Source organism: Calidris pugnax, unplaced genomic scaffold (assembly GCF_001431845.1).
Source record: "Calidris pugnax isolate Ruff unplaced genomic scaffold, ASM143184v1 scaffold153, whole genome shotgun sequence".
In the NCBI taxonomy this organism is placed as follows: domain Eukaryota; kingdom Metazoa; phylum Chordata; class Aves; order Charadriiformes; family Scolopacidae; genus Calidris; species Calidris pugnax.
This window is the reverse complement of record NW_015090999.1, coordinates 25,346-97,434: the sequence shown is the minus strand read 5'-3', so window position 1 is coordinate 97,434 and position 72,089 is coordinate 25,346. Positions and strand designations below refer to the sequence as shown.

The following is a 72,089-nucleotide window of genomic DNA, read 5'->3' as shown; positions in this document are numbered from 1 at the left end:
TGTGGGTGAGACAATAAGGACTCATTTGTGTTGCCCAAGAGTAGTGTTACTCGAGACTCTCCAGCATGTCTGACATGAAGATGACACAGGACACCAGCTCCCACCTGGACCAGAGCCTGGGCAAGAACTGCTACAGCATTTTAAAAATCATCGATGTTAAGAGACCCCTAATATCCTCTCAGTGAAGTCAATGAGGCAGTTTTCAACTGCCTAAACCCACTTAGCCACTGATACGTGAGATGGTTTGAATAGTCAAGACATCTTGACTATGGAGCTGCCAAATAAGGCACTGGACCTGCGGGATATTCAAACCTTACCAGTGTAGTAGAAAGGCACCAAGCAGCATATCCCTCAGTGGCTAAAGTGGCTCTTGAGACTCAATTCAGATGCCTAAAGAAAGACACTTAATATAATTTTAGGTGCCCCAGATGTACAAGATCTCCACCTCAAGCCTGTAGATACAATGCAGGACCTATGTGCAAGTCACACCTTTCAGGGCTAGTAAAGAGGAGGAATAACTAAGAGCATTCAAATGGCAGCAGATGTCTATGTTTGTGCAACTAAATCCCAGCAGATGAAATCTAATGAACTAGTCATCTGGCCGAAGGCACATGGGACTCCAACAGCTGTCCCTGCTCCACTGATGAATAAACTCCTGACTAGTTTGGACTGGATCTTGTGTTGACTAGATTTGGCAAGAGTGGGACTCTGCTCATAAGCAGACACTTGCATTTAGACATACAAGTTTTGGCATCTGTATAGACCTAAAGATGAATCTTCAGCCCATTTCATTCTTTTGGGTTTGTGCCCTAAAAGCCAAGAGGCTCATTTGCCTGGCAATTTAAGCATCCACCTGACCTTTAGGCAATCATAGGATAATGGATTTCTTATGACTTGCATCCAGTATAGCTCCCTTACACATCTAGGTGAGGTGCACTGGACTGTTCTCCTGAGAAGTTAACCCCTCCAGGCCAGGAACGCTTTGGGGATCACCAGATGCCAAGGCAGATACTGGGGTAATATGACAGATCGACTGAGTCACTTCCTATGACTGAATGGGCTGGCCCATTTACAACTATATCGTCTTAAGAAGGACACCAGATCCACACTGATCAGAGTGCAGAATATGAACCTCAATAAAAAGCACACACCAGAGCACTCTCTAACTGCTTTAAATCTCCAAACTAACTCATATTCTCTCCATAGGAAAAGCTTAGTAAGAAGTCAGTACATTATTCCTTTATTATTGACGAAAAGACAAGATGAAATCAAACATAAATCAGTCAAAGAAAGCCTGTGAACTGCTGTTCAGAGTGAGCCACAGCTTCTCATGGATGGCTTGCAATAAAGAGCAGATAACCCTTCATAAACAAGGGAAGCAATCCGCCACGCAGCGATTTCGAATCACTTGGAGCTGCTAACAGCTATGGCCATTGTCATGAACAAGATACCAGGCAAGATGGACATCCTCTCAGAGCCAGCAGGGCAATTCTTACAGTCTTACTTTTTTTAATCAACTGCACCTTGAAATCGCTGATTTACTTCTGGGCTGAGTAATTTATCTACAGCAGCTCTTTCTTTTGTAGAGACATGTGACAGATGGAGGTGCTGTTCCTTTGCAGCCCAGAGCTTCCCTGTGTGCCAAGGTCTCCATCCTGCTGCCTCCAGGCAGCTCTGCAGAATTATTTGCAATTGCTATCTTTAGTGATTCATAACACTGAGGTCTGCGGTCCTCTGTACTAGGGCAAATGGCTCTGTTTTCTCACCATAGTTAAGCCTGTACCACAGGAGTCTGGATGGGATCCCTACAGCATTGTTATTTCTTGTTATGGTACTAGCGAAACAACAGGACACACAGTTTGAGGCCAGGTATTTTTGGCAGTCATGTTTTGTTCTTATACGCTCACACTCCCCCAGGATTATTCTCATGTAAGCTTTCAAAGGCCACTGATGACAAATGAGTCTCATCTTGCAAAGCAAGTACCTGTTACAATGAGACTAAACCCTTTCCTGGTGCAGCAAAGCAGTCATCATTTTGTGAACCTCCAGAAGCAGTACTTTAACCATGACTTCAACAGAGAAAGTCCTTTCTTCTCCTTTACTTTCACATTCATTTTTAAGGGATATATTTATTTTCCAGACCAATATGAACGTAACATTTGCACCAGCGTCAAATTTGAGTATTGGTAGAGAATTGGGGTGGCACAAAAGAGAGTGAAGTAAAATACTCTTAAACTCTATTCAGTAGCAGGCATCATGAAAGTTTGCCATTAGTAAGCTAGACCCTGCTGTCATTACTGCCTGAGCACATACCCACATAAAGAGTCCCACAAACATCGGTAGAATAGCCTGGTATGCAAACTAATTACAAAATAGATTGTATTATTATAAAGAACGTGAATAAAGGGTAGATTTGCCCCAAATCCCTTGCAGTTTAAATATGAGACAAAGACAGTAGGTAAATAAAGGCAGATGAGGAGAACAGGGAAGCGGCAATGCACTATTTTCCTGGCATACCATGTCAGCACAGAGAAAAGGTATCAGTCCTTTATCAGCTTAGCAGCTGTAAAACGCACAGATAATTTTTAAGAAAGATTCAAAGCAGGAAAAAAGGTAGCTTTGCAGATGCCTATCAGGAAAGTTTCATGAGGACAAAGAGCAGCAGGGGACAAAGCGTGCATTTGGAACAAAAGATGATGAAGACTTTTACTGCAGGGTGACTGGGGGCATGGGCTGATTTCTTTTTTCAGGGGAGAGACACCTGCAAAAACACATTTGCTGTCTGTGAGCAACCTAAGACTGCGTTTGCCAAGGTCAGAGAAGGGAATGCTGCAGTAATCAAGAAATGATAAGAGCCTGAATAAAAAATTCAGATATGTGGATGGATAGGAGATGCCATACTTTAAACATGCTATGCACAAAGCAAGTGGAAAATATATGTATAGCCTGTTTGTAAGAAATAAGGACCAAATCAAAGAGAATATCAGAGTCTGGTGAACTCTCAATGCCATTTGTGGGCCTGGATGTCAGATAGGCTAGAGATGTTGTCCACAGTGGTCAAAAAAGGGATGTAAGGAAGTGCTGGAGAAGAAAATTAATCAAGTGCTTCCTTTAAACAAGGAGAGCCATAATGCCTCAAGATAGCCTTCTAAACTATCTTAGAACAATGAATACACTATATATAAAACTAAAGAGTTCATAATTTTTAAGCAGAAAGAAATAAAAACAGAAGAATGCACTGTTAGATGCTTAATTTAGTGTGCAACCATTCATATCAGTAGAGGATCTGAACATACGGTGACTTACTGCTGGCTGGTGAACCTCTTCACTTGCTGGGGAGTATGTGGAGAGTTAGGGGGTCAGAGAGCTTAAATACTTCCTGCTCTCCATGTTGCTGAGCTACTAAAAGAAGCCTTTAGAGTCTGTAAAATTAAAACCCATATATTTTAAATGGATTCACAGGAGCTGTTTAAGAACTGAGCAATTGTTATCAGTGTCAAATTGCTTAGCTAAGCATTTACTGTCCAGTCCTTTGTTTCTGAAACTTATTGCATTTTAAACTAATCATTTATCCTGATGTATAGATACTTGCCTGAGATTATGAACGATGGCTTGACCAACCAGATCAACAATCCAGAAGTAGATGTGGACATCACAAGGCCAGACACATTCATTCGACAACAAATCATGGCCTTACGTGTCATGACTAACAAACTGAAGAATGCATATAATGGAAATGACGTCAACTTCCAGGATACAAGTAAGAAACCATTAACTCTCATTAAATAAGTATATTTTTGGAACATGTCTATAAATCGGTTCCACTGGAATAGCTTCCTTGTTTTTTGTACTCTGTGCTGCTGACAATACAAAACCAAGGCTTTTTCTGTCTAATGAAATTCCAGTTACGTATTTGTTTCTTTTGCTTCTCTTGCTTATCTTCATGTCAAATGCATCAAGATGCTGAGGGCTTTCCATAATGCCAGCAGTCTACATCTTTTTCAGAAAAGCATTTAAGCACCTCATTAAATCACAGTGGCTTTCACTTGGATGTTTTACTGAACGAAAGTTAGCACCACCAACACTTTCCCATTCCCAAAGGGTTCATGCCCACCACAGTGCTGGGTGGCATGGGAGCAGAGAAAAGGGACAAACACTGTAACACATGGCCCTCATGTTGTTTCTCTCACTCGCTTGTGCCAGGTGATGAAACCAGTGGCTCGGGCAGTGGAAGCGGCTGCACAGATGACATCTGTCCCACGGAGTTTGACTTCATCACCACCGAAGCACCACCGGTCGACTCCGACAGGAGGGAGGTGGAGGCTTCAGCCACACAACCTGGCTGGTCACTGCAGACGTTGCTTGTTGTCTTCCTCAGTCTCGTACTGCAGAGACAGTGGAGATAATCCCGGATCTGGTCAGAGAAACTGTGTTTTAGCTACAGAAACACTCAATTTGCTTCTTTTCTTATAATCTTGGACAATGGACCATGCCACAAACACTTGCCGTTTTCTATGAGAAGAGAGCAGTACTGCAACCTGCTTCCTGTTTTTGTTTTCCCAAAGAGTACCAGGTGCCAGACTGAACTGCTTCCTTTTTTCAGATGTCTCTGAAGACGATACCCACTCTTGAGAGAATTCTTTCTCAAACCTTTATTACTGGAGACTTTCTAAGCTTCATTTCCTTTTATGCTGCAAAAGTAAAAGGATCTTACAGTGTGTGTTTTCCCTAACGAGAAAATAGAAAGGGGGGAGAAAGCAAGAAAACAGTTTTCTTTCTGAATCAGGCCTGACTCAAGGCTGCTGCATTTCAACAGAATATCAACAACAAAAAAAAAAAGACAAGAAAGGAACATAAAAAAATGCAACCGTTCTTCACTGACAGCCAGGTTTCCTTTAGGAACTTCTGTAGGATGATTCAGGTCATGAAAATGATCATTGCTATAGGGAGGAAGTCTGGATTGTTTTTTTCCAACACGAAAGTACGTTTCAACAGTGAATGTCACGCACTCCATCTGCCAACCACATCAGATTGGTATGAACGTAGAGAAGCTGAAAAATAAGTTTATCTTTTAGTATGATAGTAACTCCACTAGCTTCAGAATATCATGTTACAGTTGTTTAGGATTTAAATCTTAATGCCCAGTAAAAAATTGAGTAGTAGCACGATTTCACCTAGCTTCTTTTAGTATTTATCCATGTTATACAATTGGCATAGATTTCCACTTAGCTCACCATCAGCCGTGGTGGTAATGCTAAACAACGCTCCTGACAAATCTCCCCTCAAGGGTTTGGAGAGAAAATAATCTCTTGTGATATAATCTCTTTCCTTTTGTCACTGTTCTGACATCTATTAGGACTTTCTGCTACTATGTTCATTATCCTACCAAGGTGGCAATTCTCTAACGGACTAACAGCGACCGGATCAATAATGTGTTTCACATCTAACTACATCTTTCATATCAGTTAATTTCAGTATCACAAGGATTTCTTCTACAAAAATTTCAGAACAAGCAAATATATAGTACTGACATGGAGATTTCTTTCACTTTTTTAGTCTTAGTATGATCATCTATTTTTATATATATAAATATATATAAATCACAGATTTTAACTTCTTACTTACAAGCTCAGGGTTGACACTTCTTTGTAAGAAAAAAAATGTTTGGTCAACCAGCTCTTCTTTTTTTGTGCTGCTCTGAAAAGTAACCCTTTAATGACTGGTGAGCACAAAAATCAAAGAAGAGAATTTTTTACATATCCAGTTGTCCATTTCTTAACAGGTTTGCAGGGTGGGGGAGAAAACCTCTCTCATATGTGTGTATTTGTAGGGGGCATGTGAGTTTGTGTGATAGGCCCAGAGAAGGACACGGATGATATTTGCGATGGCAATTGTACTCTCAGATTCTTCAAGGATACTTTGCTTTAATAATCATTGCCTAAATGACCATGGTCCTGGATAGAGTTTCCCTAATTTGCATCTGGTCGTAAGACCAAAGATGGAAGCTGTTTAAATCCTGGACAAACGAGCGACAAAAATTAGACATCAAAACCTTCCCTCTTCCATCAGCCACAGACAAAGGGCTCCTGGGACAATTCTGCGTGGCGTTGAAATGATTCGCCAGAAATTTATTTCCTGATTCTTACGGTGACTCTGGAAATGGTATAGACAAATTGTGGAAACACTGTAAAGCTGGCCAACCACATTACAATTTAACAGCAGAGCAGGTAGATCATATCCATTGCAATCTCTTTTTCTTGTCAAATTATAATTAGGTATCGATTTAGGCATGAAATTAAAGTAGAAAACACACAGCACGTTAAGATAAAGTATACTTACGCACTTTTACCAAAAAGTACTTACAATCTATCTATACAGTATCTCTAATAACAAAAGGCATAGGTTTTGAGCCACTTGTATTCCAATCCTTTTTTTTTCCCCCCTATTTTTTTGTTTATTTCAAGGTATAATGGTCTATTCTTCTGTGCAGAAGATGCTGGTAAGGTTTTCAGATCACACATGTCTTACACCAGCCTTAGCAGGGCTTCCTGATGCTCTGACAGCTCACTCCAGGGCAGACCTTGTGATTCAGCATTTAATGCCTTCAGGAAGTTAAACAGAACAGTTCAAGCCAATTTGCACAGGATTTTTGTTGACTCTGGTACAGCAGGTACAAAGCAGAGGACCTTTTCTTTGTTTTTTGGTGTTTTTTTTTTCTGAACTTGCATATGCAAGAGCCTTTTAAAACTCTCCCCAGTCCATCTCTTTCTACCCATATACACACCCTTTTTATGGTCCTCCTCCTAAGAAACCTTGTTTCAGGACAAGCTGAGTGTTGTTTTGATTTTTCCTGTAGTGCATTTATTCAGTGGTAACTGATACTGTTTCCACCTGATTATTCTGGATCTGAAAGCTTATTGACAGGTAATGAAATCCAAGCCCTCTGAGGCAAGGTCCCTGTTGTACCCGGTCCACAGTGCTGGTTAAGGAGCTGATGGACTCCTAGGGTCTTTGTGTCAGCCTTGGCCCACATTTAGGTGACCTGATGACTGTTTTTAGCTGGTGCAACCAAACCAGTTGCCCAGAATGCTTTCAGTTACATGCAGACCTCCATGGACTCATAGGCAAGGAGTAAGAGGGATGTCTAAGAACTACGGGATTTGCTGAAGGCTGTTCTCACGCAGGAAGGTCCCTGCTCTGCTCAGACTGGATCTTATGAAATGCTGGTGAAACATCAAATCAGACTAATCTTTGCCAAAATGTGGTTGTCTTGTGTGAGTTCTACCAGAAATTTATGTCTTCCATATTATTTCTCCTCTTATTTTCCTACTATGCATGGTTATACCTTGTCAGGAGATGGAGATGCCTTTGCATGAGGTATTAGACATACATTTATTTAATAGTCCCTAAAGATTGAATAGTCTCTTCATACATTGCATTTTTCTGAGATTAAGAGAGCTATTAAATGTACAGAGTAAATGAAATTGGGAATGAAGGAAAGAAAAGAAAGAGCATTTGTGTTCATAAAAGCGAGAATCTACATAATTTCGAATGCTTCCATTTGCACATCCTTTATGTCCAATAATTCTTCTTCTAAGGTAATTTTTGGTGTGCCACAATTTAAATATTTCTCTTCTGTTGGCAGCTGGTAAAGTAAGAAATGATAAAGAAGACAATTACCTGTTAAAGAAAGAGGACCTAAGTCCGAAGAAAAAATAATTTGATTTTGTAAACCCTTTGCACTCTGCAATCCAGAAGTTCTTGCCATTTTATGTCCTTTTACAGTGGAGTCTCTTAAAAATTAGACGCAATGAATGACATAACCAGTGCTGTAGACCCTTGTGAGGTTTTCCATTTTAATATTAATTAAACTGATTTTACATTGTCCCCAAATTTTTGGTGTTTGCTGTACTGCAGATTTTTCTAGTGATGACTCAGTACACACTACTGTTAACTGCAGTGCAGACTACTTGAGCGCTGGCTAAGTTTAGGTTTTTCAAAAAGAGACAATCCAAAAGAATTGAAAAGAGAGGGTAGAGATTTCCTGCTGAAGAGGAAGAGCAGAGGAACCTGTTCCTTGGGGCTCTGGTAAAGGCTGATCTATCCCAATTCTCTAAGAGGCATCGCAGAGCTCTGTCCATGGAAAGATCCCAAAATACGAGTCTCACTCATGCAAATCATCCCATGATTTTCTGCATGATCTTTAGGAAGGATGACTACAGCTGTGCATTCCCACAGGTGTGTGACCCAGTTTGAGCTGCTTCCATGCAAAATGGCTGGGAGCTAGAGCTGTTCTTGGGAGGTGGACTGTGCATGCAGTGTCTCGGCAGGCAGCAGTGGCCATCAGTTTAATAACCGACCCTGAATCATTATCAAATGTAACCATACTTATTCAACAAGACTTTTTTCATTACTTCAACATGAAAAATAAATTACAGCACTGATGCAAGTTGTGGTTTTTGTTTTTAATTTACCTCCAAAGATAATCCATTACAATGAATACAGAAAGTTATAAAGTGATTCTACTGGGAAAATCAGGTTTCTGCAGATTTCATTATGGAAATGAATGTCTGGACAGGCCTCAGATATTCAGAAGAAATCCCCATTTCAAAGACCATAAAGTTATATTTACTAAATTTACCCATAAATTTTCAAACCTGCTTGATGAGAATGAATAGAGTTACAACAGTGGAACATCACATAGAATTGCAAAATCCCTAATTTCAAAGGGAAATCCAACAGTCAAAGGCTAAGACTTAGATGTGAGGCTGAGAATATTTTGTCAAAACACAACTGACACAGCAATGTGTACACAAAAGAAAATTAGGGTAGGTGATGACTGGACAGGGCAATGTTCCATTACAGCTACTCACATGGACTGTGAGGATTATATTAATGTGTGTGATTGTTATGACTCTTTGGTGAAACAATGATAAAGACTAGAGAATCATGGTAAGGGGGTACTTGAAAGATAAAAAATATGACACTAACCATTTTTTCATTTGTTAAACATCATAGGAGACCTAATGGAGAACCACGAACTTTGAAACTGGTTTTAAAAATAAACTTCTAGCACCTAGCAAGGGAGATGGTTAATTAATTCTCCAATTAATTCAGTCAGAACATTTTCCAATAGTCTATACTAATTCAGTCCATTTTTCTGAAAGCTGTTCATACTGGATTTCTTTCTGACTCTCAATAAAACAGCAATGTTCTCCATAAAAGAGGTGACATTTGCATCCTCACCTGTAAGTTTCCAAACTTTACTCTTAGCAGTCACAGTCTTTCTGCCCAGCTTCCCCACAGCCAAGGTCTCTGGACTGTCTAGAAGTTGAAGAAAGTCACTTAAGTTTGTCCATAGATAAAAGTCTACATGGTTAAATCAAACCATTTCAAGAAAATGGGCCAGTATTTCAAACAGTTCTCATTTCACCTTCATTTTTTATCATGCAGCATTGATACTTAACAGTGTAACATGCATGATAGGTTTTTATCTCATGGTGCACTGGGAAAAAAAAATCTCTTCTTGCTTTTCCTCCTTTACTCCAGCAACAGGAAATCTGTGAGGCTTAAAGATTTAAGGACCAGGCAGCACCCAGTAGTGTAGTTTGTTTATTAAACTAAGAACAGCTATATTACCTAAAGAAGTTGCCTTTTTTCTTGAGAGGTGTTAGGGAAAGGGAGTACCCATTTATCATTAGCAAAAAAGAGGTACAGAATGGCAACGATTTATCTTAGGTATAGTGGGGTACCATCTGTCAATATCTCTGACATCCTTTAAAGCCAAATTTCCGGGGAAGACAAATCTAATTCCTCTAAAATAGAAATCACTTTGATTGTCTTCCTTGAAAAATATATAAAGTATATGGCTTTCAGTTCTAAGTTGTTGAGGGAGCTGGAAAGAAATTTTCCTTCTGCAAAATAAGAGGCTAGCCATTTAGACAGCTCTGCTGCTCTCAGCTCCTGGAGCTGCTTTTCTATCTCTCCAGGGCTCTGCCAAACTGCCATGCAGATCACCTGAAGCAAGGAGCCTCCTGGGCAGGCAAGCCAACCCTGCCAATGGTGGAGTTTGTTCTTCCAAGACGGTTAGAGACACAACTGAGGGGAGAGGGAAGCAGCAACTTCGCAGTGAGACCCAGCAGATGTATGATCTTGGGGGACTAACAATAAAATCGCGTGAGGGACAGGTGGTGCTCCTCACTGCTGTCCAGCTCTTCCTTTAGACCTACTGTCTGTGAATTTTCTGTGTAATCTAATTATAACCATCCACTTGTCTACATAGCAAAGAACCAAACATTTCTTCAGAAGTCAGTGGTGTTTCTGTAGTCTGCTGTTCTCTCTCTTTTCTCAGTTCCCAGGGTAATTATGTACCTTTGAGTGTGTGAGGAAGAACTTATTACCTGAAACAGATTTCTATGTCCTTTTTCCTAAAAATATACAGTATTTAGGCACAAAAGTCCTTCACATCTTTCACAGAACTGACTTGATTCCACTACACCTCTACTGAGTTTTCTTCTCCTCCTTTCTTGACCTGAAGAGGTCACTCATGGGGACTTCGAAGAAAGCCGACTCTAGTCATTGTTTCTGTAGAGGTCTCCCACATTCCACTAAATACCCCAAACACCAGGTTACAGGTGAGCTGTGCTCTTTCTCCCTGGCTTCTCTCACCCCAAAGTTTCATCCTGGGCCTGAGAAATTATCATGAGTCTGAAAAATTCTTCCAAAGTTTTGTCAAAGCCAGTGCATTCCAGAGGATAAAAAAAAAAATAATAAAAATTTGGCAGATCTGTGTTTCCTGATGATAAATATTTCTAACTAAAGCTTCCTGTGTGGCTCTCTTCCTCCTGTGTGCTAGACATCTCATCTGTCTTTGAGTCACAGTGTCCCTTGACCACGTTCTTCTCCAGGCTGAGCTGTCTTTTCAGTCATTTTTAGCTCACTGGATTTTCTGTCTCCCTTCCTTATATCTCTGTGCCTTTGGTATCATTTAATGCTTCTCTTTTCCGTCAGAGGATGTAGCAACCAAGAGATTTGGTCCACTTATTTTTTGGTTTTGTCCAAGTTTTATCAAACCCCACCTTTAGCTTTTGTTCTTTACTCTAAACATATTCTGACGGGTGTACATTCTTTATCATCTGAAAAAATAATCCTGATAACTCTTTTTTCAGTCTAGTGTAATATTAAAGCTTGTAGAATACATTTTGTCTCATTCATTCAATTGTTTCTTCCTTGTAACTATAGCATACAGTTTGTATTTTGCTATCATCTGCTGGGCTGATGAGCCAGCAAGGCCAATGGCAAAGAATTTGTGGATTTTCTATAGCAAGATTAACTAGACAGGTAACCATCAAGAAACATTTCACATCAGTTCTTTAATTGATTGGTTTGAGGTTTGGTGTTGTATTATTATTTTTTTTTCCCTTTTATTTTATTTTAACTTTCTGGGCTTCATTTGACTTACCTCCACATCGGCTATGTGTTTACTACATTATATGCATATAACATGATTAGAGATGTACTGATTCAGTCTTTAGAGAACTCAGATTTATTTTGGGGAGTTGGTCAATCTTAATCTGCTTCTGAGAGCTATGACGATCATTCTTAAAAATCTGCCCAAAGAGAAGTCAGAGGAGTTCAGATTTCAGCTTTATGCTATCAGTTGAGTTTGAGGCTGCAAGAATATTTTGTAAACAATTTGTGAATATATGAGTGTACATGAGGGAGAAGAAGGGAGCACTTGCATCTCCAAAACACTGGGAAGCTTTTTTTTCAACTTTTACCTAATCTGAATGCAAATTTACAATTTGCATTCAGATGTTCAAGGATGTCAAACTACATAAATTGATGAACGTTTATATACCAACTCCTCCTAGGTTACTTTGTTTTGTTGGTAAGCAATAACATTTAATTTCTAATAGCAATTTTGTTACATTTAGCAAATTCAAAGAAAGTATGTTGTTTAAGTAGGTCAGTTGTCTTGATTTGGATATCAATTGACATTTATACTTGCTTGTTAAAATTTTATGACTCCAGACGTATGAACATTGCTTGAAAGCATGCAAATTGTTAGCTCTGGTTTTGATGCTGAAATTCTAGATTAGTATTTCACCTAGTTAAATGTGAATTTATAAGGGTGATATTTGAATGCAAGTCAAGTTTAGAATAAAATTGGTTTTAGATAGAAATAAGGTTGGGTTGATAAATCTCATTAAACATTAAACCTGCCAGATCTGATTTTAATATATCAGCCTAATGTGACACAAAAAACCCACCCACACATGTTGTCTATAGATCATACCTGAAACTAAATGGTACAGCTTCTTTTTTAGGTAAGTTCCAATCAAAATGAAAGTTAAAGAAAAATCTCAAATTCTCTGATCTCCAAATGCTACTTTCAAAGTTACAGTATTTAGCAGCATATGGTAACGTGTGTGTATATATATACATATAAAAATATGGCAGTGTAGCAAGACAGAGTTTGAACTTTTAAGGAAAAGATTCTTTATGGCTTTGTAACTTCAGAGAAGTGATGTACCATGGACAGATATAGAAAAATGTGCACAAACATTTTGATACGCTTGTGAAATAAGTTTCACAGAGCCCAATATTTTTTGTGTAAAATGCCTTAAATCACTTTCTGTAGGGCTAATGCAATTGAATTTGTTGCTGTATATAGCCTTTTATAATAATTACTTCGGATGCAACACTAGACTTTTCTTTCCACTACAATCATACGCAGCCTTATGATTGCTAACTACAGTAGACAGACTATGAAAGCTCTGCTTTATTAGCTGTAAATGCACTTTTGGTCCACTTGTAGACTTAGAGCTTGGACGTGAGACGAGGTGACAGTGCTAATAGTACTGAGACCTTCTTGATGGGCAATCCCTACATTCTCTCAGGCTTGAAATCATTTCCCAACAACTCTTTTTCCTCTCACCCCATCTGTCTTCATGAGGTTTTCATGACGCTCTGTCTTAGGAACTTGGGTCATCCCACCTAGCACTGGGTGCTTCATGGAGCATGTTGCTCAGCAGGGTTGTCTCTCTAGGTCTCTGCAGTTAGTCAAAAGAGACAGGTACCTCCGTATCTGGGGATGGGGGCACACCTCTCTTTCCTGCACAGGCAGCCTGGGATGACAGGCTTGTCATTTAGGCATCTCACTTAAGTGCCTGGAGGTAGATGCCACTGGTGAGACTGGGAGGAACCAGGCTTCGCCCAGACTCTCTCCTGTCCTTCTCCTTGTTGGCACAATAGTGCCTCTTCTTCATGCCAGTGCTGGGCTGAGGAGCCTTGAGAGGGATCCCACCCGGGGAAGTCATAGTCTAAGAACTTCATTCTGGGCCAAACCAACCCTGATGTAACCAGATATACAACCAGCATGCATTCATTGTTCTGAATGCTGCTTAATGCTGTTATGTTTATATCCTTCCTTATAAGACATTTGAGCCTGTCAACTTCCCTAGCTACGAACATGCAACGCAACTGCCTTCAATGCATCCTGTGCACAAAGGATGGAGCTCAAACAGGTCTCTCCTGAAATCCCAGATGCCCTTGCAAGGCTGGTGAAAGCAGCGCGAAGGGCTCAAGCCAGCTCAGAGAGGCAGCAAGGAGTAAAGTCCACATCACCGAGGGGCAGAAAACAGATTAATACAGTGCCTCAAGAGTGAGAACACCGATAAAGATACTCTTCGGGTTTAATCACTAATGCACTTGGTTGGTTGTCAGTCTCAGCGCCTACTGAATCAATGCAAGGAAAATAGACATTTTCTAAGAGGTCAGTAGAAAGAGCAAGGTTAATATGCACAGGTTAATGCTGGCAAACCGCTAACACACCTTTTGCAAAATAGCTAGTTGTGTCAGAAATCAACTTTTTAGAAGCTGAAAATAATGCAGTGCAGCTTCCTCTGTATCCCCCACCATCTCTTGGGACTCCATAATGAGGAAATCCTTTTTCTTTCCCCAGCCTCCTTTGGGGGTTAGTACTTGAATGTGGCAGAAACCAAAAGCCCTAGTTGTGAAGCACTCATTCAGTGTCCGATTTTCTAGGTCTCCTGCTCTTCTGCTTTGTTTTCCTTTTTACATTTCTGACAATGGCACACTCACATAGCATCTGTGAGTGTGCATCTCTCTCCTTGATATATATTTATTTACACATATACATGCATATGTATCTCCATAAATACAGCTACAAGACAGTAAATTCCAAGTGCATATGGTATAAAAGAGTATTGGAAGGACTCCATTTACCACAATACTGACACAGACCTAACAAGAAGAGTCCCAGGCAAAGACTTCTGCTTTAAAGATGATTGTAGCTTGTGTTTCTGTAAGCGTTGCTGCAATTTTCTGAAATAACTGTGGAAAAGGGTGAGTCTGCAGATATTATTTGGCAACATCTGCTGGTGCTAGTAAGGAAAATGTGAAAGATGACAACTATCCAGGTAAAAACAGCAACCTAGATGGTATCTCATTCACAGTATTTTTGGGGTTTTACTGATATGAATTTCATTATTTCTTGTTTTTTGTCTGAACACATAAAATCTTGTTAAAGCTCATTGAGCTTTTCAGAACCCCCACCTCCTTCCTCTCAGGCTACAATAACAGCTAAATGATGACTTTTCTGTATTTATGAAAATGTCTTCTTCAAAAATGAATTGGGTGAAGTACTGATGATCAAAACTGCCGTCCTATTTGGTGTTTGTGTTAAAAATGAGATTCATGATCCATGGAAAGAGGCTCTTACTTCTAATGGTATCATCTGACCCCTTTAACTGAATTACAGATTTATAATTGGACTAACACTGTCCGTCACCCAAGAATGACATGACACAACAATACCCGATGGATTACTCCTGCAGCCACTGGGTCTTTTTCATTACAGCTTTTCTTTCCACACACTTTCCTCCACAAAATTTTGATTAGTAGAAATGCATTCAAATTTCCCTGTGGATAAAAAGCAGGGAAGTGTTTGACATTTTCATGACAATCATCTCAGACGGGACTGTTTGGCCCATTGCTTTTCCATTTCCCCATGAGTCTTTACTAAGTCCAGTGCACAACAGTTAATGTGGTTTTCACAAAACACTGATCAGTACTGTAAATACCATTTCTTCCCTCAAGACTTGTAATGAATTCTGTGTTTCTTAAGCTTGTTTCTTTCACAATTTGTCATGTCAAGGATGTTAAAGATGATATTTGGAAATCACAGAACAGTTAAACCATAAACTGCTGTGTTCCTGTCCATTAATAAGAAAAGTTTGACTGCAGGGATATTTTGTTGGAAGGGTTGTATTAACAGTCATTTACATATATATATATATATATTTGTAGTGCTGCATCTGCTTCTTTCATGTACCTTAAAATTACTACCAGATAATGAATGACCTCCTTTTAAAGTCATTTTTTTGTAACGCATCTTCCTGAAATATAGGCATTAGAAGACCTTGCTGCTCAGCCAAGGCAATTTTGCCTGGTGCAATATTATGTTACTAGACAAAGGCATTTGAAAAAGGCCATACATTTTATTTTCTAAATCAATACTTTCTTTTGCTGCCTACTGAAAAATCCTTTTTAGTGCTTACAACACACTTGAGAGTTAGGATAGGATTGTAATATTCACTAACAGACTGAGACAATACCTAGCATTCTTAAAGATTAATTTTATTTGCCCTGCCTTTTGCCTGCAAATGTTATCCACGTAATGCCTTTCAGACAGATTGTACCTTGTTAGTTTCCCTGCTTCATAGCATACATATATTAATGAATACGTATTTTCATTGACAACAGTGTAAGGCAAGTTATTTCTCTCATAGTGTTATTCTACTGTTTATTCATGTGCATATTTTAAATTTGCAATGGCTTGTTGGAAAGTCTAATTGATTGTCACTGATTACTAGCCAAAGTTTTGCTTTTGTTAAGACACCATTACATAAAATTGTGATCATTACCTGAAAGTTTAATTCTGATTATTAGGTCTTAAGGATACTCTTTTCAAAATCACAGCAAACTATTGTCAAATCTCCACAAAAACATGGTGTTAAAAATGTTAGAAAACACAGTTTTACCAATTGTCTTTATAATGAGAAATAAAGAGTCTTTTCTCAGTTAAACAAGAAGGTATATTGACCTTTATATTAATCTTGCCGTAATTGGACTGGGAAAGTATAGAATCCTCAACTAACTATTTCTCCGTGCAGAAAGTGCAATATCTCCACTAAAAAATATCAGACTGCTTGTCAGGAAAGTCTTACTGATGCAACACACAAAGTCATATGCAGACCATCTACTATAGGTATCCAGTTGCAGCAGCTGCTGTGGCGTACAATGTCAAGAAAGCAATGAGGGAGTCAAACTATCTGGCACCCAATGCCATGAGATCTCAACTGTCTACACTATCAACAGACAGAAACAGGGAAACGCATTCTCTCCACCTGTAGGTGCATATGTTATATGTTGCTCCTACTTCTCTCCGTTGACAGCACAGAGGATCCTTGGTCTGGCGTTACAGTATAATGAGCCCTGTGAATAATTCATGACTGTCTTCAGCTTAGAAACCATTATAGACATGCACAGTGCCGTGGTAGGTGGTTTGCACAGGCCATTAATCCAAGTATTAAAGACAGGTGATCAAAAGTAGTCATTTATGGTGAAGTAACTATTCTCAAGGTGTATGGATCAGGAATCCCCAATGTAACTTCTTTCAATCCAAAGTTTAAAAGTGTTAGAGCAATCTGGACAATGCAATTTGTGCTGAGGACTATGCAATGGAGGATCAGAAATGCCTTCCCCAGCCTCTCTGGTCTTCCTTCCACTGAAGCTAGTGAGAGTTTACCATGGGCTCCAGAACCAGGAGAAGCATATCTAACAAGTTTGACACCAACCGTTCAAATTTGCGTTTATATCTTCAGTGTCCATCTCTAAAACAACACTAATGACACTTATTTTATTAGTTCGTAATTACAGCAGTATTAAAGTGTGGGGTGATCTTTTACACTGTTGCTTAATATTCAGTACTGTATGTATATATATACTTGACACCTCAGTGAAGACTTTGACATGCCTTATTCATTCTAGTTATTTTTATGGTATTGGTTTTGTTAGATTGCTTTACCATATAAAGAATAAAACTATAACTGCTCTGACTTAAAATTGTCCAATGCATTTTTATCCAAGATGCGTTGAAAAAATCTAAATCATGTTCATCAGTTCTTCTCATTCTCATCACCCTTCACTCACACCATGAAGGCAATGTATATTGGTGGTTTGAAAACAGGGATTTGATATTCTCTGATGGACTACAATAAATATCTGAAGTAAGCACCTGCCTCGTGTCTTGTGGTTTCTTGGCTGCAAAATGAAAAGTGCTCTCTGCAGGCCAGCAATGCTAATGCCATGATTGTCAGCTACTGCAGAATCATGAGGTAAAATGAATCTAAAATAATTTATGAGAAGTTCATTCTACGGCATTTTTTCCCAGCTATATTTATGTGCCAGGCATGTTCCCTTAAAATCTGTCAGAGAAGTGAAGAACATTGTGGAAGTGTCAAAAGTCACGACATCTAAGGGTGAAATTTCAGGCAGAACTTATTTACTTATTCTCTTGCAAAAGGTGAGAGCTTTCTGTGACTATACGTAAGGTATTTTTTAAAATTATACTCCATTGTTATTTTGACTTACTTATTAGTTCTAAAGTCAATTTGATTTGGAGCTAATGAAGTGGTAGCATTTTATTGCAATTGTTGAACACTATGTTTTTTTACATAAGACTGCCCATGATACAGGAGTTTTTAACATGAAAATCATCCTTCTTCTTTAAGAAATGTGGGATCTGTCAAATTAAAGGCGTCTGTTTCTCTGTTTTAATTTCACTTCTTTGAATTCCTGCAGTGGAGACTAAGATTTCATACCAGATTTTTGAACTGTCAATACAGCCCTTTTGAAATTTTTCTGTTGATTCAGTTTTAAGCTTAAGGATTTTGTTCAGCTGCCTACATATTGCTGTCTGGTGTCACATGAAACAAGTTAGGCTAGCCAAGACATCTGCCCAGAGCCAGAAGACATGACACAAGATCTGCAGAGGCCCTGCACCCTTCCATACTGACAGCTAGACAACCAGGTGGAATGGTCTCGAGAACCTCAAATGAAACTAAAGGCCTAACTTTAGGCAACAGAATTAATTTCCTAAATTTGGGTGAGCTGAATCTCACCTTAACCTGGTGCAAACCTAGGTTTGGGCAAACTGAATCTCACCATGAGGCAGGGTTTTGTTGTCTAAACAGAGCCATCATTGCCATTCTGGGTACTGCAGGGCTTGGTTCAGCCGCCCACTGGGTTTGTTGTATATCTTGTGTCTACATCTTCTAGTCCCACTCACTAAGCCTTGGATTTTCTAGGGTATCCAAAATGGCACTGAATACTTTCATGGTGCTCATTGAGTCATGGCTTGTATTGCATCCAAAATACCTGCATGTAGCTGGTAAATATGCAGAGCAGCAAGAAATCTATGTGTTTCTGGGGCAGGGGCTGGAGCCAAATCATGGCACCGCTGGGTATCTCCAAAGTTTCTTTTGGTTTTTTATCAGAGTTATGTTGATGGTTGGACTAGATGATCTTAAAAGTCCCTTCCAACCCAGACGATTCTATGATTTTATGATTCCATTACCTTTCCCTGGGCACCCACACTAACTGTTTAAGACAGATAAAGCCTGCTACCTTCTGGGAGCATCTGTCACTGAAATGAGAGATACCAGCTCATTTTAAAACAATATTCGTGAACAAATTGTTTGGGAGCAGGTTTGGAAATGTACTCACTTGCTTAGAGCGGACTGCTGTGTTCCCCATTCTGCATCAAAGCACTGAGTTTTCAAACAAAACAAAAAAAAATATTTTGCAGTTTTCAGCCTCTGAAGAATTATTTCCAGGTTCTAATAGTTTTGCAGTATTCTTTACATTGTTAACAGAAGACAAACCTTGTTGTGCATGTCTCATGCTATACAAGGAGGAAAAAAGCAATTGCTTATCATAGAAGAGCTTACTGGAAGCATCAATTTAAAATTCTGCCCCTTGCCTGAAGAGACATTACCTGCAATGGTGCATAGAGTCTTCTGTGAATCATGGAAAATCTGACAGTTAATAACTCCTTTTAATTATTATTCTTTTCTCAGGCATTTACCACAAGGTTCTATTAATTAATGGTGCCTTGCTTTAAATCCTGCTGGAACAGAATGAAAATGTGAATTGCTAGAGATTTGATTCAGTTAAGTGTCCAAATTCAAACGCCTATTCAAACACCACTGAATCCCTTTAGTCTAGAAATACTATGATGACCATTTTCTCTGCCAAATTTATGATATTTGTTTCATGACTGCAGGAAACGTTGCAAGTCTATTATGATTTTTTGTCTCATCAGAATGCAAATAAAATTCAAGGAGAATGAAATGTGAGAAAGTATTTTAAAAAGTGAAAATATAACTAGCTAACTGTTTGAAAACAACAGATGTTTTTATTTAAATGGCAAGCAAAGGTTCTGGTCTGTTCTTTTACATTTTAGAGATGATATCTGAAAACCAGCCTAAGCACTGAATTGATATTGATATACTAAGTTCTGAGTCTTTGTTAAATTTATTAGCAAACTCTTGGTTTTATACACTATTGAATGTATTATCATATTTGCATCTGTGACATGCATATCCATTCACTTGAAGGTGTGGGTAGTATAGGTGGCAAGCATTAAGAAATCAAATCAACTGTTGTCACTAATCCAGTAAAAGATGTAGCCTAAGAAAATGTTTTCTGCTGCATTGCTAAGCTCAGACATACCAGAGAGCTATCAAATAAGGATGCCAAGCTAATACAAAGAATGTGCAGGTGTCAAGTATTTGCAACATAATGAGGAAATGGTCTGAAGCTGCGGCAGGGGAGATTCAGATTAGATATTAGGAAGAATTACTTTACTGAGAGAGTGGTCAGGCACTGGAACGGCCTGCCCAGGGAGGTGGTGGAGTCACCATCCCTGGAGGTATTTAAGAAACATGTAGACATGGCTCTTCAGGGCATGCTCTAGTGCCCAAGATTATTGGTTTGTGGCTGGGTGTGATGTGGTAGGGTGTTGATTTGTGGTTGGTTTTTTTCGTTTGGGTTCTTAGTTTTTTTGTTGGTTTTTTTTGGTGGTTGGACTCGATGATCTCAAAAGTCCCTTCCAACCATGATGATTCTATGATTCTGTTTTGTACAGCTGCAGGTGATGGATGGTGGTCGCTTCTGAGATCACCTTCACCTGACCAAGTCCGACCCACGGGAGGGAGTGCAGGGCTGGGCAATCCACATGGCCCAGGATGGGACAATGAGAGAGCATTAAAAATATGAGGGACTTGAAGAAAACAATCCAGCTTTGATGCTTGTAATTACCACAAACACGTTGTTTGATGAGTATAGGATAGAGGGGAGAGGAAAACACGAGAAGTCCAGGAGCCACAGAGTAATAGAATTAAGAGGAGAAATTTTGTGCCTGCATTGCCATGTCCCAGGTGCAGGATCCTGCGCTTGGCTTGGTTGAACTTCATGAGGTTTGTATGGGCCCATCTCTCATGCCTGTCCAGGTCCCTCTGGATGGCATCACTTCCAACTGTTCATTAGATGTTAAAAACTTCCATCTTTAACCGTAACCATGACTATACTTAACTGAGAGTACATACAATACAAATAGTTAGTACATGGAAGATCTATTTGTGCTACACATTTCATAGTTCTTTTTAAAAGTACAGCTAGGTTTAAGCCTCATTCCACCTTCTCCCACTGTTACGAATATTAATAGATAAGTTAGAGGAGGGTGAAATAGATATATGTGTAAAGCAAGGCAGAAATAACCAAAAGAAAAAGGCAAGCAATGTGGAAGAGAGGAGAAAAACTAGTGAAGTCTCTGGAGGAACCAGCAGAGATGGAATCTCTGGGCACCACCCAGCAGAAAACATACAGCTGGGACAATTCCTGCACTGCAATGGAAACATGCTAGAAATTCAAATAGGCTTTTTTCTTTTGTTCCTTTTCTCAACTGTTGTGAAGCTTGGAAAACTTTGTTTCCCAACTCAGTAATTTTTGCTGCATATATAGTTACGGTACCATGAAATATTGAAATATTTGAGGGACCCCTCCCTAAAACAATTTCCAAGATCCTTAACCATGCCACAGCCACAACTGAAGACTAAGGGCTTTCTATTCTAGAGTAAGCTGCTCCGCTACACACTCCATGAAACATGGAAGTAAAAAAGTTTGACATTCCCTGGCCGCAAAATCAATTTACTGGAACTTGCCGGGCAAAGTCAATATTCCAAGTAGACATTTTTTGGTTCAATAAATTCCCATTCCCATTCACTTTGCTCTGTAAAACCTGCCCTTACCTTACATCCAAATGAAATAACTTGTGGAATGTTAGAGAAAAACAGAAGGAGCAATTTTGTGCAGTGCTACTAGAGATGTGCTTTCCAGAAAATAACTATACTGATATTGAATGACTGACAGCAACTAAGGCAAAAATGAGCATGAGACAAGCTGTTGTGATGAGCTGACAGAAATTCCTCTGTCTGAATAACACAATTAAGTATACATCAGAAAAACATGACTAGGCAATCCCCAGACCAAGCTAAAAAATTTAGGTACAGGCAAGACTGAAATGAAAAATACCACTTTTTTTCCTCCCCTTTGAGTCTTAAGTAGAAATATACCTTTTATCTCTCTGTTCTTCTGTCCTAGCACAGCCACCAGGGTATACTTCTGTCTTACCAACAGACAAACATAGTGTGAATGAACACTGAGGTCTGTCATATCTCTCTCTCCATATGTCATGTCCCTGATCAGATATTTTTAGCTGAGAGGTTGCATTTAAAAACAACAAATTCTACAGGAAAAAAAAAACGCTTTCATTGTTTTTGCAAAATCTTGAGATTTATCCTAAGATTATATGTGGGAAGTGTTGGAGGGAAAACAAATGGAAGTAGGAATGAGTGTACTTGGCCTGAATGAAAGGATAATTTTTCCTTCTGCTAAAAATCCAGATTTTTCCTTCCTCAGGACGGATTGTGCTTTGCCTTCACGAGTGATATTGCTCAAAACTCTGAGCTGAATTCTAATTCCGTAGGCTTTGGCACACCGAGTAAGTTTGCACATCTGCAGAAGAGGGCTTTCCATGTTTCATCGAAGCTCCCCATCTCCAGGCTCGGGGAGGAGATGCAGCCGCCTTGGGATGTGACACGCATCTGAACAGTCCAAGAGCTGCTCTGAATGAAGCCATTTGTTCGCATCCTGGAGTGAGGAGAGTCCTGGAGAAGGACTCTTTGCCAGGAAGTGTAGTGATAGGACAAGGGGAAACAGTTTTAAATTGGAAGAAAAAAGATTCAGATTAGATATCAGGAAGAAATTTTTTACTCTGAGGGTGGTGAGACACTGGAACAGGTTGCCCAGGGAAGTTGTGGATGCCCCATCCCTGGAAGTGCTCAAGGCCAGGCTGGATGTGGCCTTGAGCAACCTGCTCTAGTGGGAGGTGTCCCTGCCCATGGCAGGGGGGTTGGAACTCGATGATCTTTGAGGTCCCTTCCAATCCAAACCATTCTATGATTCTATGATTCTATGATCCCTGATGGACAGCTATCGCTAGCCACAAAGCCAGCTTTTGACACAGGTCCTAAGGACTGTCAGTAAATCTGACATGCACCTGCAAGGCCTGAGCATAGCAGCTCTCCCCACCACACTCTGGCCCTGCACAGCCAACCGGAGCCACACAGAGCGAAGCAGCTCTTTGGTAAGGTCTCTCCATCCTCAGCAGCTGCTGACCATGGGATGGTAGGACTCAGCAGCATGCAAGAAAATGGAAGAATTTGTTAACAAAAGCCAGGCTGGAGTATGAAAGTCCCTGGTTAAAACGAAAAAAAGAAACCCAGAGAAGAAGGTTTAATAAGCACTTCAGGCTCCAGCTGAAATTGGTGGCAACCCCTGGAAGTGCTCAAGGCCAGGCTGGATGTGGCCTTGAGCAACCTGCTCTAGTGGGAGGTGTCCCTGCCCATGGCAGGGGGGTTGGAACTCGATGATCTTTGAGGTCCCTTCCAATCCAAACCATTCTATGATTCTATGATTCTATGACCCCTGATGGACAGCTATCGCTAGCCACAAAGCCAGCTTTCGACACAGGTCCTAAGGACTGTCAGTAAATCAGCCTGAAAGAAGCCGGTCATCAGCCTTATTCCTGAAAATAACAGCTTCTAAGCGTTTAATGTGTTTAGTAGCTTTTCTGTTAACTCAAGCAGAGGAGGCAATTGCAAAACTGTTACAGATATTTGAGCAACAGCACCTCCACATAAAAATGAAGCAGCTGAAAGATGTTTTCAACCGAAAGACACACAAAAAAAATTAAAAAGCAGTAAAACCTCAGGAAACGTCCTTCTAAGGAAGAAATGAAAATATCTGCTAAGAGACTGGTGGACCAAACCCTCAGAGATGGATGGCAGGGAAACAGGCCTGGGAGCAGCCTCGGATGCAACAATGAAATTACCAAGTAAAGGAAGCTGCAAGAGAGGACTTCGTGGCCACACCACTGAATATTTAAGCACCTGCCTCCCAGGCATCAATCGACATAATGTAATTCACCATACCTAAAACAGACAGCTGACCAAAGAAAATCAAGAACCACAGAAAGAGACCCACCACAGGCAGAACTACAGTGCTGAAAGAGGAGCTTTTTAATCTAGTCTGTAAGAAAGCCTGAGGGCAGAGATAAGGGTTGAAAAGACTTCATCTGAGCTGGAAAGCGACTCCCTCCTTCTTTATTCAGGCACTCAGAAGTGCTGCCAAGGGCAATGGTTGGAGTCAGCCTTCACTTTCTTTCCATCCTGTCTGTTGAAGTTGCTCCAGGGTTCATGGGTTTGTCAACAGGCCAGAGACAGCAAGGCAGAGAAGGGAGGAGAGACGAACAGAGAAGGATCATCTGCTGGGGAAGAGACCTGACCACTTATTCTCTCTCTACTGAATAGTTTGGTACTATCAGTGTTAACTGTTCTTCAAGCTGACTCCCAGATCCAGGTCTCTCACTCTCATCATGATATTTACTAGCTTATCTTAGATTAGCTAGATTTTGCTGTCTGCAAATCCCACCTGTCCTTGCACAAGGGTACCCTCAGGACCGTTAGAAGGGAGAACACACAGGGATGGTAACATTAGCATGAGTGCAGACTGGGTTGGTGAGGAAGATCAGGACAGGCAAAATGAACCAGACCTGCAGACTCTGCAGTTAGGTGCATACCTGGAGCTTGCTTCTCATATTTTGTCCTCGGAGGGCACCCTGCTAGTATCAGAGCATGATTTGGGACCTATACAATGCAGTGGTTTTTACATTGGCTTAGTTTGAAACCCAGTGTAGAGGACACTTTTGATGTCCATGGTCCTTCAGCCTTTAGGAGAGGAGGTGAATGCCCCCTCACAAGAAGGGAGAGCAAGTGTGTAAGAAGATGGCCAGCACTGGTACCATTTCTTCTGGCCACCCAGGTCTCGGAAAGCCTACTATTAGTGACGAGCTCTGGATGATGAATATCTCCCCATATCTGTGTCTCAACTGCAGGGGCATAGATGCAGCCTTGTTCATCCCCTGACTATCACCCAACAGCTGCATGCAGGACACGTAGCTGGCTGCATACACTGCATAGAGGGTCAAAGCGGCAAACTTTAGGAAATTAAGTTTCCTTCCTGGTTCTGTAAGTGTGTGTCTTCACTACTAAATTTAGCTGATAGTCTTTGAATCCGCTTCTCTTCTTTCTCTTTTCTGCCCATCACAAGCACAGGCACACAACGCCTCTCCCAAAAAGCAGAGTAAAGCAAGCAGTTAATAGAAGCAGAAGGTCACTAACAGCATTGTATTTTCCAATTTTACAATAATAGCCATAAAATGTAGTTGTTTTGCATTGCTTCTTTCCCAAATCAGGGACAGAATCAGAACCGATTCCTTTTCAAGCATTCAGCTAAACAGCCAGCAACAAGATTTAGTTTAATTCAGAAAAGAGGTCCTGACTAATTCCTTCAGAGAAATTTCATGACAACCATTTGCACAAAGGCATAGGCCATGACCGACAGAGATGATGTGGCTGCCACCAGCTTACTACAGAGTCAAAAAATTGGGCACCTGACCCACTGGATGACTCATAAAGAGGCATTAGCTGCCCACAGGTCCAGTACAGCCAACTGAGAGCAATTAACTAGTGACTAAAGAGAATTAAACTCCTCAGAAAGATAATCCACACAAAAGCCCTACACACAGAGCTGGCAGCTGCATAGGTCTAGCTAATAAAAAGACTGAGAAAGGGATGTTTTTGAGCACTCTCCCTCTCCGGAGCTTAAACATTTCATTTGCAGCTGCGTGTTACGTGGTCCTGCGTGGTTCAGAGCCTTTTGTCAGAAGAAAGCAACAATTCAGGAGGAATTATATAAAGGGGAGGGACGGTGATGTTTACACTCATCTCAGCTTGAGGCCATTCAGGAGTGCACCTCCCATCTTCCAGGAAAGTGTCTGGATTAAAAAGTGACCACAAAGATGGATGTGCTTGTCCCTCATCCTTCCTCCCTGGGCTGGGCTCGGTGACCTCTCAGCTGTGAATGGGAGAGGAAAAAGTGATGGGCAGAGGGGATGCGTGGGCAGCAGCTGAGGTCACACTTTGCACTGATTTGTCGGACCAAAATCCCAAAGTGTCCTGGGCTCTGTGGAGATTGGGGATGGTGTGTTTTCAGCATTGTTTCCCTCTGCTTAGGAGTCTATGGTAGTCTTTGCCTTTTGTCATGGGATGGAAGAGTCCTCCTTTATCCCACCCTGGCAGTAATAGCTTCAGTACAATTTATGCAACAAAAGATGGCAGGTTTTTACTTACACTTGCATAAACCAGCAACGAAAAATACCTTTTCTATAGTATGGGATGAATGGAACATTAAAACATGTAAAACCAACATTTACAATCAGACTTGCTACAGGATTTCCTCCATCTGTTTTGTAATGTGCCTATGCTCAAACTCCTTTCTTTTTAAGCATTTCATATAAAGTTTACCTGCACGTCTTCCTTTCACCAAGGATGCAACTTTCCTTGGTTGCTAGACCGGGATTGCACTTTTAAAAAAAAAAAGGGAGAACACAGCTTTTTGGTGTCAGCAGGTAATTTCCCAGTAAGCCACAAGAGGGCAGGTTCTGTTCTCTGTACAGCCAGATTTTTCGTTAAGACAAGTCACAGTTTTACAGTTTTAATTATTAAAGTAAGGCCAGCGAGTGGAGAAAGTAACACAAGGATCTTTGATCCTAGCACTTTTTATGTGCATAGTATCAGCCTAATGCCCTTATTGCTTTTCTTCTGGAGAGGAAAATACCTCTGCACCCAATTTACAAGCGAGAAATGAGCAACTTTCCCATGCTTTACCCACCTGCTTTTAGGCAAAATCAGTCTTAACAATTTAGCTGCTATGCTACATTTTTGATATTTATCTCCTGCCTCTCTCTTTCCTATCCCACTGCCACTGTCACTTGCCCATAACCAGGGCAGCCTGCAAAGCAAACACTTGGGACAGCAGCACTTGGGACCTTACGGCGGCCTTGTAGTACTTAGAGGGGGTTTATAAGAAAGATGGGGACAAACTTTATAGCAGGGCCTGTTGTAATAGGATGAAGTGTAACGGTTTAAAACTAAAAGAGGGTAGATTTAAACTAGATATAAGGAAGGCATTTTTTATAATGAGAGTGGTGAGACACTGGCATAGGTTGCCCAGAGAGGTGGTAGATCCCCCAAGCCTGGAAACATTCAAGGTCAGGTTGGATGGGGCTCTGAGCAACCTGATCTCATTGAAGATGTCCCCACTCACTGCAGGAGGGGTTGGACTAGATGACCGTCCCTTCCAACCCAAATTATGCTATGATTCTGTGTGAATACTCACTCTTCACACGGAAGTGTGAACTGCTGGAAAGTGTCTGACATCTCCTCCTTGAGAAAGGCATGTGGAGACTTCAGACCTAGCTACAAACTAACACTGATCCAACTGATGTGACACATGCCCAAGCCAGGTCTCTGGACACCTCATCTGATGTCCTTAGCACCAAGTGACACTGGTCCCTACGTGGTAAAAAACCCCAAAAGGCAACTTGAATTGGGATCTAGGGTACTGGGCCGTACAAAAAGTGCTCCAACTATTGATATCTTGGGCATGAGCCAGGAACAAGCATGCTGGGATCCCCTAAAGGCACCACGGAACAGCAGAAGCAGCAGCAGATTTTTGTCCACCTGATGCAGCAAAGAATATTTAAGCATGTGGTGAGAAAATCATATCTTTTCTTTGCCCCAAAAAGTCTGCATTTTTGAGGTAAGTTTTGTGAGTTACACACATTTAAAGCTAAGTATATATATATATCTCCAGTCCGCATGGCTAGTATTGAGCAGGTGTAGAAGAAATATCAGAAATTGTTACTAACTGGAATTTTTTATTCAAGGCTACAAAAGCAGAGTTTTTCTAAGACTCGGGACCTTACAAAATACAAAATCTGAGTGTTCCATTAATGTTATACATTAAGCATCAAAGCTGACACAATCTGTTCAGGACTTCATTTGCTGTGTAAAAACCCCATCTCAAGATAACATAGGAGAGTGACCCAAATTTTGTCCAAATCTATGTCTAAATAAAGAAATAGGGAATGTATAAAAGTATGTTTAAGACAGAGTCTAGGGAGTGCCACATGCAAACCTTATCCCCTCCCTGCAGACCTAGGTAATGTGAGCTATCCTAGTCTTGTTACCTTGAGTCCTGGGTTCCAGACTTTCAAAATTTAAGTCTAGATTCATGAAAAAGTGCAGCAGAGCCAAACCAGGGAAGGACAAGCACCATTTTCAACTTCTGTCACAGGTCCCTAACACAGAGGTAAAACACAAGATTTTTTCCCCTGACCTAGCTGTCAGGGAACTCCTGCTCATTTGCGAGTTTGGAGGTTTATCTAATGCTAACATCAGCTCGATTGGAAATAACATATGGAATTGATCATGCTTCTGAAATAAACTGTAGCCAGGGGAGTCCTACAGTATTTTGTCAAAGAGCATGAAACATTTTCAACCTTAAAAAAAGACTATGTTATTCAGAATATTTATTGATAATTGTAAAATAGTGTGTTTGATAACTGTAAAATAATATTATTCAAATATATATGTAGAGTTAATAACTTTTAGCACATCTTAGAGCTGCTAAATGAAATAAAAAATACATTGAGGTGAAAAATTATCTTGGTCATTCAAGTTGGTTTTCTCTATTTGGATTCTTAGTTGTCTTGATCTAAGTCTATAGAGGATGTCTTACACAAGTGTCACACACTCCAGATAACGTTTGGTAATGAGAAAAGTCTGGCCTGTCTTGGGCCTTGCATATATGGACCCAGAGACTTCATATACAAGATATACAAGATAACGGGAAAACCTGAATGAGAATGATGCCGTTAGCTGCCAAAGGAGCGTGTGATAAACTCTCAGCTAAGATCTCAATGGGGCAATCAAGGTCACATCCTACAAGAATCAGCAAAGAAACAAAGCCATGACACTAGGCCTCTTCCATGTACTTTTTGGGGCTGAAGCTCACATTCATCAGTGGTTCAAAACCTCTTCTTTGCCTTCGGTGCTGGAAAAGCACAAGCAGCAGAACAAGCGTGGCCAGAGCTATAAGTGCTCCTCCAATTGTGGATCCAACCGTGACAGCCCACATTTGGGTTTCTTCCAGTGAACCTGGAAATACAAAATGTCTGAAGTGAGGACAGCATATAATTTCATTTCTCAAATCACATAGAAGAAAGAAAATATCCCTTAGCCTGGTAACTATGATTACTTGTGTGGCCCAGGGACCCACTGGCCACAAGGGAAGCTGGTAATTCACCATGTAACCAATACACATACCAGAGCCAGAGATGTTTCCTGCCACAGAATTCTACAGCTGAATTTAACCTTCAACCTTTCATACAAATTAAAGTGTTGAGAACAGGAAAGATTAGCAGTTACAAGACAAAAAGATCATTCTCTTATCTAATCTGGCCAACATTTTGAATTATCTAAGCAATTATTTCTATAATGACATTTCAGCATAGCTGTTTACAAGCTACTTTGGTCAACAGAAAACCTTGACATTTTCCAATAGACAACAAAGCAGCCCATTGTCAAATTCTAAACTGAAAACACTACTAGTGTGATTCTGCCAACTTGCTCCAGATCACATCTTCTGATTTTGAACCACTTCTGGGGATCCACTTCTGTCTTCTAAGATAATATCGCCCATTCTTATAATAACCCTGCTCCACTCGGCTGAATAACTTTATTTTCTGATTTCATTTATGCTTTCAGAAGCAAAAATTGCCTGCTGTCCTGTTCTGGAAAATGCTACATATACTGAGATGACAAGAATTACATTTGACTAAATATCCACAAAAACCTCTCAAAAGGATTTAAAGTATTTGGAAGCTAGTTAGACTTATGGGCTTAATGAGACAGATGGCTCAAGGAGATATCACACTGATTATAGGAGTGACTAAAATTTGTGTGATCCAATCTGCAGTCCCTATCAACAAGAGTTGAGGGCGATCATGCCCAAGTTCAGCCAAGGTCCCAAATTAATTGTTCTCTGCCTTACTGCCTCTCAAGTAAGAGCCAGCAATGTATTACATACGTTGATTTCTAATGTGGTTACATGAATTAGAATTGGAACTTGTATATTTAGGTAAAAAAGGGTTTGGATGTAAAAACTGGATTGTCTGAACACAGACCATGCAGACAGGGACAGAAACGCTGCTTCACAGTGAGCTAGCAATTTATTTAGGTGGGAGTTGAGAAGCAGCAGAATCACAAGCTGCCATTTTTCCTCTCCAGGTACCTCGTGCCCAAGGAGGAGCAGCATTTCCAAAAGCAGAAGCAGGGACAGTAGTCCAAAGGGAGGAAAACTTAAACTCCATAAATGGGGAAGTTTAAATTCTTGGGGGAAAGTCTTGGGACACCCCTGAGAAAAGCAGTGCAGAAGCAGTTAGCGTGCCTCCACGAGTCAGAGCTCCCCTGCATGAATGTAGCCTGAGGACAAGGGTTTCAATCTTTTGCAGCCTATAGACCTTTAAACAGTCTCCACAGATTAAAACCCCAGATACCTGGTAATGATTCAGAAGAAATTTCTGCCCACATGGGTTAGATAAGCACCTACTGCCTCTCAAAGCAATAGAGAGGGGAAGAAAGAAACTGCTCAGATTTAATCTTTGGTAAAATATCTGAAGCATGGTTTTCACACATTCCTTACAGTTTTGCCTTTTACAAACATTTGCAACTTGTGCTGCATATTTTTGATTTTGTGCACAAATATTTTGCTTTCTTGGTTTTTGTCTTTATCTGATTTGCGTCAAGGCTAATTTCAGACGAATAGACAAACCCTAATGTGTATCACACCTATGGGCATGGAAAATCTCCAAAATTGTGGGGTTTATAACACAGAACACCCAGGTGCCTCTCTCCAGTGTATCCAAAGATCAATGGAGTTCATCTCTAAGGAGATTCATGGTGCAGCATTATTCAGGGCCCTGCACAAAACAAGTATTTTCCAATGACCACCGTAAGCTCCCTGGCAGAGCACCTGACCTCTGACAGGTTAAAGGGTCCTGTACCAGGCATGAACAGCACCGGGAGCAGGAGCCAAAATCAAAGACTCCTCAACCCCAAAGGAGCACATTGTCAATGCTGGAGCTCCTCAAGTTGGTGCCTTTCGCAGCAGAGCCAACTAAGGATGTGAACTAAACTTTTGTGAAAGGTGCCTCATTTTCCATACACCTGTGTTGCTGAAAATGTGAGCTCTCATCTCTTGGCCTGGAAGAGCCTGCACACCTCTGAGATGTACCTGGCAGGTCAATGGCGTAGGTGTAGCCGAGCTGCTCCGCGGTTTGGAAGAGCTCGTCGTTGGTCACAGGAGGGAAAAAAGGGACCATGTTATACAGTCTGTTGTGGCCAATGGGGGCCAGCTCCTCAGGCCAGGCATTGTCAGGGGGGTTAAACCGCTTCATCCACTCATCAAAGATGGCATCAGTAAAGGAGTGAAGAACCTGCAAATCCAGACATGGGCAGCACACTCATTAAGCTCTTCCTGGATGCAACAGCTTTCACAGAATCACGGAATTGTCAGAGTTGGAAGGGACCTCTAGAGATCATCTGGTCCAACTCCCCTGATAAAGCAGGATTGCCCAGAGCACATTACTCAGGACTGCATCCAGGCAGGTCTCGAAGATCTCCAGAGAAGGGGACTCCACAACCTCCCTGGGCAGCCTGTTCCAGGGCTCTGTCACCCTCACCGTAAAGAAGTTTTTTCTCATATTTGAATGGAACTTTCTATGTTCCAGCTTGAGCCCTTTGCCCCTTGTCCTGTCGCTGGAAACCACTGAAAAGAGTCCGGCTCCAACATCCTTCAACCCACCCTTTAGATACTTATAAACATAAATAAAGTCTCCCCTCAGCCTTTGCTTGTCCAGGCTAAAGCCAGCTCCTTGAGCCTTTCCTCATAAGGGAGGTGCTCCAATCCCTTAATCATCTTTGTTGCCCTACGCTGGATTCTCTCCAGTAGTTCCCTGTCCCTCTTGAACTGGGGGGCCCAGAACTGGCTTTAAAACACTCTCGCCTAAGGTGGCAGCACCATTGAGAGAGAAGAGGGTAATCTAATTTGAGCAGGATTTACAGAATCGGAAACCAAGAAAGTTCATGAGAACAAAGCAAATTGATCTCCTGCATGGCTTATTTTGCTCTATATGTCCTTGTTGCTGCTTGTTCATAATAAGCTCTTTCTCCAGACAGTTTAGTATCAGCCAGCAGTGAATAGGCAGGTCCACCCACTAGAGTGAGGGCCCACCGAGCACATTCAGGTGAATGTATATCTAAAACAGATTTTACTCTCTCTCATGTTTGAAGAGGTATGGAAAATTGAGGGAAATTTGATTCTTTCATGCTCACTTAATAGCGTGTCACCAGTTCCACAGCCCTAGGTACCCACAAATTTGATCAGGTCTTGCCCAGTGTGCCTATAGCACTAATACAGGAAGGTTGTTTGCAAGTTGAGTTCAGACAAGTGTTACAAATGTCTGGGGCAGTTCAAATGAATTTCTGATGTACTTATGTTTTTTAATTACCACCCTTGAAAAAACTTAGACAATATCTCATGGAAAATAATCTTGCATGTAAAATTACAGCATAGTGAAATGAAGATTTCATTGTTGAGGAAGGAATTAATGTAGGACTTAAGAATTATTAAGATAATAAGCTAGGGAACTACTACATAAGTATTTAGGCTAACTTTTCCAACAAAAGATGGCAAACTTAAAAGAAAGCTAAGGAAGAAATTAATTGCATTACAATTTCTCTATATAATCGCTGTGGTTTAATCTAACAAAGAGGAAAAGAAACTGGCAGGAATTTATTAGGAGAGAAAGATGTGTAAGCAGAGTCATCAGTTGGCTTTTTATTTGCACATTGCTGTTTGTGCTGCTTATTGCAGTGTAGCACTGTACTAATGCACCAGTGAAATCACATTATTTCTATTCTCCAAAGGACCCTGAGATTACTTGTGCTTCCTATTAGCCTGTGAAGTTTTAAACAAAGAAACAATCTACTCAGTCTACTGATGTAAAAATAACTAACCCCACTTGCTATCTTGTTGCTGTAAAATTGTCTGGTATAAGCTATTAAATTTAGATACCACCTAATGAGAGGATTCAGGGCAACATGACTTGGAATAGCAGCTCTTTTCTCCAGAAACTTACTTTATATTTCACAAATCACCGAGATTTCTTCCATCTTTATTTGACCATTAAGCAGGCATGGCAACGCTCAAGAAAAGAGAAATACATTCTCCTTTTCTATTTAAAGGACTTACTTTGAGGGAACTCACTTTACTTGTTTTGCAAATCTTTGGTGAGACAGTTTCTCTGAGCCACTGCCACTCACACTGGGGGGAAAAGGACATACCACAAAGATGGGATCATTGGCGGCTGCGTGAGGGAGAAAGCTGGTCCCATTCAAGAAAGAGTGAGCCAAATTATGAAGGCTCAGCATCGGCGAGTTAAGGGCTCCATCTGACTTATCGAAGCCCTCCAGCGCGTTCCTGTGGATAGGTAAAAGCAGCATCAAGTAACCACATTTTGCTGACAAACACACCCCCAAAGAAAACCCATGACCCAGCCGGCCCTGGAGGAGCAGAAGGCCAAACCTGAAACTGGAACTGGAATTTCGGAAAAAGGGGGGGCTGTCGAACTCCTGCAGGGAAAGGCACCTCCTGACGTCCTCCCCGGTGGGCAGCTGCTCGCCGGAGGCCCCGGGAGGTCGCCGCCGCAGCGGTCCTTCGTCACTCCCGTTGCACAGGGTGACCAGGCGGTTGTAGTCATCCAAGCTGAGCGTGAAACAGAAAGAGGCACAAGTCAGAAGAAGGTGATGGTGCCCTGGCTTGTTGTTTTTTTCTCCCGTAGCACGAAAGAGGTCTGGATCTGTGAGAGAGCAGGGATTAGGGATTTACACCTCCCGGGGCATCTGGGTTCACCTCCTGTGGCCTGGGAACTGTAGTTATCACAGGACTGCCACCATGCCATGACTTTCCATGGCTCTGCACCCTCCATGGACCATCAGTCATTCATACCAAGACTCGCCAGGCTCATCCTCCACAGAGAGAGGATGCTTAAGAAAAGGCAAACACAGCTCCCTCTACACCTACTCCCCTCCTGAGGGCTTTGTAAGAACAGCTTTAGCCAGACAATCTAAAAGAGTCTTTTGAATTGAAAAACTTTCAGTCCTGAGTAAGCACGAGCTTTTTAACTCTTAACAAAGAGGAAAATCAACAGGAAAATCCCACTGTGGGGTGGGCTAAGAAAATGCAAGGAACAATGGAAAACAGGATTTCACTTTCTATCCTTCATCCTCTTCAGAAGAAAAGCAACTTCAATGCACTACATCCTCTTTTTTCAGGGCCGGGAGGACATCCTGTTGTTGTGGGGTTTGCCTACTAGCTAACGCGGAGCAAGTCCTTTATATTCAGGAGAGAAAAAGGGAAAGAGGAGGAGAGAAACAGCGTGTCACTTGTGAAAAATATTCTGTGCTATTCAATATAAAATGAGACTGCATTTTCAGAAACTCATGAAGTAAACAAAAGCCCTTCTATCTTTAACCTTGGCAAGGCAAAAGTTTAGTCCCTTCAGTTTTTGAGTAAAAACAAAACCCTATTTATCTTACAGAAAAAGTCGGGGCAAATTTAAAGCCAACTGATGCCTAAAGCTAGAATTTCAAGTAGCTCTTTAGGTACCCAGAGAAAGAGACTCTTTTGAAAAGCCCTGAGCTTTTGGTATCTCTGTCTGACTGACTGCACGCTGCCCCAGAGCTGACAGGAACGTTTTATGAGAATTGTCACCAGCAGCATCTTATGTCATAGCACCCCAATCCTGCACTTCAGAGCCCTGCCCTCACCCGAATCAGTATATGCCTACAGAGAGCTCCTGGCTGTCTCTGTGTTGCTTTCCATGTGAAACCTCAGCCACAGCAAAGTCAATCCCCAAACTGCACCAAATATATCAGGTATGTAAATATCTGTATATGTTTATATAAAAAATGTATTTATATATTTATAATACAGAATTATTGTGTATATATATATATAGGTATATATATAAACTAAAGATCTCACCCAATACAAGGGAACAGATTTTTTCAGCCTGTCTCTAGCTTCCTATACGCCAAAAAACAGTTTTCTGTTTCTGCTGCCAAAACCAGTGGGGTGTTTGTTACAGAGAACTAACACACAGGGATTCCTTCTTTAAAAAGATACTTGCCAATGTGCAAACTCTTCAGACTTTTGGCAGCCTCAAATTGGCTGAATCGACTGCAATCCTGTAGCAAAAGAATCATCTCTAAAAATACGTTTCCCTAATACTCGAGGGGAAAGTTTACACAGCACCATCTACACACAAACCGATGGTGATCCCCAGTTTTAAAAAAGACGGGTTGGGCTCTTTTCCTGCTGCTCACTCACACTGGGAGCGCAGCCCACGCGCTCAGTACTGACTGAAAGCAAGGCTTGATCAGTATGCAAGCTCTCCCTAGATATTCCCATACCTGTTACAAACTATTTGCCACCGGGAGAACCTGGAGCTCAGGCTGATCAGCTCCGGGTCGTCCGGCCGCGATGCTCCGAAGAGCTGATCCGTGCAGACGTCGCACTCATTTCTACCCGTGGCGAAGTTCCAGTAGGGCAGCGCAAAGGAGTCGTTGCCCACCAGCCGCTGCGATGGACAGAAATGCATTAGCAAGGAGCAACCTTCAAGAAAGAGAAGTAAAGAGAAAGGAAGGGACTCCTGCAAGTCATTTCACTGGGTATTCGCTGGTTATTTTGCTGGATATTCTGCTTTTCATTCTGCATTTCAACTACATACACTTCAGAACTGTATGTTGTGAGCTGTTCCAACTGCTTTCAAAAGATTGGGGTGTTAAGTCAGTCCTAGCAAAGACATTGTCACTAGTTACTCTACTGTTGGCCTGCGCTTCTTCTGGCAATGTTAGGCTTTCTAACTACCCAGAGACCAGGCAGGATCAGAGATTAATTGAGCCTTAAGTAACTAAGGGGCTTTCTGAATTATGTAAGTGGGTAACGGGTAAAATTGTGCATATGGTTTGCTTTTGCTCCAGAAAGGCTAGCCCTGGGGAAGAATCTGAACTCATAGTAACAGAGGAATACAGTGCATTTTCTCGTGCTCGCTTGTTAGATATGATTTCACACAAGCAAGATCCTGCAGCTATTTTCATACCAATCATTTTCATTAAAAGTCTGCAAGGTTAAAATACAGTAGCATTGCTGATGTAGAAGTAATGCAAAATAGAGTCAATGCTTTGATAACTGGCTCTCAGGCAGGTTACCACATATTTCTTTTAAAGATGTATTGCTAAACATATGCATGTACTAAATGTATAGCATGGCACATTTAAAGGGGGTAATATTTAGAGCTGCTTTCATTGGGAGAGTATCTTCAATATCAGCAGACAATATCCGTTACCAAGTTTTACGTCTATGTGTTCCTTTGATTTTATTAATAAGTATTGTTAATCCACATCTTCTGTCCCTTGTTGGGGAGAATGAAGAAAAAAATCTCCATGATAACCTTCGTATTATTGTTCATAGTGAGAAAATGTTCAGTCCTCAGCATCTTGAAAGCAGCAATTTCACTTTAAGCAAAAAAGGATCAGTGAGCAAAAGCTCCTGGGAGTTTAAGTAAGAAACTGTCCTAGGAAATAGCTTACCCTTGGCCAGCTCGACAAAGTCACACAGCAAGAGAGAAGCTGCATGAGGAAAGGGACAGGCTGTTCAGCTCACCTGCAGGTCTCTCTCCAGCAGCAGCAAATGGTACCTATGCCAAGTGACAAAGGCAGGTCCTTGATGGGAGAAGTCGATAGCTGTGAAGGGGCGGCCAGGGCCTACAAAGAGAAGATAAAATAAGCGTTTAGGCACCAGATGAGGCGAGAGACAGACAGTACCTTCTTCTACTGCCTGGGGTGGAGTTAAAAACATGCAACTCTGCACCTTTGGAAAGAACGCACATATCAGAAGCTCCAACTTTTATGTGGGGCAAGTGAAACAAACTCCTCTGTGGACAACCGCTTCAGTGCTTCTCAAAACTTCATATTCCCCCAAAAGTTGGATATTGTGAAGATTTCTTATGCCTTTGGTGTATTTTGGTTTAAAGAAGCAGTCTCCTTGTCTAAAATCTTAGTTCCTTCCTAATAGGTACCATATTAATTCATTCTCTTGCTCAGCGGCAGGACTTAAACCATGTATCTATCAAAAGAACCTCAGTATTTTCCATAACCTGCCAACAGTAATTCAACATGTCTTTTGCCAATCTTCTTCAAATCGTGCTTGTTATTTCTTGTATTGTGCTTTCATTATTACACAAGAGCTCAGATGATCAAAGACTAGGGGCTTCAAACCCTTGTCTAAAATCTTAGTTCCTTCCTAATAGGTACCATATTAATTCATTCTCTTGCTCAGCGGCAGGACTTAAACCATGTATCTATCAAAAGAACCTCAGTATTTTCCATAACCTGCCAACAGTAATTCAACATGTCCTTTGCCAATCTTCTCCAAATCGTGCTTGTTATTTCTTTGTATTGTGCTTTTGTTACTACACAAGAGCTCAGACGTTCAAAGACTAGGGGCTTCAAAGCACATAGGGATTTGTTTATCACTGAAGCAAGCTTCAACCCAGATAAGAATTTATTTATCACTGCAGCAGGTCTGAAGGCCCTTCAACTGCAGGTGGCCACCAATCGTTTAATTCCGCAGATCTGCTCCTACTGGGACTCACGGCTTGCTTAAGTAACACATCTGTGTTAAGCACACTTGCTTTTGTCGAGCAATGATACTTTTCGCCCTTTCCCTTACCTGCAGAGCCCCTTGGATACAAAAAGCACTAACCTAATAGCGTGTCTCTGACTGAGTAGTAATGGAGCCAAACGAAGTAGTTATAAATGCTGCAGTTGGCAATTTGGGGTTCCTCTCCGGTGGGACCAAGGAGACTCATCCAGTGCTGAGTTGCAATCACATAGTCGGGGTGAATGGTTGTCTTTGCACGGTCTAGAGCATCGAAGAACTGCTCTCTCTCCTCTGCCGTCAGGGAGTGGACATCCTTCCTGACAACTGGTGGCTTCCTCACATTGCAGTCAGGGCCAGTCCAGCCAAACTTGCAGTCACCGCAGTTATAGCCAGCAAAGTTTCCTGAATCAAGAGGAAAGAGCAGTCATGACATTACAAATCGGGGAAAACTACCAGTGGAATGCAGAAGAATTAAGAATTAGCGTTCTTTTTCCCCATCGACACCAGTTCCTAGAAGGGACAGCATCCGAGCAGACTGGCAGCTTTGCCAATTGCCTCACCAGAAGGACAGCTTGTTTCCCAGAGCCACAGAAGGACCAAGAATCACACTCAGCCAGCTGGGGAGGTGAAGCACTGGGTGACGGACTTGACTACCCAAAGTGATCAGAGATCTGCGGAGCACTCAGGCACGTGAGGAGCCTCACTGAGCAGAGAGCCGAGCACTTCAGGTTAAGCATGTGATGAAGTGTTTTGCTCAATTGGCTCTCAAGTACTCCCAGGCTTCCAGGATCACACCCAAAAAAGAGTTGGCTCACGTGGATCCTTGAGCGCAGAAAAAAATCCCCAAACAAAGCAGTTCTCTCAAGGACAAAACTCAGGAGAAAAAGGAACGTCTGTTAACAGTGTATCTGGGACCCAACACAATCCAGGACAAGCACCAGGGGTGCTGCAGGTCACGCTTGAAGGATTATTAAATGGTGCTGCAGTAAGAGCCTGAGAAACACTGCGGTACCAGCATTCCCTGCTGGCATGGGTCAAGGCGAGTAATGGGATTCCCTCCAGGCTATTAGCTCAGACCCCCTCATGTCGTGGAAGAGCCCAGGAAAGCAGACCTTGCTTTAGCCATGGCTTCTCGCCCACCACGGCAGACTGCCAGTAGCAGCAGAAAGGTCCTGCTGCAGCTCGTTTTGCCTTTGCCAGGGGAGACGAGGAAGGGACCATTCCTGCAGCAGACATCTGCCTCCTGCCCGCATAAGTATTTAGGCTAACTTTTCCAACAAAAGATGGCAAACTTAAAAGAAAGCTAAGGAAGAAATTAATTGCATTACAATTTCTCTATATAATCGCTGTGGTTTAATCTAACAAAGAGGAAAAGAAACTGGCAGGAATTTATTAGGAGAGAAAGATGTGTAAGCAGAGTCATCAGTTGGCTTTTTATTTGCACATTGCTGTTTGTGCTGCTTATTGCAGTGTAGCACTGTACTAATGCACCAGTGAAATCACATTATTTCTATTCTCCAAAGGACCCTGAGATTACTTGTGCTTCCTATTAGCCTGTGAAGTTTTAAACAAAGAAACAATCTACTCAGTCTACTGATGTAAAAATAACTAACCCCACTTGCTATCTTGTTGCTGTAAAATTGTCTGGTATAAGCTATTAAATTTAGATACCACCTAATGAGAGGATTCAGGGCAACATGACTTGGAATAGCAGCTCTTTTCTCCAGAAACTTACTTTATATTTCACAAATCACCGAGATTTCTTCCATCTTTATTTGACCATTAAGCAGGCATGGCAACGCTCAAGAAAAGAGAAATACATTCTCCTTTTCTATTTAAAGGACTTACTTTGAGGGAACTCACTTTACTTGTTTTGCAAATCTTTGGTGAGACAGTTTCTCTGAGCCACTGCCACTCACACTGGGGGGAAAAGGACATACCACAAAGATGGGATCATTGGCGGCTGCGTGAGGGAGAAAGCTGGTCCCATTCAAGAAAGAGTGAGCCAAATTATGAAGGCTCAGCATCGGCGAGTTAAGGGCTCCATCTGACTTATCGAAGCCCTCCAGCGCGTTCCTGTGGATAGGTAAAAGCAGCATCAAGTAACCACATTTTGCTGACAAACACACCCCCAAAGAAAACCCATGACCCAGCCGGCCCTGGAGGAGCAGAAGGCCAAACCTGAAACTGGAACTGGAATTTCGGAAAAAGGGGGGGCTGTCGAACTCCTGCAGGGAAAGGCACCTCCTGACGTCCTCCCCGGTGGGCAGCTGCTCGCCGGAGGCCCCGGGAGGTCGCCGCCGCAGCGGTCCTTCGTCACTCCCGTTGCACAGGGTGACCAGGCGGTTGTAGTCATCCAAGCTGAGCGTGAAACAGAAAGAGGCACAAGTCAGAAGAAGGTGATGGTGCCCTGGCTTGTTGTTTTTTTCTCCCGTAGCACGAAAGAGGTCTGGATCTGTGAGAGAGCAGGGATTAGGGACTTACACCTCCCGGGGCATCTGGGTTCACCTCCTGTGGCCTGGGAACTGTAGTTATCACAGGACTGCCACCATGCCATGACTTTCCATGGCTCTGCACCCTCCATGGACCATCAGTCATTCATACCAAGACTCGCCAGGCTCATCCTCCACAGAGAGAGGATGCTTAAGAAAAGGCAAACACAGCTCCCTCTACACCTACTCCCCTCCTGAGGGCTTTGTAAGAACAGCTTTAGCCAGACAATCTAAAAGAGTCTTTTGAATTGAAAAACTTTCAGTCCTGAGTAAGCACGAGCTTTTTAACTCTTAACAAAGAGGAAAATCAACAGGAAAATCCCACTGTGGGGTGGGCTAAGAAAATGCAAGGAACAATGGAAAACAGGATTTCACTTTCTATCCTTCATCCTCTTCAGAAGAAAAGCAACTTCAATGCACTACATCCTCTTTTTTCAGGGCCGGGAGGACATCCTGTTGTTGTGGGGTTTGCCTACTAGCTAACGCGGAGCAAGTCCTTTATATTCAGGAGAGAAAAAGGGAAAGAGGAGGAGAGAAACAGCGTGTCACTTGTGAAAAATATTCTGTGCTATTCAATATAAAATGAGACTGCATTTTCAGAAACTCATGAAGTAAACAAAAGCCCTTCTATCTTTAACCTTGGCAAGGCAAAAGTTTAGTCCCTTCAGTTTTTGAGTAAAAACAAAACCCTATTTATCTTACAGAAAAAGTCGGGGCAAATTTAAAGCCAACTGATGCCTAAAGCTAGAATTTCAAGTAGCTCTTTAGGTACCCAGAGAAAGAGACTCTTTTGAAAAGCCCTGAGCTTTTGGTATCTCTGTCTGACTGACTGCACGCTGCCCCAGAGCTGACAGGAACGTTTTATGAGAACTGTCACCAGCAGCACCTTATGTCGTAGCACCCCAATCCTGCACTTCAGAGCGCTGCCCTCACCCGAATCAGTATATGCCTACAGAGAGCTGGCAGCAAGCTCCTGGCTGTCTCTGTGTTGCTTTCCATGTGAAACCTCAGCCACAGCAAAGTCAATCCCCAAACTGCACCAAATATATCAGGTATGTAAATATCTGTATATATTTATATAAAGATATGTTTATATATTTATAATACATAATTATTTTATATATATATATTTATATAGGTATCTATATAAACTAAAGATCTCACCCAACACAAGGGAACAGATTTTTTCAGCCTGTCCCTAGCTTCCTATACGCCAAAAAACAGTTTTCTGTTTCTGCTGCCAAAACCAGTGGGGTGTTTGTTACAGAGAACTAACACACAGGGATTCCTTCTTTAAAAAGATACTTGCCAATGTGCAAACTCTTCAGACTTTTGGCAGCCTCAAATTGGCTGAATCGACTGCAATCCTGTAGCAAAAGAATCATCTTTAAAAATACGTTTCCCTAATACTCGAGGGGAAAGTTTACACAGCACCATCTACACACAAACCGATGGTGATCCCCAGTTTTAAAAAAGACGGGTTGGGCTCTTTTCCTGCTGCTCACTCACACTGGGAGCGCAGCCCACGCGCTCAGTACTGACTGAAAGCAAGGCTTGATCAGTATGCAAGCTCTCCCTAGATATTCCCATACCTGTTACAAACTATTTGCCACCGGGAGAACCTGGAGCTCAGGCTGATCAGCTCCGGGTCGTCCGGCCGCGATGCTCCGAAGAGCTGATCCGTGCAGACGTCGCACTCGTTTCTACCCGTGGTGAAGTTCCAGTAGGGCAGCGCCAAGGAGTCGTTGCCCACCAGCCGCTGCGATGGACAGAAATGCATTAGCAGGGAACAACCTTCAAGAAAGAGAAGTAAAGAGAAAGGAAGGGACTCCTGCAAGTCATTTCACTGGGTATTCACTGGTTATTTTGCTGGATATTCTGCTTTTCATTCTGCATTTCAACTACATACACTTCAGAACTGTATGTTGTGAGCTGTTCCAACTGCTTTCAAAAGATTGGGGTGTTAAGTCAGTCCTAGCAAAGACATTGTCACTAGTTACTCTACTGTTGGCCTGCGCTTCTTCTGGCAATGTTAGGCTTTCTAACTACCCAGAGACCAGGCAGGATCAGAGATTAATTGAGCCTTAAGTAACTAAGGGGCTTTCTGAATTATGTAAGTGGGTAACGGGTAAAATTGTGCATATGGTTTGCTTTTGCTCCAGAAAGGCTAGCCCTGGGGAAGAATCTGAACTCATAGTAACAGAGGAATACAGTGCATTTTCTCGTGCTCGCTTGTTAGATATGATTTCACACAAGCAAGATCCTGCAGCTATTTTCATACCAATCATTTTCATTAAAAGTCTGCAAGGTTAAAATACAGTAGCATTGCTGATGTAGAAGTAATGCAAAATAGAGTCAATGCTTTGATAACTGGCTCTCAGGCAGGTTACCACATATTTCTTTTAAAGATGTATTGCTAAACATATGCATGTACTAAATGTATAGCATGGCACATTTAAAGGGGGTAATATTTAGAGCTGCTTTCATTGGGAGAGTATCTTCAATATCAGCAGACAATATCCGTTACCAAGTTTTACGTCTATGTGTTCCTTTGATTTTATTAATAAGTATTGTTAATCCACATCTTCTGTCCCTTGTTGGGGAGAATGAAGAAAAAAATCTCCATGATAACCTTCGTATTATTGTTCATAGTGAGAAAATGTTCAGTCCTCAGCATCTTGAAAGCAGCAATTTCACTTTAAGCAAAAAAGGATCAGTGAGCAAAAGCTCCTGGGAGTTTAAGTAAGAAACTGTCCTAGGAAATAGCTTACCCTTGGCCAGCTCGACAAAGTCACACAGCAAGAGAGAAGCTGCATGAGGAAAGGGACAGGCTGTTCAGCTCACCTGCAGGTCTCTCTCCAGCAGCAGCAAATGGTACCTATGCCAAGTGACAAAGGCAGGTCCTTGATGGGAGAAGTCGATAGCTGTGAAGGGGCGGCCAGGGCCTACAAAGAGAAGATAAAATAAGCGTTTAGGCACCAGATGAGGCGAGAGACAGACAGTACCTTCTTCTACTGCCTGGGGTGGAGTTAAAAACATGCAACTCTGCACCTTTGGAAAGAACGCACATATCAGAAGCTCCAACTTTTATGTGGGGCAAGTGAAACAAACTCCTCTGTGGACAACCGCTTCAGTGCTTCTCAAAACTTCATATTCCCCCAAAAGTTGGATATTGTGAAGATTTCTTATGCCTTTGGTGTATTTTGGTTTAAAGAAGCAGTCCCCTTGTCTAAAATCTTAGTTCCTTCCTAATATGTACCATATTCATTCATTCTCTTGCTCAGTGGCAGGATTTACACCATGTATCTCTCAAAAGAACTTCAGTATTTTCCATAACCTGCCAACAGTAATTCAACATGTCTTTTGCCAATCTTCTTCAAATCGTGCTTGTTATTTCTTGTATTGTGCTTTCATTATTACACAAGAGCTCAGATGATCAAAGACTAGGGGCTTCAAACCACATAGGGATTTGTTTATCACTGAAGCAAGCTTCAACCCAGATAAGAATTTATTTATCACTGCAGCAGGTCTGAAGGCCCTTCAACTGCAGGTGGCCACCAATCGTTTAATTCCGCAGATCTGCTCCTACTGGGACTCACGGCTTGCTTAAGTAACACATCTGTGTTAAGCACACTTGCTTTTGTCGAGCAATGATACTTTTCGCCCTTTCCCTTACCTGCAGAGCCCCTTGGATACAAAAAGCACTAACCTAATAGCGTGTCTCTGACTGAGTAGTAATGGAGCCAAACGAAGTAGTTATAAATGCTGCAGTTGGCAATTTGGGGTTCCTCTCCGGTGGGACCAAGGAGACTCATCCAGTGCTGAGTTGCAATCACATAGTCGGGGTGAATGGTTGTCTTTGCACGGTCTAGAGCATCGAAGAACTGCTCTCTCTCCTCTGCCGTCAGGGAGTGGACATCCTTCCTGACAACTGGTGGCTTCCTCACATTGCAGTCAGGGCCAGTCCAGCCAAACTTGCAGTCACCGCAGTTATAGCCAGCAAAGTTTCCTGAATCAAGAGGAAAGAGCAGTCATGACATTACAAATCGGGGAAAACTACCAGTGGAATGCAGAAGAATTAAGAATTAGCGTTCTTTTTCCCCATCGACACCAGTTCCTAGAAGGGACAGCATCCGAGCAGACTGGCAGCTTTGCCAATTGCCTCACCAGAAGGACAGCTTGTTTCCCAGAGCCACAGAAGGACCAAGAATCACACTCAGCCAGCTGGGGAGGTGAAGCACTGGGTGACGGACTTGACTACCCAAAGTGATCAGAGATCTGCGGAGCACTCAGGCACGTGAGGAGCCTCACTGAGCAGAGAGCCGAGCACTTCAGGTTAAGCACGTGATGAAGTGTTTTGCTCAATTGGCTCTCAAGTACTCCCAGGCTTCCAGGATCACACCCAAAAAAGAGTTGGCTCACGTGGATCCTTGAGCGCAGAAAAAAATCCCCAAACAAAGCAGTTCTCTTAAGGACAAAACTCAGGAGAAAAAGGAACGTCTGTTAACAGTGTATCTGGGACCCAACACAATCCAGGACAAGCACCAGGGGTGCCGCAGGTCACGCTTGAAGGATTATTAAATGGTGCTGCAGTAAGAGCCTGAGAAACACTGCGGTACCAGCATTCCCTGCTGGCATGGGTCAAGGCGAGTAATGGGATTCCCTCCAGGCTATTAGCTCAGACCCCCTCATGTCGTGGAAGAGCCCAGGAAAGCAGACCTTGCTTTAGCCATGGCTTCTCGCCCACCACGGCAGACTGCCAGTAGCAGCAGAAAGGTCCTGCTGCAGCTCGTTTTGCCTTTGCCAGGGGAGACGAGGAAGGGACCATTCCTGCAGCAGACATCTGCCTCCTGCCCGCACACAGAATCACAGAATCACAGAATCACAGAATCACAGAATCTTCTAGGTTGGAAGGGACCTTAAAGATCATCTTGTCCAACCGTCAACCTAACTGACAAAAATAGACACCCACACAACAAACAAGGAGCATCATCACTAAACCATACCTCCCAGCACTACATCAACCTGTCTTTTGAACACCTCCAGGGATGGTGCCTCAACCACCTCCCTGGGCAGCCCATTCCAATGTCTGATAACCCTTTCAGTGAAAAAATTTTTCCTAATATCCAGCCTGAACCTACCCTGGCGCAACTTGAGGCCATTTCCTCTCGTCCTGTCGCCTGTGACTTGGGAGAAGAGACCGACCCCCACCTCTCTACACCCTCCTTTCAGGTGGTTGTAGAGAGCAATAAGGCTGCTGGCGTTGCAGGGATGTAGGACAATCATTGCTGCCAGGGGAAGGAGGGAGCAGAGGGGGACCAGGGGTCCTCTGGGATCTCCACTCAGTTCTCCCAAATCTGCATTGAGACTCTCTAACCCCACCCTTCCTCCAACACCATGTACACACTCACTCCATAACAACCATGCCAGTTGTCTTTCAAAATGCCACAAAATTTCACTGTTGCCCACACATATTGGCACTGCTAGATCCAGGACAGACTTTGGGCTAACATGGTGATGGCATAGTGGCTTCTGAAGCGTTCCTGGATGGGCAGACATCCCTAGGTTGTAGGGTTGAGCCTATGAGCAGAACAATGGTTAACACTAAGATTTCAGGTTGTCAGAGGCTACAGGGCTTATTACCAATTTATCTGTGAGGGCCCTTTGAATCTATGCAGCTCTTGGTGCCAAAGATCATTTTATTGGACAATATTCATATTTGAGGTATACTTTATGCACCTCCTCAGTCTATTAAAAGAAATTTGCAGAAGCCTGAAATGTTGAGCTAACATGGTGATGGCATAGTGGCTTCTGAAGCGTTCCTGGATGGGCAGACATCCCTAGGTTGTAGGGTTGAGCCTATGAGCAGAACAATGGTTAACACTAAGATTTCAGGTTGTCAGAGGCTACAGGGCTTATTACCAATTTATCTGTGAGGGCCCTTTGAATCTATGCAGCTCTTGGTGCCAAAGATCATTTTATTGGACAATATTCATATTTGAGGTATACTTTATGCACCTCCTCAGTCTATTAAAAGAAATTTGCAGAAGCCTGAAATGTTGAGTCATCTTCATATGAAAAACGCTCTTCTCCGCCTGTATGGCATTTGAAGCCAGATGAACCAGTGACTCCTCACTTGTTTCTCTTGGGCAGGTGCTAATTATATCCAATTGATGGTCTGCAGGATTTTCTTCCTTAAGCACCTAATCTATGAGGTAATCCAAGGGGTCCATTCTTTCCACCACTTCATCAGGCATTTTTCAATGGGACATGAGCTTTTACTGAGTAAGAAAGAGGACTGCAGTGAAGAAGAGATTGGCAAAGAGGAGGAGCAGATTTCCAGACAAAGTGGTATTTTACACTGCAGTATTACTCCTGATTGTGTTGAACATTTTTATAGCATCCTCAGGTATATTTGGCAATGTTCTCTTGTCAGAAATCACAGAATCACAGAATGATATGGGGTTGGAAGGGACCTCTGGAGATCATTTAGTCCAACTCCCTTGCCAAAGCATGTCCACCTACAGCAGGTTGCACAGGAACTTGTCCAGGTGGGTTTTGAAAGTCTCCAGAGACGGAGACTCCACCACCTCTCTGGGCAGCCTGTTCCAGTGCTCTGCCACCCTCAAAGACAAAGAACTCAAAATTGCATTTATTTCATAAGCTTCTAAAACAGTATTCTTCTAAACTAAATTTAACTATCCCACTGGAATACTGCTTTGTTGTGTAATTAGTGTCAATTTTCACGGTTAGGCTACTGTATCCAACATTTTGTCTAATTCAACATATGCACCTTATTGGAAAATAAACTACCACATTCCCCTTCACATAGGACAGCATACTGCTAGGAGCTGTCATCAAGTCATTTCAGTTCAAGAATGTATATAAATCGAATTAATATTAGGTGCACCCAAACCAATTGTAGAACACATGTAATGTATACAAAACTGAAATTAGACAGGAACTAAGAAGATTTTGCTACCTCCCAGGTACATTCATGCCATACATTTTTATAGCATCCTCAGGTATATTTGGCAATGTTCTCTTGTCAGAAATCACAGAATCACAGAATGATATGGGGTTGGAAGGGACCTCTGGAGATCATTTAGTCCAACTCCCTTGCCAAAGCATGTCCACCTACAGCAGGTTGCACAGGAACTTGTCCAGGTGGGTTTTGAAAGTCTCCAGAGACGGAGACTCCACCACCTCTCTGGGCAGCCTGTTCCAGTGCTCTGCCACCCTCAAAGACAAAGAACTCAAAATAGCATTTCGTTCATAAGCTTCTAAAATAGTATTCTTCTAAACGAAATTTAACTATCCCACTGGAATATTGCTTTGTTGTGTAATTAGTGTCAATTTTCAGGGTTAGGCTACTGTATCCAACATTTTGTCTAATTCAACACATGCACCTTATCGAAAAATAAACTACCACATTCCCCTTCACATAGGACTGCATGCTGCCAGGAGCTGTCATCAAGTCATTTCAGTTCAAGAATTTATATAAATTGAATGAATATTAGGTGCACCCAAACCAACTGTAGAACACATGCAATGTATACAAAACTGAAATTAGACAGGAACTAAAAACATTTTGCTACCTCCCAGGTACATTCATGCCATAACCACATCTTTTTTCTAGAGATGGTATTTTTGCAGCCACCAACACATCGAGTGAACAACAGACTTACAATTGCTTTTTTGAACATAGTTCTTTGTAGAAAAAGTGGGAAGGAAAGCTGGATCTTTCTGTTGTAGTAATCATCTTATTCTGTTATATTTGTCCCCAGTTAAAGAAAGGCTAGTGCATATTATCTGCTAAAGCCTTGAAACTCCTTAGAAAATTTACATTAATTTGAGAAAAAAAATAAAAATAACATGACCATACAATAACCACTCACCAATATTTGTTTGAGTTTGGAATTTATTTTTTTTTTCTCTCCCAGAAATATTCAGCACCCAGACCTAGATTGATATGATTTTAAGACATTTTTCCTCAATGAACAGCAACAACAAATGGTCAAATTTTCAAAGTTCCTTTTATCCTTAGCTATTACATTTTTAGCAGAACGCTCAAATTGATTAATTTATTGCAAGAAGTCCAGAATCCCCCTTGGGAAATCCTGAGCCCTGTTCCGCACAGCTCCTCCAGCTTTCCTACAGTACAGCCATCAGCTATGTGACACATTTAAATGGCACTGTCTATCCAAATATAATCAGCTGCATGGCAGTTGGAGTTCCCATAGCTTATCGTTTACACCATGTCTAAACTATAAATTAAACAGCGCCAAGATGGCACTGGAACACGTTAAAATGCTAGAAGGAGCCTTGGTATGGGCTGGAGTTTGCACAAGCCAGGAACCATTTCAAATAGGCAGTTTGCACCTAACGTTCATTTGGAAAATAAGATACCTTAATAGTAGAGATGTGCACTGTTCCATGTCCCTTTGAATGAGAATATTTAATTTACGTTCCCTATCATAGGTACCATAGCCCTAGGTGCCTAGTAAAGATCACACATCACACCACTTAAAACTCTGGTGTGCAGAAAGCCAATCAGTATATAAAACAGAGTGGAAAAAAAAAATACAACAAAATACTAATAGACACAGACACACGATCACCAACATTGTAAAAGTCACATTGCAAAAGCAACATTGATCTAATTCAAATCCCAAAGCCTGTCCAGAGGGATCTGGCTGGATCGATGGGCTAAGACCAACGGGATGAGGTTCAACAAGGCCAAGTGCCAGGTCCTGCACTTGGGTCACAACAACCCCAGGCAGCGCTACAGGCTGGGGGCAGAGTGGCTGGAGAGCTGCTGGGCAAAAAAGGACCTGGGGGTGTTGGTCGACTGTCGGCTGAACATGAGCCAGCAGTGTGCCCAGGTGGCCAAGAAGGCCAACAGCATCCTGGCCTGTATCAGGAACAGTGTGGTGAGTAGGACCCGAGAGGTGATCGTCCCCCTGTACTCGGCACTGGTGAGACCCCACCTCGAGGACTGTGTCCAGTTTTGGGCATCTCACTACAAAAAAAGACATTGAGGTGCTGGAGCGGGTCCAGAGAAGGGCGATGAAGCTGGTGAGGGGTCTGGAGAGTGAGTCTTATGAGGAGAGGCTGAAGGAGCTGGGGTTGTTCAGCCTGGAGAAGAGGAGGCTGAAGGGAGACCTTATCACTTTTTACAACTACCTGAAAGGAGGTTGTATAGAGGTGGGGGTAGGTCTCTTCTCCCAAGTTACAGGCGATAGGACAAGAGGAAACAGCCTCAAGTTGCGCCAGGGGAGGATCAAGTTGGATGTCAGGAAAAATTTCTTCACAGAAAGGGTTATCAAGCATTGGAATGGGCTGCCCAGGGAAGTGGTTGAGACACCACCCCTGGAGGTGTTCAAAAGATGAGTTGACACAGTGCTCGGGGATATGGTTTAGTGTTGGTTGGTGGAGTGTGGGTATGGTGGGTTTTTTTGTTGTTGTTTGCTTTTTTACGGTTGGACTAGATGATCTTAAAGGTCCCTTCCAACCTAGGCGATTCTGTGATTCTGTGAGTTGTGAACTTCTTAGTGCTCTCCTAGAAATGCCTTTGCAAGCAGCATCAAGCAGAGTAGAGCCCAGGCAACCTTTCTGATATTTATCCTTAAGGATGCCTTCCACCTTAATGTTTTATCACAGGTATATTTAGATAACAGAGACTGCAAGGAGAAAGAAGAACACAAGTGGAATAAAAATGCAGTGAGACAAACCAGATTTAAAGAGCCGAGGAGAGCGGACAGCTCAGCGGAAGAAAGGCTGAATGACAGGACACTACATTCTGGTCACGTAACTGGGGACCCAGCCCTGCAAATATCAAATAGAATTTCACAGAATCTTCATGGCTGGAAGGGACCTCTGAGATCATCAAGTCCAACCATACACGCACAAAAAAACCCAATACCGGTGCTCACCTCCGCTGGGACAAGCAAATTAATGTCTGTCTATGCAGACCATGTCTGTCTACACCTATTCTCTCTTCAATTTTCTCCCAGGTTTTGATAACCTAATTACTCAGACTGCGTAAATGTTGGTGTATATCCATGTGCTTCAGTGATCTTGTGACCCAGGGTCTGTGCCTGTATGTGATACCTGACTTTATTTTTGGAGGTACATAAGAACCTTTAAAATGAAAAAACCCTACATCCAATTTTATTTTTTTTGTAAAGTGTCTGGAAAAGTACCTCCACACGAGCATTTGAAATCTAGTCAAAGGAAGAGATAAAAACTGACTTATGCTCTGAAGTCTGTTATTATTTTAAGGACCTTCAGTAACATCGTGTATCCATTTAAGTCATCTGCCCTTACCTCTCTGCCTTCAGTTGATAACAGCACTGCAAAACTTAACCTTGTGGGCTGAAATTTTCTACAGCACTTCTTTCTCAGATTGATCTGGGCTTTTTTGATAGCGAGAGCTGAGATATACTTCAGAGATATACTTCTTCAGCTAGATTGAAGAATCAGGTTGAAGGAAAGCAGGCTATTCTTCCCGTGTTAGAAAATTCAAACAACTTTGTTTCCAACATGAAGCCCCAGGCTGCATTTGAAGCCTGCCCAGCAGGTGACTTCAGTGCTGGAGATGTGCCGTTTGCCTGACCGCTGGTAGCATCTCCTGCCAGCCCTGCAACCCAGCCTGGGCTGAGGCTGTGGTTCCTGCTCACTTTAACCCTCCTTCAACCAGGGCTGCTGCTGAAAAGAGAGTCCTGTCGCCTTATCCTGCCCTAACCTCACCTTCCCATTCCCTCCCTCCTGCTGGTACACGTGAACTGGTCTCCTTAAAACCCGATCCTTTTTGGCCACGTCAGCCTTCAAGCACATCAACTCCCATTTTGCCACCAGCAAGTGAACATGGAAGCCCATTGTAAAGCCACAGGTGGGAAGGAGCGACTGGAGATGGGGAGAAAAAGGGCAGGATGGCCTCCTTGGTGTCTGTACCGATTTCATTTTGAATCAAAGTGAGTTGTAGACTTGGTTAATGGTCCTGGGCAACACTGCAGCCAGACATCTACCCATTTTCAGTGCCCAGGGTATATCGTGCTGCAAAGTATTACTCCAAGAGGAATAAATCTCTAAGTTTCTGATCAATGCACACTGATACAAGCTCACTGGGCCATGAATAGCAGTGACAGACGTTTGAACACAGCACTGAAACATCCCAAATTCTGCAGAGAAAGTTGATGGGTAGCTCACTGGGCCATGAATAGCAGTGACAGAGGTTTGAACGCAGCACTGAAACATCCCAAATTCTTCAGAGAAAGTTGATGGGCGGCTGTCGCAGATGGAGTGATTAACTTCACTAGTTAGAGTGAAGTAGTGAAATATTTATTAAGGTGAAACAGTGATTTAACAAAACCAGTAGTAAGTGCGATAAAACCAGTAGTAAATGTGATAGTGTTTTACGAGATTTGATGTCAAGTACACTCTATTATTTACTGCACAGAGGACAGGGTCAGACAAGCTGTCAGGGAGACCCTCCCATTGAGTCATGAGGTTCAGAAAGGACCCCCTTGCTTTCTAAACTCCTTCTCAGAGAGGAGTCTAGGTGCAGCTGGATCCAATCCTAGTCCCAGACTTGGTCAACGGTTTATGTCTAAAGGATTATATATGCGCAATCAATCCTTTACATTACTTAGCTAAGATTTCAAAGTTTAGCATGCTATTAGTCACTTACTGAGAATCTGTTGCAGCAAGGAATCTCTCAACCTCGAGGAGTAGAACCTCAAGCGAGCGTCCTCACAAAAGGGGAGATCCTGGCGTGCAGCCCGCTGCCGTACAGGAGAGGTTAAAGGGCTCTTGGGCTGTCCACTATTTATACAGTAAGATAATTGACCTATAGCCATATTTTCATGGCAACAAAATTTCTAGGTCCCCACTCCAGACAGTATTTTGACTATGCTGCCAGCCATCCCCCAAAGTCTGGGTGCAAGTTATCACAACTGCTGTTGTGATGGCCGTGGTGGCCAAGGCGGGGCAGGAGCCGGGCAGAGGAGGGGGCAAAATAGGGAGAGCACACCGCCACAGTGGCTACAGGGACAACTCCAGGGAGAAAGAGGAAAACCCAAAAGTTTGCATGAGAGAAAGGACTTTTTCAACTCTGTTGCTTAGAAGAAGTGCTAATGGTATCATGAACGTAACAGTATTTTTAGGAAACTGGTAATATTTGAAGCTTTTTTGATGCCTTTCACCACCACAAATGTTTCTGTCCTTCAGACCCATCCATCCCCACCTCCTCACCCCAGCACCCCTCTCACCTGTGCACCGACAGCTCTGGTTGAAGAACTTGAGGGGCCACCGTTCCCGGTCATCCACATTTCGAAGGGTGTAGGGGCCACTCCAGGGCTGAGTGTCCGCCTGCACCCCCTGACACCGTCCCCTGCCCTGCAGGGACCCGCAGACATTGTCTGGCTCCGTCCCCAAGGCCGGGCAGCAGCGCTTCAAGCGAAGGGCCTCCACTGTCATGCAGGCACGGGGGAACTGTGCCTGTGCCCGGGGCACACAGCAGCAGCTCAGGTAGCCCAGCCCAGCCCAGAAGAGCCACCTCAGGCCACCCATTACGGCTGGCTGCAGGCTCTGCTTCTCCGCCGGACCTGAGCGAGTGGAGCAGGGAGATCTCCGCGGTGGGACAACCTGGCCTGGCCGCCGCTCCGTGCCCCAGCCGAGCGGGATAATCCCTCTCGCTGCCGAGGATGCCGGTGTCGGGTGTTTGTTTAATCCTGGTCTCTAATTGCCTTGAATGCAGTTCAAAAGAGGGGCACTTTGGCTCTGCGGTGCCTGCCCAGCAGCCACGGCTTGGAGCGAGGTTTATATAGAGGTTGGGAGAAGCCCTCATTAGAGGGATTAGAGTGGCACAAATCCTCGTGTTTTGCACATGACATCAAGAGCAGAAAAGACTCCAGCGTGAGAGCAAGTTCTGCGGGCTCTGGCAGCTTGTCAGGAGGGTGAATGCCTCAGGTTTATTTCTCCATGTCTTTCGTGAGCTTTGAGAAATTGACGGTCTTGTTTTAGCTGAGGTGGCTGGGGAAACAGGTTTATTCTTTTGCTCAGAACCTGTAAACAGCTGGTAAACAGAAGAGGAAAACCCTTCTTTTTTCAGTTCATTCACTGCAAGATTATACTTTCCACTAAAGCAGCACCTGTAGAAAATGAACTGGAAGTGCTGAAGACAAAGGTGCGTGAAATTAGTGAAAATTAATAAACTCGGTAGCGACAGTTTGGGATGGAGACTCCATCTGCTGACTGCAGAGCTCCAGTGCTTGTACTGTAAACATCTGAGTGGCAAGTGGAGAAGGGTTCCCTTCTTAATAGCCTTTTTGTATACAAAATAAATTATTTAATTGTTTTTAAAGGGTCCTTGTTTGCTCTCTAATCCTTTCCCCATCATTACACCAGAGGTTATTTTGGGGCCGTTCAGGCTGCTAGACTTTCAGAACTGTCAGAGCTGGGCATTTGTTACCCACCTGGCAGCAGGCAGTCTGTGAGATCAATACACGCACCAGACATACAGACAAGTGGTTTTGTTCAGGACATCAACAAAAATTACTTCAAAAAGCTGCTCCCATGCAGCACCTCCTTCCCACAGTGCAGCTCCTATGTGCTACAGGAATAAAATGAATACATCAAAATAAAGTAGTGGTAAATCATGAGACACGTCTGAAGCCATAGCTATCTGTTCAGCTCCACCATATTGAACTAAAACTGGCAACTCCCTTTGCTTCAATGAAAGCTTTGTCTACCTCCCCCCCTCTACACTAAAATTGCTTAGATATATTTATAAGTATGTATAATGAAAACAGCTGTGGTTGTGGCTGTGCTATTCAATATCTCCATGGCGCACCATTTTAACACAAAAAGTCTACTATCTATGCAGCAAACTTACTGCAGACACTGTTGTCAGCGCTTTCAGGTTCTCCAATATTTATATAAAAATTCACTATGTGCCAGACAAACTAAAATATGATTCTACTTAATTTTTGGAAGTACAAAGCCAATTAGCAATATGACACAGGGGTTTCAACTCATCTTCCTTAGGACTGAATTTACCTGGAATGAGCTTTTGCCTGCTGCTCTCAACACAACGTGAAAACGACAGAAAATAAGACTAGTTGGTGGAAAAAAGTGCTGAAGAAGCTCAGGAGTGAAAGCACTAACTCAAAAACGCTCTGAACAACGCACCTCCCCATGCTCAGCACCCAAGCAAACTTTCTGGTATGGGAAAGATCAGTCTTGGGATCTAGGTTAGACAATGTCTTGAACCAAAGTTACCTGAGAGCAATTACAGTGAACACACGTTTATCAGCATCACCAAAAAAAAAAAGATTTAGATAGAATTCAGCTAGCTGATTAAACCTCTGAACTGAAGTGGTTATACATATGTGCAAGCAGCCACTATAATCAAGCCACTCTGTCCAGGCTCCCATAAGAAGGTACCTAGTGCCACTGGAGATCCTATATGAGGCAGAAAGAGTAAGCACAGAGAAAGGAGAGGTACTGAGGCAGGCAAGGCAAGGTAAGGCAAGAAGTGCTTGTAATGTACATGAGGAAGGAGAAATGTGTCGTTTTCAGAGAAGTTGTGAACTTCAGAGAAGTTCAGAGAGTGTGGAGAAAAGGAACAGCAGAGAGATGATAACATGGAGATTACTTAGTGAGCAGGGAAATAAAACTGTGAGTAGAAGAGTGGCACGTATGTAGCTTTACAACCACATAATTTTATGGAACTGGGAGCATGCTACAGCATGCAGTGCTAGTATAGATGCAGCACTATCCTCTGGTTCTCACTAATTCATCATTTTAGGAGTGCCCTCCCGGGTCAGAGAGGGAGCAGGAGGATGGGAAGGAAAAGGATGGACACATCCAGCATCCTGGCGTCACTGAGTCGGTGCCTGTTGCAAGCCTGCCAGCATCAGCAGCCACTCACCACTGCATGATACACAATGCAGAAGACACCAAGCACAATGACAAAAAGGTGGTTGTCTTTCAATTAGTCACCAGGAAAATGGCAGGCACTGTCTGCTTCTTAGTGCCTCACTGTTGAGAAGTTCCCGCAGCTTCCCCACAGCTATTGCACTTAAAAGAAAGGAGCTGTTGTTAAGGTTGCACGATATCAGCACTATCCCACTTCACAAGATAGCATGCTGAATGACTTTTTATTTACTCCACGGTTTTACTATCTCTTGAAAATTAAACAGCACCGTCTGTTGACACAACTTCCTAGAACTGCTTGCTGCAGCTATCAAGACTTTTCAGGCATTTGAACACATGAGCAGTGATCAAAACTCTATTGATCCAAACTGGGACCGCACTGGCGCGTCCACACTTCTGACCTGCCAGGCCAGGCTACTACACATGAAACTGTGTTAAATTTATTAGTTAAATCATTTGGGCTTTACTCTGAAAGCAGAAGAATACAGTATTCCAGCTCCTTTGTAGAATGGATTCAGTCCAGGTTCACCCCTAATATCAAACTTTCCAGCCTGTCATCAAAGGGTGGCAAAAAAATACACACCTACAGACGCCAATGTATCTTTGGGATTAGTACGTTCACTTTTTTTTCTTGGCAAGAGAGGGAATGAAGAAAAAGAATACTCAAATGAAAGGCAAATAAATCACAAAACACAACTCACCCGAGTAATACAGAATTCCTGAGCAGTAAGTAGGCAGCGGGTTCGCATTTTTTTTCTCAATGACAGTATTGTTCCTCTGGCTCCTTCTACTGTACTCAAGCACAGATTAGCAACAAGCCAGAAAATTATTTAGCCGTTGGAATTTTGGAAAGAATTTTGGCCAAAATACAACATTCTACATATAAGTTTATGTGGAAATCAACAGAAAGAATAAACCACATGATAATTCATAACAGCAGCTGATAACTCTAGACATAACAAGAAGAAAGATAATTCTACAAGGATAACTACAGACATGGAAAAGATCAAAGTGGAAAGAAAAGAGACAGGATGAGCAACACCCAAGCATCTGCTCCACAGACAAAAGAATTTTCAAATTAAAAAAACCAAAACAACCTCACCATAGACTAGACTAGATTAGACTAGACTAGACTAGACTAGAATAGAATAGAATTATCTAGGATGGAAGGGACCTTTCAGATCATCGAGTCCAACCATCAACCTAACCCTGATAAAAACCATCACCAAACCATATCACTAAGCACAACGTCTACTCATCTTTTAAATACCTCCAGGGATGATGATTCCAGTACTTCCCTGGGCAGCTTAACAACCCTTTGAATGCCTAACCCTGATAAAAACCATCACCAAACCATATCACTAAGCACAACGTCTACTCATCTTTTAAATACCTCCAGGGATGATGATTCCAGTACTTCCCTGGGCAGCTTAACAACCCTTTGAATGTGAAAATTTTTCCTAGCATCCAATCTAAATCTCCCCTGGCACAACTTGAGGCCATTTCCTCTTGTCCTATTGCCTGTTACTTGGTAGAAGAGACTGACTGATTCAAGGATTGGAGCATCTCCCTTATGAGGAGAGACTGAGAGAGCTGGGACTCTTTAGTCTGGAACAAAGATGATTCAAGGATTGGAGCATCTCCCTTATGAGGAGAGACTGAGAGAGCTGGGACTCTTTAGTCTGGAGAAGAGAAGGCTGAGGGGAGACCTTATCAACGCCTACAAGTATCTCAAGGGAGGGTTGAAGGAGGAGGGAGCCAGACTCTTTTCAGCGGTTCCCACCGAGAGGACGAGGAGCAACGGGCACAAGTTGGAACATAAGAGGTTCCACTCAAATATGAGGAGAAACTTCTTCACGGTGAGGGTGACGGAACCCTGGAACAGGCTGCCCAGGGAGGTTGTGGAGTCCCCTTCCTTGGAGATTTTCAAAACCCGCCTGGATGCAGTCCTGAGTAACATGCTCTGACAAGCTCTGGGCAATCCTGCTTCAGCAGGGGAGTTGGACTAGATGATCTCTATGGTCCCTTCCAACTCTAGAAATTCAGTGAAATTCAGTGAAATTCAGTGAAATTCAGTGACCTCCACCTCCCTACAACCTCCTTTCAAGTGATAAAAAGCAAACTCAAGCAGCCAAGTGAATCCATGGTATCTCAAGCTGAGCACCCAAAAGCAATGAGCACTTCTTGAAATTTGGGTGTTGTGAATATTCTTCTTTCCTTTGAAGGAAATATTATACTTCTGATTCCTTGTTCTGCCAAACCACCTTTACATTACCTTAGGTGTATTGACATTGTCATAAACCTCACCTGAGAAAGAACAGATTCTACATCTGTCAAACAACATTTCAAGGCTGGACAAAAAGGAGTTAACAAGAAACTCAAATCACAATACCTTAATACATTTTTCATTGCTGCAAAGATCATGTAACATAACTTTATTTTATGCGTGATGTGAAACTGGCCATAATAAAAATGTTTTGAATGGAAATGAACCCATGTTAATCTTTACCCAAAGCTTACATCAAATCCACTTCTTTGTTCCTATTTTAAGCAACAGATAAATATTTTGGCTGCTAATTTTAACTGTTGCAGATTTATGCACTCCAGATTTCATAGAGTAAGAAGCACGATCTAAGGCATGTTTTTCCAACACTGCCACCAGGAATATATCACTTGAACACTTATGGAAATCTTTCATTTAAAAATGTGTGAAGCAAAGCTATTCATTATACAAGGTGGAAGCCAATTCAAGACTAAAATACCTTCATTATCCACCTACCATGTATACATCTATCTAGGAGCTACGTGTCGTTAAGTTCCCATTATGGCAAATAGACATCTTAATAGGTATAGTCAATGGAGAGTAAAGAGTAACTCACCTGGAAGAGAGAGATCTCAAAGACATAAATTTCCTAGGAGATTCAGGAAACCTAGAATACGCTAGATTGCAAGTAGAAGAGAGCGCCACAATGAGCCATTTAAAGTGACCTGACAAAAAAAAAGCTTTCACTTAAAAAAAAGCTCCTTCTAAAAACTAAAAACGGCCACCAAATAGAAACCCATGGGAAGAAAGGCTTCCCTACATCTGTTGATCTTGTTTTTATTTGACTCTGAATTCACCCAAGTGCAACCAGATCTACACAAAATCTTGTAAGTCATTAGATCTTGAAAAAAAAACAACTCAACACTTGGAGAAACAATCTTTGTTCTCTCAGGCTTATGTCTCAAAGCAGTACATCTCAGAAAAATGGTTTCTCTAATATTTCAAAACTGCCAATAAATTGTAGTAAGGAATGACCTAAGAAGAAAAGAGTAGCTGCTACTCTGTTTCCTCATTTGTTCATCCACTACCCATGTAGGTTTCTTTACGCTTGCAAGATTACCTTTCATTTCCACTAAGTGTGATGATGATAATTCTTCAAACTTCAACATCCTTTTACTTAGGCCTTTTGATTCCTATCTCTGTGTTGGAATTTTCTTCCCCTTTACTTTGCTACTTACCTGCTCATCTCTGTCCTCTCCTACCCACCTTAAAAGTAGACACCACTGAATCTTTTCTTCCTTCTTTCTCCTCCCATTCCATTCTGCTTTCTTCTTCTTGCACAGGCTCTTATTCATTCATGTCTTCTCTCTTCCTTCTCCAATGCAGATCACTGCCCTTTCACCACCTTACCCTTTATCTCCCTGTCCTGTAGCTGGCAGAATGAGGCCAACGTTTGGGCAGGCAGAGCAGCTCTGGAGGTCTCATGATCCTGCCCTTGCACAAAATACCTCTTCATATGAACAGTCTCATCAGCTCCCACTTTCTCATATTTACATAGTTCCATTCTACCTTGTGGATTTCTTTCCCTGCAAACCAATTTACATGCTACAACAAAATTACTTTGTTAGAACGGAAGAGCAACTCGGAAAAGAGTAATTTGGTCAGGTCTCACAGAAAATACACAGGACTGCACCCAGGAATTCTTCTGGAGTTAAAGACAGTTTCACTGTCTTGGGTGAGTTTCGATTCCTCAACAGCCACAAGGCTTCTGTGCTCGTGTCCCATCAATCTGGACACTGGATTACTCGAGCTTTCCTTGTCACCAATTCCACTCGTCAATCTTTTCATGGCTTTACCTACAGTGTTCCTTGTGACAGAGGATGAAATTTATCTCATCTGATGTTAGATATCTATTGATTACAGATACCTACACTTAACTGGTCACGTACGGCTTCCTTTATATAATCCTTTCTTAATGGAAAGAAATAGACATTTTAGGTTGCAATTCATCCAACCTGTTTTCTGTATCCACATTAGAAGGGGATGAACTGCATTGCACAAAGATCTAATCTTCTCCATTTATTTATTGTAATAAATAAATGAGCCTAGGGCTCAGTGGTACTCAATATACTAGAGGTCTACATTCAGACAGATGAATCCCACCTGGATTCCTCACTGATTCTTCACTGGACCATGCGGTCCAACTGAACTTATCTCCCACAAGTCTGGAGCTGACTGCAATGGAAAATTCCTGTCACTTAAAGACATCCACTTCCAAAGCTTCAAATTTAATGGCACTTTGCTTCTCACCTCTCCAAGGACACATGTTAGCTGAAGCATGTAATATATACATATGGTTTAGAAAGGTCCTAAAATCCCACACTGCTTTAGTACAGCGGATGCCTGTGTCAGTTCTGTGAGATCTTTACACAGCCTTAAATAAACATCATTTAAAAATTGCTGGCACATTTTCACACTTTCAAGGCAAGTATTGCCTTAGTGTAGTTTCATTCATTTCTGTCAGAGACAATGTATGAGCACTTCCATTTCCGTTGTAAGATCTTTCCTTTGTCCTGTTCCCTCATTTAACGTGTCTGAGAAATCTCTTCAGAGGTGATGAAGTGGTATCATCATTCAGCTAATGAGACTCAGCACCATGTCACTTTATACCTAAACAAGCATACTTTCTCCAGTGTCCATAATATGTAGGAACACAGATGAAAGCTTAAGCTACTTATAGTTTAGATAAATACGATGCTGACTGGCAGATGAAACCAGCCTGAGTGTGCAACACTCAGCATCTCAGCACCTTCAGTTGGAAAAAGATGTGTAAATAATGTCAAAGAGATCTAGCACTTGAGAGCCTCTCTGTATCTGCCTCTGCACCACTGCTGTGGTGACCATCTGCCCAAAGGCTGTCCAAAGACAACTTTATCTCCAGAGTTATTTCATCAGATTCTAGCCTGGGCTAACAATAGATAGACAGTCATAGAATATAAGGTACAATTCATTTCATGAATACAGGCATACGGAAGGTAAAACAGCTAAATCTCAGTTACCCTGTGGTTCCCCGATAGTCTATGAAGGGAAAGCAGCACCTCCACAGGTCGACTCATCCCATTCTCAGACAGGCATCTTGGCTCGGTCAGATGACCTCTCTCTGTCCTAATTGTTCTGCCTCAACCTTAAAGGAGGTGAGAGTGACTACTTCAAACTTAGACAGGCAATGAACTTTTTAAAATCTAAAGTGGGATGGATCCCACTTCACATGGCTGTGGTAGGAGACGACCTGTTTGACAGAAAGCTGCTTCATGCTGGTTGACAAAATGTGAAGTGAGATGTAAGCTGGTTTAATACCCTAGTTTTGGCACACGTGGAGCTTTGCACAGGTTGTGGAAAACCTGTAAGCAGCATGCAGGCTGCCTTTGTGGCTCATCATTCAGGACACAGCCAGGAAGGTGTGAGGTGCAACATGGAAGTGGTAGCACGGAGGCTCTTGTCTCGACTGTTCAGCAATGCAGCAAGTTGTTCCAGTCACCAGGAAAGTAATACAAAGAAGGAAATCCAGACCTGCTTCTGTACCACATTAAAAGAAAAAAAAAAAAGTCTGAAAGACAGTACAAACACTGTATTTGAAATAGTATCAGAAATCTTTAAAGCCTCAAGCTTACATTAGTCCTTCAAGAGCCACTTAGAGAAGACACCCTTCTCTCAGTATTCAAAATATTAATGCTACTACTTAGCCAAATGGAAAATATAAAATGGGATAAAAGATATTCATCCCTCGTGTCATGTGGGCTAAATCCCAAGAACACTGTTGGGGAAAGTAATGAATGGTCCCTTGCTTTAAGCAAGTAGATGTTTGTACAGCCAAACAAAAAAAGAATGTTTCCCCCAAGGTTCACTGAGGAATAAAGACAGCATTGATAACCATGGCAGGACTGAAGGTTAAGATTTCACTTAACTGCCAGAAATCTGTCTTGTTAACTACACCATAAATTCTATATTCTAGAAATGCATCATCAACTGAAATATTTTTTTCTTCTTAAAAGCTTTTCTTTCCCAGAAAGTTGAAAAACACAATTCCAGTTCTTCTATAGGACCAGAAAGCAGATAGACAATAACTACGGTTTGTTATTAAAAATATATTTTAAAAAACCCATAAAAATTAAATGTGAGTCCTGAGTCATGTTTTCTAAATCCCTTGGATTGATTATACTGCATAACTAAAGGAGATTTACTGGATGTCTATAAACAGTGCAGGAGACAAAGTCAGAAATCGTTTAGTCAAGAGACAGAAACAAATCTTTTCTATCAAACCAACCCAATTTTCAACACAAAGAGAACGAAATTTTACTACATGTGAGTAACATTTATTCACTGCTGAGGGGCAGACCAGACAGTAACAAATACCAGGTACAGAAATTGCCTGCAGGGACAAGGAGATTTTTAAAATCGGGTAGATGTGATGTCTGAGGACATGAAGGAGGAGGGGGAGCGTCTCATCCAAGGAACACCTGAATTCGTTAAAACCCTCAGAAAGCCTATGGAAAATGCCAGGCACAGGAAGCTAATCCTACCACTGTCAGAAATATCAAATAGAGGTATTTCAAGCTTTAAGCATCTTCATTATTTGTCATCCGTGGTTGCAAGCTGTTGCAACTTGCAGCAGAGCTAGGATGTGGGGTACACTTCTCCTCTCGCTGAGCTGCTCCTTCTGCAACAGTTTTCGTTCACTTAAAACAGTGACTCTGTAGCCAAGGATGATCATGGAAAAAGCACGTGAACCGAATCCACCAGATTTTTAATATTTGAGTAAGGCTGAAACAACACTGTAAAATGTGAATTTTGCCTCTGAATCCCTGTGAGGTATCAACTTCAGTATCTGATGGTGATTTTAAAAAAAAACCCATATGTAACCGTATCTGTAGTGGCAGAGAAGTTTCCTAGTTGCAGAGAGGAGCCTTGTGACTAAAACATAAAGGCTTAGTTAGACAGACATGAAAGTAGCCTGAATCTGCTTCCTAGCGGGGGGTTCATCTTGAGGGAACAAGCTAATAGAAAAATAAATGGAAATGGAGATATTTTCTAGCAAGGAGAAACCTAGAAAGCAGCAATGTTAACAAAAAGATGGTGTAAAGAAGATAAAGCTGAATGAAAAATGCCTGAATATTGTGTGACATAAAAGCAATAAAGCAACAACACTCGGGGTTATTTTCCCAGAACCTGCCAAATCACATTAGAAACCTGCATCGAGACTACAAAATCAAACAGACAGAAGTTTAAAAAAAATACTAGAACTAAGGTTATCTCTTACTTTTAACCTCTTCTTCCACAGAAGACCCAAGGTCTTATTCAGTGTGTGCTATCCAAATCCCATACTGAACAAAAATTATATTTTCTTCTCAGTGTCCCCATGGCTATCACCCTTAGTATTTCAGTGCTCCCCAAAATTTCTGCTTAACATCACAAAACCTCCAAGAAGGGAATTGCTATAACAGGTAATATTATCCTTTGTTTAAAAATAGAAATTACGGACATAGCGCAGCATATAACTGTAATACATCTGTGTGTCTGGGTACTCCTATTGAAAAATCAGACACTTGGAGAGGGCAAGAGTGACCCACAGAATCACAGAATCTTCATCGTTGGAAGGGACCTTTGAGATCATTGAGCCCAACCACAAAAAAAACAAACAAACAAACAAACAAACAAACAAACAAAAACCCACACACACCACACCCACCCACAGAGAGACACAAACCAACAATCTCGGGCACTAGAGCATGCCCTGAAGAGCCATGTCTACACGTTTCTTAAATACCTCCAGGGACGGTGACTCCACCACCTCCCTGGGCAGGCTGTTCCAGTGCCTGACCACTCTCTCAGTAAAGTAATTCTTCCTAATATCTAATCTAAACCTCCCCTGACACAACTTCAGACCATTTCCTCTGGTCCTGTCAGTATTCCCTTGGGAGAAGAGGCCAACCCCCACCTCTCTACAACCTCCTTTCAGGTAGTTGCAGAGGGCAATGAGGTCTCCCCTCAGCCTCCTCTTCTCCAAACTAAACATGCCCAGCTCCCTCAGCCTCTCCTTGTATGACTTGTTCTCCAGACCCCTCACCAGCTTGGTGGCTCTCCTCTGGACACACTCCAGCACTTCAATGTCTTTCCTGTAATGAGGGGCCCAAAACTGAACACAGTACTCGAGGTGAGGCCTCACCAGTGCCGAGTACAGAGGCACAATGACTTCCCTACTCCTGCTGGCCACGCTACTCTTGATACAGGCCAGGATGCCGTTGGCCTTCTTGGCCACCTGGGCACACTGCTGGCTCATGTTAAGCCAGATATCGACCAACGCCCCCGGGTCCTTTTCTGCTGGGTAGCTCTCCAGCCACTCTTCCCCAAGCCTGTAGCAATGCCCGGGGTTGTTGTGACCAAAATGCAGGATTCGGCACTTGGCCTTACTAAACCTCATCCCATTGGCCTTGGCCCATTGATCCAGCCTGTCCAGATCCCTCTGCAGAGCCTTCTGACCCTCAAGCTGATCAACACTCCCACCTAATTTGGTGTCGTCTGCGAACTTACTGAGGGTGCACTCAATCCCCTTATCCAAATCATCAATGAAGATATTATGTGGAGGACGAAGAAGCTGTGGACGTGCAACTTGGAGACAGTTCTACTGACATCCTTGCTTTGGTGGGCAGAAAGCCATGGGAAGACTGAACAGGATGCAAAGCAAGGAAGCTACAAGTTGGAGACTGTTGCAAAGAGAAGTAGATATTTAGGAAACATGACCTTCAGGTAGGAGAGTAGCACAATCGAGCATTATGAAATATGTAACATATTGTTATTGTAACCTGATGCTCTAATCTATATAAGCAGAGGAGTTATCCTAAGTAAAGGTCTTTGCTTAACTCTCCAGCAGAGTCTGTGTCCTTTGTTGCCACAGTATTAAACAAGACTCGCCCCAAAACCAAGTCCTGAGGGACACGAGCCACCAACTGGATTTCACCCTATTAATCACAAATCTCTGGACACAGACATCCAGCCAGTTTTTTACCCAGTGAAGAGTACACTTGTCTATGCCATGATTTGCCAGCTTCTCCAGGAGAATGCTGTGGGAGACAGTGTCAAAGGCCTTACCAAAGTCCAGGTAGACAACATCCACAGCCCTCCCCGCATGGAGAAGACAGTTCACATGGTCATAGAAAGAGATCAAGTTGATTAAGCAGGACCCACACCTTCCCTGGCCCTCAGGAAACTCTGCGGTAGAGGGAACCCAAACCTCTGGTGCAGCACTGACGGGGTATGGCCAGACCACTACCTCAATGCAGTCTTGAGGCCACCTCCTGGCCCCCCCAGCTACATGGCACCGGCTGGGTGGTGTCTGCACTGCGTGGGGCTGGTCCCTCCATAGCCAATGTTACCTCAGAAGGAGCTGGCTACCAGGGAGCTAGCACACAAGCCAAGCAGACAGGCCGAGGTCCCGACGTCCAAGCTTGCTCTGTGACACTTTTATTCAGCAGTATGGAAAAGGCCCAAAAGTAAACAGTCATTCTCTCTTTCGTCTCTTTGATTACAAATCTGTGGGAAATTAATACCTTCCTAATTCACTCCCAAAGCACCATGAAAGTCTTTGATGAATAATTAAACAGCTTTTGCAAAACATAGCATTTATTTCTGATATCACATGCACAAAAGTACAGATGAGAAGTCACAAGTAATCTTCATTTTAACGATTCCTCCTACCCCTAAGTACTGGAGTGTGCAGCCTTAACATTCTTTCAAAAGCTTAAAAATGCCTTAAGAAAAATAGTAATATAAGCAGTTATACTATCCCTTACCTGTCTCATTAGTAGGTGTCTAAGTAACACACACTTCTGCTGTTTGTACTAATAGGATATTCATCAGCTCCTTGTATCAGACAAGCAATTTAACAGCAATGCTTGACGTGAAGCTGTGATTAAAAAAGGACCAGTGATAGTTTTTCAAGACTAGATGAAAGATGCTGAATAGAGGCAAGGAGCTGATTTACTGCTGTGTTTTGCACTGGTGACACCAATACTGAAAGACCTTTTTCTGTGCATTGTTCTGGTGTCAGTGTATTTAAAAGGTTACACAAAATTCCCTGAAAGCAGGAGAAAGTGTCTTGAAATGAGAGACTCAAAAGAGTTTGATTTCTTTAGTTTGTCAAAACAAAGCTGGGTGTTAACTTGACTGCTTCATGATGACCAAATTCCAGGTACTGCAAAGATCTTTGATCTAACAGAGAAAAGCTTTAACAGAAATAATAGCTAGAATTTAACAGGGGGAGCTCCAAATTAAAGGAATATATTTGGAACTGTTGGAACAAGTTACCAAGAGAACTAGTGAGTTTTCTGCCTCTTCATGTCTTCAAACCAAAAACAGATGCCCTTCTTAAAAATTGTGCTTTGGAAAAGTCCAAGTGATTTTTCCCAACTTAAAAGTAAAGAAAGAATCAGGGGGTAACACATGAGCAGTAAAGACCAGATGACGTTAATTACCAGATTTTCTGCCCTTGAAGTTATTCCTTAACCTGTCTGTGAACCACAAGTAGTCTCAGCTATCTGCTGACAGCAGAGGAATAGTGAAGTCCAGGAATTTTCCCCTCTGCTCAAGATTTTGGCAAGAAGCAATGTCTAATCCTTCTGCCTCTGTCTCCATCCTCCTAAAAGCCTCTCTCCCTCCCTGTCCTTACCATCCCTCACCATCCTGCTCCTCTCTGCACAGGTTTGCTTTTTCTTCTAGCGTCCTTCATCCACAGTGGGAAGCAATGGACAGCAGGAATTAAGTTTTTTCCTTTTGGTTCTTCCACCCTAAATGAAAAGCTTAAACTTAGAAGTGCCAAAAGGGAAACTAACAAAAAAGGAAGGGGCTGAAGCACCTCTCCTATAAGGACAGGCTGAGAGAGTTGGGGTTGTTCAGCCTGGAGAAGAGAAGGCTGCGGGGACACCTTATAGCAGCCCTCCAGTATCTAAAGGGGGCCTATAGGAAAGACGGGGAGGGGCCTTTTACAAGGCCATGTAGTGATAGGAGGAGGAGTAACAACTTTAAACTGAAAGAGGGGAGATTTAGATTAGATATTAGGAAGAAATTTTTCACCATGAGGGTGGTGAGACACTGGAACAGGTTGCCCAGAGAAGCTGTGGATGCCCCATCCCTGGAGGTGTTCAGGACCAGGCTGGATGGGGCCTTGAGCAACCTGCTCCAGTGGGAGGTGTCCCTGCCCATATCAGGGGGGCTGGAACTTGATGATCGTTATGGTCCTTTCCAACTCTAACCATTCTATGATTCTATGAAACTGGAAGGAAAATCCTCCCAGACACTGCATTTCCTGTTGCCAGGGAGGACACAGACCCACGCAGTGTTTGGTAGACACGAGCTGCGTGGCATTTCTGTGATTTCGTGGCTTGCTTTGCAGCGTGTTCTCCCCTCTCCTGCGGCATGAAGCACTGGAGAAGAGGACAGGGAGGCTCGACAGCTCGTTTCACCCCACATCCTTCGCAAACTGCCTCGGCGTGGGTTTTCCATGCACACCCCACACATACGAAATGTGGGCACGCCAAAAACTGCTGCTTTGCTGGGCTGCTATGGATTGATTGTACAGGGGGTCTGCAGAGCGGTACCTGCCCATCCCCGCCATCCCCGGGCACACGACAACACGCACACTTTTAACAGAGATAAAACAGCATCAGAATCACAGGATGGTAGGGGTCAGAAGGAAACTCTGGGGATCATCGACCAACCCCCCTGCCAGAGCAGGTTCACCTAGAGCAGGCTGGACAGGAACCCATCCAGGCGGGTTTTGAATGCCTCCAGAGAAGGAGACTCCACCACCTCTCTGGGCAGCCTGTTCCAGTGCTCTGCCACCCTCAAAGTGCAGAAGTTTTTCCTCGTGTTTAGATGGAGTTTCCTGTGTTCCAGCTTGTGCCCGTCGCCCCTTGTCCTGTCGGCAGGCACCACCGAGAAGAGTTTGATCCCATCCTCTTGACACCCGCCCTTTAGATATTTGTAGGCATTGATGAGATCCCCTCTCAGTCTTCTCCAGGCTGAACACATCCCGGTCCCTCAGCCTCTCCTCAGAAGAGAGGTGCTCCATTCCCTTGGGTCATCTTCAGATCATCGTTTCCCTGACTCTCACCATTGGAAACATAGTTTTGGGTGGTTTTTTTATTTAAAATAAATAAATAAATGTACAAAAGGAAAACCTAAGCCAACTGAGGAAGGCAACGGGGAATTCCCGACCCAGGAGAGTGCTGCCACCAGCACAAATGACACGCAGGACGTGGAACGGTGGTGACACACGACCCGTCGTGAGCGACACGACACGTTGGCTACCAGCTCGACAGAGCGGCCTCCCCACCAAGAGCCTGGGGCTCCGCACCCAGCGCCGGGGCGGGGAGCAAGAGGGGGGGCCGGGCCGGACCCGGGAGGGGGGGGTGTTTGAACGCCCCCAGGGCCCGCGGGGCGGCGGAGACACCAGACGACGCCACCTCGCGTAAAAAAAAAATGAGAGGAATGGAAAACAAAGCATCTGCCGAAACCCGGGATCGAACCAGGGACCTTTAGATCTTCAGTCTAACGCTCTCCCAACTGAGCTATTTCGGCTGCTGTATTTCCCCCACCGCAAGTGGGATTATTAAGGGGTTTTATCTCCACCCCTTTATCTGGCTGATATTTCTGTGGGAAGGTTTAAACGAGGCAGATGTTCATCGTCCAACACCGCCGGGTACTGTGAAGGCCGCCAACGGACTGATGACGGGTCTTTGCAAATACAATTATATCTTAAGGCAATGATAATTGCCTGAAGACCTCCCAATGATTTTGGAGGAGGCTGAGGGGAGACCTCATTGCCCTCTACAACTACCTGAAAGGAGGTTGTAGAGAGGTGGGGGTTGGCCTTTTCTCCCAAAGGAATAATGACAGAACCGGAGCAAATGGTCTGAAGTTGTGGCAGGGGAGGTTTAGATTAGATATCAGGAAGAATTACTTTACTGAGAGAGTGGTCAGGCTCTGGAAGAGCCTGCCCAGGGAGGTGGTGGAGTCACCATCCCTGGAGGTATTTAAGAAACGTGTAGACGTGGCGCTTCAGGGCATCCTCTAGTGCCCGAGATTATTGGTTTGTGTCCGTCTGTGGGTGTGGTGTGGGTGGTTTTTGGTGGGGTTTTTTGGTTTGGTTTTTTTTTGTGGTTGGACTCCATGATCTCAAAGGTCCCTTCAAACCGTGAATATTCTGTGTGATTCTGTGATAAATGCAGCAATAACACAAAACTATATGTATATGCCTATACACAAACCCATATTAGTCCCAGGATAAAGGTCTTCTGGCTGTGGCTCCCTGCTTTATTTCAGGGGTGACAGGAACTAGAAGATTCTGTGGGATACAGGAGCATTAAAAGGGCAGTAATTTTGCATCAGTTTTCAGGAACTTTATCTTGAAGTCTGACAAATTCTGTACAGAGCTGACATGCCACAAGTAAAAGGGAATAGAAAGGGCACTTCCATCCTCATCCTCCATCCATGTTCCACAGGGAAACACTGTAACTCTGCATAAATCATAAAGCCTGACTAAGGACAGTTATAAGAAAAAATAGTTTATTCTCACATGGTTGGCTAGGTATTTATTTCAACAGGCAACTGTTATCACACTTCCGTGGCTACAGGTCGAAGGTAGAGAATGCACATATTACATTAGAGAGTACAAATACATTAGAGAGTGCATATATTACATTAGCACATGTGGCACTGCTGCTGGACACTCACACCTCAAATTTGTGTTCATCTGCACATCCAATGTGGCTCTGGAGAAAGCTACCCACAAGAGCACCCCCTATTCATGCTCCCAGAAACGGTGCTCTGCAAGATTGCCCACTGCTTCTCCCTCCCGTTCGTCAAAAATAGTCAAACCTCTCTCTTGTCCACAATAATGCAAGAGTTTAACAAATCCCTCCTTTTTCAAGGGTGGAAGCAGCTGCCTTTTCCCAGAGCAGCCCTACGAGTATTTGGTGCCCACTATTTTTTACTTTCGTTTTACTTTCAAACAGCGTATATATCCTGGAAGTCTTCTGTGAGCAACCACCACACCTTCTTCAGAAGCTGAAAATTGCAGACGAGGCACAAGATGTATTTTCAGAAGCTGAAATGCTGAGGACGGGGCCAGCAATTACTTTAGTGACTGGAAACAGAAACTCTTTACCAGAAAATTCCAATTAGGGAGAGGTTAAAAAAAAAAAAAACAACTCACAGCAAACCCATACCATTGTACTCAAGAGGCGTGCTAAAAACATACTGATACAAAAATCTCGTATTTTCATGATTTTCTGTTGCCACCAGCAATGATTGTTTTGCTGAGAAACGATGAATGGAGCCACTTAATGAGCGTGTCTCCTACGGATGCAGATAACATTATCTTGTGATCTGTGGTGTAGATAAACTCCAAATGTGTGATGACATGCATAGAAGTCAAAATACTATTGACTTCAGAGTTTTCATACATTACCACAAAAAAAAAAAAGTTTTTATGTACCAACAGGGTATTCTAATTTTTATTATCGTTAGGAACCATTGTTTTGCCAGGTGAAATGGAAATAAAAACTAAAAGTAATGCAAAACAAAATGAAACAGAAACAAAAGGATAACTCGGTCTGAAATATACTATATTTAATAAAATAGGCACTTTTTCCCCTCCAAACAAATTTGGGGGTTTGTATGAAAGTTCCTCTTACTTAAAAGTAGAAACATATTAGCATTTCATGGCTATTTAAAGGGCATAAGAACACGTTTTTAGTAAAATGGAGCGTTGTGAGTCCAGCCAAAACTATGTCCTAGAGGGAAACCAAATTGTGTTATTTTGTATTCCTCCAGAATAGAGATTGGAGGAAAAAACCCCAAGACATTAAACAAATAAACAAACAAACAAAAAAAAACCCACATTTTTTTTTCTCCAATAATCTCTTCCTCCATCTAGCACAGGACAGGGTGGACAAAGAAAAGCTATTTTCTAGCCCACCATATTACAACAACATAAACCAGCCTCAACCACAGCTGACACCCCCCTAACACCGAGCAGCAGGTAAGCAGGTCGCCAGGGTCAAACCAGAGAAAGCCTTGGAGAAGACAAGGATCATCTCCACCACCCAAACAGGGACCGACACACACACAAAGGCCCCAGAGGCCACGACTCAGGGCAGGCGGACTGGCAACAGCCCTGCCTCAGCTGCCCACTGCACCAGCTTCCAAATTCTTTCACTTTCTGCTGGCCAGGGATGTGCTGAATGGCAGATGTGGCGTACACCAAGATAACAGGGCGGCAAAGTTGGTTTTCCCCAATGCACAAGAGATTTCAGGAGCTGCTTCCAGAAGATCTGATTCAACCCACCACAGTAACCCCCAAAAGAGACGCAGACCTGACAGCTATCCCCAAATAATTTCCCAAGTGTGAGCCTCTCATTCACGATGGAAGCCAGACAGAAACCCTTTGCCAAAGGCCGGCTCTTCTCCTTTAGAAAGCTTTAGCAGTTTAAGTGACATCCACATTTACTCCATTTATTTCCTCGCTCGTGTAACCTCAATTTGTTCTGTGACACAAACCCTGAGAAACACTAACTGAAAGATTTCTGTGTTCACAGCGTTTTACATCCCTACCTCTGCCTTCTGCAGAAAGGCTTCTTCATCTCTTCCACGTGAAAACTGAGAAATAAAAACTAAAAGCATCACACACCTCCACATTAACAGTTCGCTACTTGATCCTCTGTCCTTTTCTTCCTACAGAAGCCAGAAGGTTAATGGCAAAATAAGATGTTTTCTTTAAGAGTAAAAAGACTTTTCCCTCTGAAAGAAATGCTCCCACCAGGGCACTCACTTGCTAAGGCAACCTGATCCACAGCAAAGTAGCTCAAAGCAAAAGCCTCCTAAATTAATTTTTTACAAATGTATATTTATATATTTTATAATGTGTATGTGTATATATATATATATATAAAAATAATGGTAGGAACACCAAGCCAGAAATTTCAGACATTTGGAAGGATTAATTAAATCTTCAAAAACATTTAAATAAACTAGAACAGCTTCCACTAAATATATCCTTTTGAAAAATCCACTCCCAGTAGCATCCCTTGTTTGGATAGTCACATAAACGTCAACACTTGCATCTTAAGCCTTTAAATATTCAAAACAACCTTCAAAAGATCTATTCAGTAGATCTACCACTACACACTACTGCTTCCTTCTGTGTATTTCTGATGTGATAACGCTATCACAAGTTAATTGATTTTTATTGTTCCAAAGAGACTGGAAGGTTGAAAATAATAATTATCTATACTCTCTAATCCTAAAGACACATCATATAACCAGTACACCAGCATAAGCTGATGCGAAAGATACATACTTACATGCAGCTCACTCCGAGCAGCTGCCAGAATAAAGACAGCTAAAACAGATCTTTGCAGCACTTCAGCGCCTGGTATTGACTTGTGTAAAATACAAAACAGTAAGATGGATAAGTAACTGCATATTATAAGGAAGCTGTACCTCAAGAAAACATTAAAATTAAGAAAATATTTGAATATTATCAGCAATGTGTGTTTGACAATGAAATTTAAGTGCTTTATTGGTAGAAACTTAACCTTAAGTATCCGGTAAGTCAAGTATTCTAATAGACTAGTACACATCAAGTCCTGTAACTTCTGTCCTTCCCAAATTAACATTTTGATTCCTAAACCAAGTATCAGAAACCCAAAAAATACAGGTGCAATGCAATTCTAGTACAGAATTGTTATCCCATTTCATCACAGAAAACTCACTTACCTTCAGTAATGCATTCCTAGACTTTAGAACACAGACTTGGTGCCAAGGTAAGCCCGGATGCTTACTGTTCAGCCTTCTTTTAAGATAACTCCTACCTCTCAAGAGTGGCTTTTTATCAACAGCACCATGCAGTACGCAGAAGATGAGATGAAGTTGGGAGC

At 42.5% G+C, this 72,089-nt stretch overlaps 2 protein-coding genes and 1 non-coding gene across 4 annotated transcripts in view; 1 reads left to right on the top strand and 2 right to left on the bottom strand.

Annotated features, from left to right (window-relative positions):
* Window positions 1-16,115, top strand: part of GPC6 (glypican 6) — an 804,821-nt gene extending 788,706 nt beyond the window's left edge. For both annotated transcript variants that reach the window (XM_014955517.1, XM_014955516.1), the window contains 2 exons: window positions 3,585-3,760; window positions 4,204-16,115. In XM_014955517.1, the coding sequence (XP_014811003.1) occupies window positions 3,585-3,760; window positions 4,204-4,406 (379 nt within the window). In that variant the 3' untranslated portion in view covers window positions 4,407-16,115. The remainder of the gene's footprint in view (window positions 1-3,584; window positions 3,761-4,203) is intronic.
* Window positions 16,116-28,170: 12,055 nt separating this feature from the next.
* On the bottom strand, window positions 28,171-52,609 carry DCT (dopachrome tautomerase). Its single transcript, XM_014955504.1, has 8 exons — window positions 52,166-52,609; window positions 43,603-43,902; window positions 42,738-42,838; window positions 35,151-35,317; window positions 33,262-33,441; window positions 33,021-33,156; window positions 30,910-31,111; window positions 28,171-28,772 (listed from the first exon to the last, which is right to left on the bottom strand). The coding sequence occupies exons 1-8, from the start codon at window positions 52,464-52,466 to the stop codon at window positions 28,591-28,593; spliced, it is 1,569 nt and encodes a 522-aa protein (XP_014810990.1). The 5' UTR covers window positions 52,467-52,609; the 3' UTR covers window positions 28,171-28,590.
* Window positions 52,610-67,655: 15,046 nt separating this feature from the next.
* On the bottom strand, window positions 67,656-67,728 carry TRNAF-GAA. Its single transcript has one exon. It is a non-coding gene; the product is annotated as a tRNA-Phe (tRNA).
* Between the last annotated feature and the right edge of the window lie 4,361 nt (window positions 67,729-72,089).

Bases quoted from the DNA above. Each gene is read 5' to 3' on its own strand.
- DCT (XM_014955504.1), bottom strand. From the start codon at position 52,466: ATGGGTGGCCTGAGGTGGCTCTTCTGGGCTGGGCTGGGCTACCTGAGC. The intron at 43,903-52,165 runs GTGAGAGGGGTG...CTCTTGATTCAG, and splicing joins CCAGAGCTGTCGGTGCACAG to GAAACTTTGCTGGCTATAAC. The intron at 33,442-35,150 runs GTATGGGAATAT...TTTCACGCTCAG, and splicing joins TGGCAAATAGTTTGTAACAG to CTTGGATGACTACAACCGCC.